This window comes from Bacidia gigantensis (genome assembly GCF_019456465.1).
Source record: "Bacidia gigantensis strain McMullin 20006 chromosome Unknown contig_34, whole genome shotgun sequence".
Lineage (NCBI taxonomy): Eukaryota > Fungi > Ascomycota > Lecanoromycetes > Lecanorales > Ramalinaceae > Bacidia > Bacidia gigantensis.
In genome coordinates this window covers 340,294-409,708 of record NW_025408610.1, presented here as the reverse complement: position 1 = coordinate 409,708, position 69,415 = coordinate 340,294, and the positions used below count along the sequence as shown (strand labels likewise).

Here is a 69,415-nt window from a genome sequence, read left to right as displayed (position 1 = left end):
AGTGTCCAGATCCCAACATAAGAAAAGTTCCAATCAAGATCCGGCGACTTGAGATCGGTAGTGACGAGAACTACGAGGCGAACGATCGAAATTATCAGAACGCTGCATAGATGGATCAGTCAAGCTCCACGATTGAATCAACGGGCGGGTCACTAACAAGCCACCGAGCATGAAAATACCGGCGAGAGCTATGCGTTGGGCGTTAGGTCGGTGTAAACGAAAGATGACTTCAATAGTCTTGAGTCAGTTACGAGTCTCTCCCACCCGTGAAGCCAATGATTAACACTAACAGGGTAAAGGTAACAGTAGCATCGCGGCGTCGGTAACAATGTTTGGTACCGCAATTCCGATGAAGAAGGCATAGTTGTTGATGGAGCATTTGCTGGGCTTTGTCTTGTCCCAAAAGCCAGACACTGGACTACATTGGAATATCGTGACAAGTACCTTCATACGCAATCGTTTAGCATTCTTGACCAAACCGCAAGGCAAGAGGTTCAACGCACCACAGCAACTCCCCAAGCTGTCACAATGATTCCTAATATGTATACAGATAAATTGATAGTAGCGGCGAATATGCGCCGATAGAATGAAAGAATCGAAAACTTCACAAAGCAGATGATTAAGGTGTACAGGATCTCGCCGACGAATAGGTTCTTGAAAAAATGCGGGATGAACTCCGGCCCAAGAACCCAAAGATGCAGTCCGTAACCTTGGTGAATCCCTGTTTTGAGGTACCAAGCATTAAAAATCAGGGTTTCTCTACTCTTGGATGATGACAGGGCTAACTCACAGACGACTGTACTAATGAGAAGCCCCAATGAGAGAAACTAGATGGCCTTTAGTGAGTAGCGATTCTCCAAAGTAGACTATCTTTACCATTGCGACGACGATCAGCCAATCATCTGCCTTGAATCCCGAGCTCGTCAAATGTCTGCACCAAAATCTCAACACTACAGCGATAACGCCGAGGACCCATGTGGTGAGTGTGGCAGCATAGAGCTCGGGCTGCCTGCTGGCATGGATATCGAGACCTGGAGGTGGAGGGGGTGGAGCCGGGGCAGCAGACGACATAACGCGTGAGCTCAGTCAGGGCATGATATTAGAAGAGTAGGTCGTAGGAGAATGCGCTGATAGTTAGGAGAGTATTTCAATGCATAACTTGAAGCTCTACACAGCCGTATATTCGATCGGGATTTTGTCTCTCGGTTGTCGGCGCATAAGCATGGTGATGTGTAGATTCCCCCTTAAATTTCTTCCCTAAATACATTCTTGCTTGATTACACTGCCAGGTTCTGCACGGCCACGGCTGAGCAAAGGCTGTAGCTCACAGTTGCGAAAGCATTTTCTTCGAGACTGTAAGGAGAGGACGTAACGCAAAGGTACTGGCTCAAATCCTACTCCACATCACGACCAGACATCTGGAATTTTTTTGGGGTCAGATGAATGCATAGGGAGGATGGAGGCAGGAGCTGTTGCCTTCGGCCTCTAGACGGCCCCCCAAAGTGTACAACCTGTCGGCTTCTTTACGCGCCCGTATCTCCATTATGAATAGAATAGTCACATTCTGTGTGCAGATCATGGAAAGTGGAGTTCTGCCGACTCGGGTGCAGAGCTCGCTCTGTGATTCGTAGTGGTGTGAGGCATATATGTCGAGCTAATGCACGAGAACGCTCTACTGACGACAGGCGCATTGATAACGAGACAGGCATACCCCACATACACTCCACACTGTAGTCGGATCCGGTGACAGCTGCGAGTTCTAATGCGGATGTCAAAGTAGGTGCCGTTCCGTAGCCTTACTCCTAATAGCGACGATTTTCCCTATTTTCAAGCAGCTGCAAGGATGTGTGGAGAGGGGCTGCATGCAGCATTGGCTAGCTGCATACACACAAATTGCCTTTCATGCACGCCAGTTTCACCGTGGGCAGATGACTGCATGAGCTATGCGCATTATTGGTCTCGAGAAAAAAGGGGAGATTAGGGGTGACGCCCTGCAGAGCACCACGTTCGTCAGAATCTTCAGACGATCGGGAGCAACACAGTGACTTGAGAACTCGGTTGTCGGTGAATTTAGGCATGTGTACATACCGAGTATCCGACAACCGAACCTTGACAGGCCGCCTAGTAACTTGATTCCCGTTGTCGCAGAGAAAGATCTAGGCGACCGCTCCAAATATAGAAGGAGTCCTACTTGGCGACGCTCTCGTTTCTTCCCTTGGTATTGAGTGTGAGGAGAGAACGTTCATTCACTGTGGAGAAACAAATGCAGAGGGGCAGCAATGTGGGGTGCGCGTATGCATTATGCGAGTAAGACAGAAACCTCTCAGTATTTGCAGTTGCAGTGAATGACTCGAGCGTCGATCATATGTAGTGCATGATCCTTTGGATCCTTCGAAACGCTCATGCGTCAAACCCCGCAGCCGCATGTGTGCTGTCAACAAGTAAGTCAAAGTCGCCAAATGGGAAAATCTTGTAATTTGTACGGGAATTATACAATGTAATCATACGGGCGTAGAAGCTCTGCCCGTACGAAGAGAGCTCTGATGCTAGTATGGAACCCCTTCTATGTCGTCCCTCCTACACTGGCCAGGTCAATTATTCAAGGCGAAGTTCCAGGTCACTTCTAGGGATGTGTCCCCAAACATGAATTTCTTCTAGGGGCCAGTAGTGGTATTCATGCACCCCACTACTGCCAAACTACAGCCCTTTTCTTGACATGAGAGGGTTGTAATTATCCGAATTGAAAGTTGACTTGGTAACCCTTGGAAATCGTGTGCTCATATCATTACTCATCCTCATGCTCAGAGCTTATGGCGGCCGCAAACCCCAGTATCGTCATTGTGCCAGGTGCTTGGTGTCCAGCAGGTCTCTATCAAGACTTCGTTGTCCATCTCAATAATGCAGGGCTCTCGGCCTCCGTTGTCGACCTTCCGACCTGTGATGTCCAAGACCCAGTAAGCGTCACTGTAGCAACAGATACCCAAGCGGTTCGCGATCGAATCTTGAGTCTGCTCGACACAGAGAACAAAGATATCATCGTCTTATGTCATTCCTATGGTGGTATCCCTGGTGGAGGAGGAGCCGCTGGGTTGAGCAAGAATGCTAGGATCAGAGAGGGAAAAGAGAATGGCATAGTCTGCCTTGTCTATATGACAGCCTTTATCGTGCCGGAAGGTCCTTCTCTATTAGATGTCATGGGTGGCAAGCATGCTCCTTATGTCTCTGAAAATCAGGTCAGATCTCAGTCGTTCCTCCGAATGCTATACAGGCTTTGATCGGTTGAAATTTGCTCACGTTTGTTGCTTCCAGCCCAGTAAAGGCCAATGCACGATCTTGAATCCAGAAGCAGTTCTTTTCAACGACCTTGATGAAAGTGCCGCTAAGAAGTATATAAATCTACTTCGACCCTCATCACTACATGCGTTCGATTCAAGAGCTCCGGCTCCGGCTTGGATTGAACCCGAATTCGCTCAAAGCCTCATCTTTCTACGATGCACGAAAGATCAGGCTCTTCCACCACCGATGCAGGACTTGTTTGTCGAAAAAAGCGGGGTAGCTTGGGAGGTTCAAGACATTGAAGCATCGCACTGTCCCTTCACGAGTAAACCAGAAGAGATTGTCAAGGTACTGAGGACGATCGCAGGATAAAATATACGGAGACTGTATTATTCATGTTTCAAGGACAAGGAAGGGACATATTGTCATGCTCGCATCGCATAGCTGTACAGAGTATGGTAGCGAACATGAGTCATGCCTTATTTACAGAGTTCCGTCCTCTTGATGTCCTGGACCGTTACTTTGGACGTCCCAGCGGACCTCAATAAACGACAGTCGTGATCCTGGCGGCTGTCTAACGTTGACAATACAAAATCGTTCATCCGCTCTTTGCAACAGATTTACCCAGTCTTCTCTATCACGCTCCTTGCCATTGTGAAATTCAAGCATCGCCATGTCCATAGACCTCATACTCCTGGCTTCATACATGCTGACCGTACCCGGCTCCGGCATTATTAGTTCACAGATCAGTATCGCTGCTCCCCGTTTTAAAGCCGGCCGCAAAGCCTTCAATATCTTGGTTGCATAGGCGTCCGACCAATCGTGCAAGACCCATCGTAAGATATATACAGCGGCATAACCCACCGGCTGAGACTCCAAGAAATCGTGTATCATGAAACTCACCCGTGATTTCAAATCAAGAGGGAGTCTTGCGCTGCCTGCTTGAACCACATCGGCTTGATCCTGCACGATCAGTCGAAGTGTCGGATATGCTTCTGCGATAGCTATACCTATCGCACCATGAGAGCCACCAACGTCGACGACAGTTTGTTCTGGTATTGAGCGCCATGGATAGCCACAGAGAATATGATCCGCGCGAAGTCCGGGGTCAGCGTGAAACCATTGCATTGCCGCTTCATAGCGAGCCCGACTATCGACATGGCTGGTCAGTCTCTGGAAGGCTGATTGATTCGTCTGATGGGCGAGATTGAAACCCTACAAATTGTATTCAAATTAGACCCCATGATCATTTTGCTCCGTTTTGAGCGGACAGACCGAATGGTTAGGCTCTTCTGATGTTGGCCACTTCGCCATCGCATCCACGGTCTGTCACTTCCTACATTAATTGTACATCTTTGAGCAAGCTTCCTTGGCTTGAGATCTCGTGTAGACCTACCTTCGAGGCCGCTGGCCACATCTCTTCAAGCACCATGCCAAGCCAATCATGCAGTAGAGGATGAGTCGCGAGGTATTGAGATGCCCCTGTGTGCGCCACGATCCCTTTCTCTGGCTCGCAGAATATTCGATATGTCATGGCGTGCCTTAACACTCGTCTCACAAGAGGAGTTGGAAGTCCCGCTCGCTGACTGATATCTTGAAAGGAGGCTTTCGATGCGATAGACGGCAGACAGTTTGCCAACCTGAAACGATAGATCGCTTGGAGGGAAAGGAAGATCTCATGCTATGAAGAAGTATCTCGATCAGCGGGCCGTCTTCAAGAGACCGGAGTGATAATATAATGACCGAGTGACTTGTCAATTGGCCGACAGGTCCAAGTAGAAGGGAGTGGAGCTCGTCTGTTGCCTCAAGAATGGCGACGCGGGACTCTGCTATCTCTTCGAGGCTAGCAAAATTGCTAACACTCGTCTGTGCCTTGAAGCTTGGAGTCGCAACGCCCGCAGCGGTCAGCTTTGAATCGATGTCGGAAGCCTTGATCGCAATCAGAGACCCAAGCTGAACGATACGATTGACAGACATCTTCGTTATGCAAAGAGTCGAGCGAGTGAGTCCTTGCTAATCGAGGGGGAAGTTTATCGTTCTTAAAATGAAGTGGAGTACTCAAGGGCGTCATCACGCATTAGCGTCAGGTATGCTAGAAAAACGTTATCTAGGCGTCGATTAGAGCAGATTTCCACTGCACCTGTATGCCTGAGTGTAGCCTTCGACTACAGATATGCCTTCTCTACTGCCGTGGAGACTTTGGTCGTTCAAACGGGATTCATTTCGATACAGCGCTCTCACAACTAATACAAATGCCGAGTCTACTTTGAGGACTTCCAGGTGCATGAATATCGTGCTCAGTCTCATGGCGTTGCTGTTCATAATCACGACGAGTTTTTACGCCGGCAAGCACTCCGTTCCTGCTGCACGAGATGCCACAATATCATGTAAGTATCTCAAACACTTTAGGTTCGAGCTTAATGATTACCCAGTGCCTCCAAAGCCTCAAATTTTTACGTACAATAGCACTTTCGGAGAAGCCCCATCTGATACCAGTAATAGTGCATGGGCAGCGCTGTTCCCAGAGCAAGGCGGATTTTTCAAGCACCCCAAAATTGCGTCGCAGCGCTCTGCTTTCTCAGTATTTCATCAGCTACACTGTTTGGTCAGCCTATTATCTTCCAGTCTTCTGCATAGGCATTCTGACTGAAGATCCTAGGATGGTATACGACAAGGCTACTGGGCCATCTATGACATTGCTTCAGAGGGTCAAAAATTAACTGAAGAAGAAATTCCCTTCATGTCCTCTCCACCACATATACGTCACTGCATAGATTTGCTCAGACAAAGTTTGATGTGTCAGCCCGATATAACGGTGGAACTGAAGGACAAGGCGTTGGGAGGCGTTACGGGCTTTGGGACAGAACACCAGTGTCGGGATTGGGACAAATTGATAGCGTGGACAACCAAGTGGGAGAGTTATCAGCAGGATCCTCCGACGGAGCTTGAAAGTCCTTCAAGTCATGATGGTCATCATGTGAGAACGAGAGAATAGTGTAGCACTCGATCACGTTATCTATACGTCGTTTATAAGCGGATTTCTCAAACGCTGAATCTCATCTTCTTGAACCACCCGGCTGGCGCTGGACTGCATGAGCAGCCTCCAATCTACGCAAACATGGCGCGACTCGCTGGCATTGAACACCGGTCGTACTTTTTCTGGGTGCCATTTAAAAGTGACAAGGGAGGCGTCAGCGTGACAAACTGCAGACTGTCGAAGCATCTCAAAGCAATGGTCTGTCAACGATTTAGGATCAAGGAGGAGCTCATCGTGCACAAGACTTACCAAGATGGGGACCCATATGCTCCAGCTCCTTAGTAGTCGCCGTCGGGTGGTAGTAAGAGGTGTAATGCCACTCTCGCAGCATGTTCTGGGCCAAAGAGTCAGCGGCTCCTTTTCATGTAGTCGAAATCTTCTAATGATGAACAAACAATACAATGTAACTCGTGGAAGACACCCATCCAGCCCAAGTATCCACCGTGTTCTGGAAGGGCCACAGAAGCTTGATTGTCTTCATGTAGCTCCTTTTCGGAGACTCGCATATGCATCGGAGCGAGTAGTTTCTCCCACATAGCGTCTATTTGTGACGATGGCGATCCAGCAAACGGGCTTTGAGATAGATTATGGAATGTTGTTTCGGAATACTCGAAAACGAGATTTGTGAGGGGAGACGCTAATTTGAAGATTAGCTGACGCAATTGGGAAACATCATAAAGCTCACAATGCAACTGGCATTGCGGCCGAAGATACTGAATTGCTACAATGAAAATGACGGCATATAGTGCAACCAGTGCTCCATGAACGAGTGCTTCGGTCTTGAAAGATCTCTTTGCATTCCTATCTGATGCAACATTGACTTGCATCGACAGCAGAGAGTGCTCTTGAGACGTCTTTTCGACGGGTAGCAATGACTCTAGCTCGAATTGCCGCTCCATTGGCTGCCGCCTTTATCACCTTCGTTCTTGCACAGAACGCACACAGCGCTCCAAACCCTTCAAAGACTGAAAGACGTACTGAGACCTCGCCTTTTTGTTCCTTGTAAGAATTCCACTGTCCATATGCATGGGAACATCTGGTATGTTATTTTGCTATGTTACAGTCTTCCAGGGGAGTTCGGTATGTAATTTCGCCGTTTGTGCAGCATACTTGGAAATTTCGCAAATATGTGCCGACATATGCATCGAATGTGGGTCGCGAACGTTTGGTCCGGATATTTCAAAGCGCAAGGTAATCTGCATACAAGGGTCTTCGAAAAACGCCCTGTTTACTAGCTGAAAGGGGACCAATGCTCCGGCAGCATAGAGAACCCTGCAGATTGAATGTCCTCTTGCGAAGCCAGAGCAATCCTCGTGTCGCTTAGAGGAACAATATCTTACCCCTCGAAATGTCGCAAATGCATGAGCTTTGCCGCGGCAGGAATCATATGTCCAGCTGATACCAGCAGAATAGGCTAGCATGCACAAAACCTCGGTGAGAATCCTTCGAACCGTGGATTTTGACAGCACAATCCATTAGTCTCGTCACGGGTGATGCACTATCATGGCTGTACACCGAGTCTTCACCCCCATCCTTGCACGGTCTACTTAACTTTAGTCGTTCATCATCAGCACCCCACCTGCTCTCGTTCGATGTGGAATTTCCGGCTGGAGAAAATCAACACATTCGTAGAAGAACGGCTTGAAATCTGAATCATCCAAGGGGTAAAATTGACTGTTGAAAAGCCCTTGTGTCCGCACAATACCTTTGCCTACGAATCATGCGCTTCTTTGCTACCACTCTGCTTTTTGCAGCTGTTCATGCTATACCACTGAGTAAGCTGAATCCTCCCTTTTTCAACTTCATATAAAACTCACGTTTACCAAAGCCTCTTCATCCAACAATGAAGCAGCGCTAGGAGACAGTGTTGCCTCTGCCAATGTTTACAAACGCGTTGCTGGAGAACAGGCGATCGCCTATCCCGATGCATACAAACGGAATACCGCTGAAGGACCCATCGCCTATCCCGACGCGTACAAACGGGACGCGAGCGAGGGTGCTATAGCTTACCCTGATGCATACAAGAGGGATGCAAATGAAGGCGCCATTGCGTATCCTGACGCCTACAAGCGGGAAGCGAATGACAATGCCATTGCGTATCCTGATGCATATAAGCGGGAGGCGAGTGAGGAGGCTATTGCGTACCCAGATACGTACTAGAGATATCTATATACTGCTAAAGGGGGCTGTTAGGAAGTTATGAGCTATGTAACGGTGAGTAGATAGGCAGTGGCAGCGTCTCGAGACTTCTTAGCATTACGAATCAGACCTAGGCTTAATGAAAATAGCTTGGAATTGAACTTCTAGAGAAGTGTAGATAATCCATGATTTGTGTAGTGCTCTTCCGCTGTCGTGTGTAGAAGATCCGACAGTCCCCACAAGTAGCTCGTGCCTCGACGAAGCAGTAGGGCTCCATCAGGGTCTTGTAGACCTAGGGCAAGGGAGCGATTGCTCTGGTCTCTCATCCGGACGTCCTTCTTCTTCATTTCGACCTAGATTGTTTGTCCTCTCTATGGGGGCGTCTCTACATTTTGGCCAATTCGGCGGCATCGACCGCAGGCTATACTCGGTGATAGTACTGGCATTTGGTATCGTGTACTGCCTCCGAAGAGTCAAGAAGCGTCAGGCATTGGGCCAGAAGTGGACAGACATGAGACCAGGTTGGTGGCCGTTTCAAAAGGACATCGACTATCAACAGCTGTGCATTGTACATGCGACAGAGAAGCACGAACTGGTGGCAGACAGTGTTTGGTGATGACAACCCAACTCAGAATTCTCCTGGGTGCTGATTGTGGCTTTGCAAGGGAATGGGTAGCCTCAAGTGCTAGACACGGTAAAGTCCAACCTGTAGCAGACTTGGGACAAGGAACAGGGTGAGTGATAGGAGTGAATCTACACCATTCATTTCGTTAATAGTCCGCAAGGCAGGCCAGACCACCTCAATTCCTTCTTGACGCCTACAAAGACGCATCGACCATTCATGAGTCCCATCACTATGGACCAACGAATGTGAGGATAAAGAAGTGAACACTATTGCTTTCTAATGGAAGTCTCAGGGACTACCACAATTTCTCGAAACCCTATCAAACGTGTATTCGCCCTTGTACGGGAGAATTTTGGACTCTCAAAAGGAGATATCTGTGCACTCGGGAGGCACTGAAGCAATTCTCTGCGCAATCACGGCCTTTGTCGGTCCTGGCGACGAAGTCATTGTGCTGGAACCTGCTTTCGATCTGTAAATATTAAGACTCCCAAGGTGCTTCCGAGACTTACGGAGCTCAGATACGAGCTACACACTAAGTTCGTTGGCGGGGTTTTACGGAGCGTCCCACTTCATCCACCTTCCAATGCGGCCACGCATGTCACTAAGGCGGATGATTGGCTTCTTGATATAGATGAGTTAGAGAGAGTCGTCAACCCGAAAACGAAAATCTTTGTGAGTGTTGCATTTCTGATTAACTAGTTCCTCTATTGAGTCTTACTAAGATCTCCAGGTCTTGAACACTCCGTACGTTGGATACCGCAAATAAGTTAAGCATGAGTTGACTATTCAGTCACAACCCCCTCGGAAAGATCTTCTCTGTGCAAGAGCTTGTCTCTATTGGCAATCTCTCCGTCAAATATGGATTCATTATCGTTTCCGATGAAGTCTACGAGCATCTCCACTACACAAAGACATTTGCCCGTATCGCTACTCTGGACGCTCGGTTCGCACGAAACACCGTCACTGTCGGCTCGATCGGCAAATCATTCAATGTGACGGGATGGAGGGTGGGGTATGCAATCGGTGATCATGAGCTGATCAAACATATACAAGCGATCCATATCATCCTCAGCTTTACCACAGCAGGCCCAGCGCAGCTTGCCGCAGCATCAGCGCTGGAGTTGGCCGAAGAACATGGTTTCTGGTCATCATATCGAGAGGAGACAAGAAGAAAGATCAAGAGTCTTTGTGAGATCTTTCAAGAACTTGGACTGCCGGTACGGTCCGCTACCATGGACTTCCATACTTGAAAGCTGACTATCTCGACAGTATGTTGAGCCATCAGGAGCTCATTATGTTCTGCTGAATGCAGGAAAGATCAGAGTTCCTGGGGATTACTTGTTTCCTGAGAAGGTTATCAGTAAATCAAGGGACTGGAAACTCTGTTGGTTTCTTCTTCAGGAATTTGGTGTGGCAACGATTCCAGTCAGTGGTGAGTAGAATCTCAGCCTAATGAGCACACTACGGAGCAAAGACTTACATTTACCTTGGTTGGAATAGCTTCTTTCAGCAACTCCAATGCCCACGTGGCGGATGACTATCTCAGATTTGTGGCATGCAAGTCTCAGAACGAGATTGACCTGGCGAAGGAGAGACTAAGAGGATTGAGGAGCTTTTTGTAGGACGAAGGTGGTATTTACGCAGGGAGAAAAAGACTCGGCGAGTGTAGCTGATTGCATCCATACATTCTGTAGCCCGTAATTATCACCTAGTCTCTCGGTGAAGACAGTTCTGCAGGAAATAATGTCAGTGATTGCCGAACGTCCTGTCCGTATCTGAGATATTCGATGCCGAAAAGATGATCTCAGTCCGTGCTTGCTTCTTTCAATTACATCTACGGCCTATTTTATTGATAAGTCGACGATCTTGGAGCGAAAGCCAGAGTTCTTGATCTAAAGAGAAAATTGCTGCAGCCAAGGCAAAGAGAATCTTACGTAATGGCACTTGAGTGGTTTTTGGAAATGTCGCCTCTGTGGCGGATCCAGATCATAACCGCGATGGTAACGCCGTTGTGTCTATATTGGCTTGTTTCGAGATACGGTAAGACGAAGCAGAATAATAGACATCATTCTCCACCCTCAATTCGGCAGCGTGATCCTATTTTTGGGCTGGACTTGTTCTTGCGGCTGTTTAAGGCTCTGCGAGAAAATCATCGAAATATGACCATTGTCCAAATGTTTGCCGAGTATGGTCATACTTTTCAGTCATGCTCTTGGTTCTCGACGAAAGTCTATACAATAGAACCAAAGAATCTGCAAGCCATCTTCTCCACGGACTTCGTCAATTGGGGTGTCGGGCCTATGCGCCTCTTCGCATTTCGACCCTTTGTTGGGGAGGGCATCATGTGCACGGATGGAAGATCTTGGGAATCATCGCGAGCTCTGATTAAGCCAACTTTTACTCGAACCAATATAGCCAATATGCATCTCTCGGGTTTCTCAATCCACGTCCAGCGCCTCATCGATCTCTTACCACGCGATGGGACCACTGTTGATCTGCAACCCTTATTTGCCAGGCTGGCACTAGATGCTTCGACAGACTTCTTATTTGGGCAAGCGGTTGGCAGCTTAGCCCCTGGAGGCGCACCTATTGAAGCCAAGGCCTTCCTTCAGGCATACACTTATGGCCAATATACAGTGGGACGAAGGCTGCACCTGCCACAGTGGAACTTTTTGACTTCAAACAGACAGTTCAAGAACGCATGCGAAGTAGCACACGAGTTTGTGGACATAGCCATTGCAAGAGCGCAGCATTTCGTTCAAGCGAAGAGATCAAAAGAAAACCTTGCGGAACGCCATGTTCTAGCATACGAACTAGTTGAGAGGTGCAAAGACAAAATGCAAGTCCGCAATCAGTTGCTCAACGTGTTCCTACCTGCACATGAAGCAGTTGGAGTCGCGCTGACAAACATCTTTTTCCACCTCGCCCGTAACCCACTAGTATACCGAAAGCTTCGTGCGGAGATACTTCAAACGACCGAATACAAGGTTCCTTGGACATTTACACGACTCAAAAGCCTCAAGTATCTCCAGTATGTCATCAACGAGACTTTCCGACTGAACCCAGCGATTGGAACGACAACGCGTATGGCCTTGCGCAACACGTTTTTACCGACAGGAGGTGGTCCCACAGGCTACGGCACATCACCCATTTTCATAAGAAAGGGCGACACTGTCACCATCAGTCTTTATGCGTTGCATAGACGCCAAAGTGTCTTTGGCGCCGATGCCAATATCTTCAGGCCCGAAAGATGGGAAGGTCTCCGCCCACCACACTGGAGTTACATCCCCTTTGGCGGAGGCCCAAGAGTGTGTCCAGGGCAAAATTTGGCATTAACAGAGGTCGCCTTCGCTATCGTCAGGATTATCCAGAATTTCAAATCTATCATCAACCGTGATCCCGTTCTCGACTTTGTTGAAGTGTACAAGATCACTACGGATAGCGGCAACGGGGCGCTTCTTTCGCTGACGCCGGCGTAAAGTCTGTATGTATCTTGTTCGGTATAAAGCGAGATAGAAGAGTGAATACCGGATCTATAAAATCCCCTGATCTAAGCCTAGATGCTCTGCCTAAACTCAACCCATCAGCTCTTCAATCGTCAGCTAACAAGCTAACGAGAAATCCATATGAACTTCAGAATCCGAAAGAGAAACGGATGACGAGAGCTTTAGGTTGGAGAGGCAAAGGACTGCGGGTGGAAAAATTGGACAGTATTCCACACCTACCGGCTTCACTAAAGCGTATCCAGTACTCTACCTCCTACATCCAAACTCTGCGCCCGATACATATCCTAATACCTACCCCTCCTCTCAATTAACCTTGTATGCGTTTTGCTCTCTACAATTTGTCCCCTATCAAGCACAGAAATACAATCCGCATCTTTAATAGTGCTCAAACGATGCGCGATAGCGATCATCCTCCGCTTCTCCCCCTTGCCCTCCTCTTTCTTTATTATTATCCCTGTCCTACTTATCCCCTCTGCCTTCTCCAGCGCTGCTAACCCGACTTTCTTAGCCTCTGTACTTAGCGTCGAGGTTGCTTCGTTTAAGAGTAATAAGCGAGGTTACAAATCGGGGTGCGCGCGAGGGCGATACGCTGTCTTTGGCCGCCAGGGAGCTGGGTCCCGCGGGAGCTGCAGAGGGTGTTTGTCCCATCCGGCAGGTTTATAATAAGTTTAAAGATCTGTGACGACCAGACCGTAAAAATTACTCACAGCACGTGTGACCAAGCAATCTGCCTCTATTTCTGCCTCACCCTTGAAAAGAACATCATACCCTTCGACAGACCCTTCTACACCTTCTCTAACTAAGCATTTAGATAAACATACGCGACACTAGTAGAATACAACGATGAACGCGGCCTACATTCTCACACCAGCTGTTTTCAACGTCAATAATTTGAAATTTGTGCTTGAAATTAGAAAATGTCATTTTGACATACTACGACTTCAGCTGCTTGTTCAAAATACTGTCAAACCGCTACCATTAAAATAGCGACGCAATGTCAAAGCCCTGCGTCTTATCTCGAACAATGGGTTGACCGACCGTAGGCTGAGATAAGAGGAGGGATGCGAGAAATCCTTGAGCTAGTCGTCTTCTTATCGGCCAGCGGACGATATATCAGGTGGAGACGAAGGACTTGTGGAGGGTATCACGAAAACAGGTGGCGATTCGAGGGGTGCACCTCCTTAGTCCACACACCATTTCTGACTGTTGGGTACAAAACGATCCATCTGAAGATATAGACCCCTCCATATACGCTCTGCATACTCACGAACTCTCGCGAAACCTCTCTCATCAACATTGTTGCCATTGGCTATAAGTAATTCCCTGCCTGTAGAACTTGATGAAAGACGTTGCAGCTCGAGGTTGAAAGCCTTAAAGGCGTCTTGATACGACAGATGATCCATATCGTTTTGAGAAGATGTAAAGTCTTGCAAGCGACGGGCAGCATCCGATGCTGCCAATTCTTGTGCAAGGTCGTAGGCCGCTTGACAGAGTAGATTCAATTCCGTGGACAGGTGGCCGAACTTCACATGAGATGCTGTCTCTACACACACGAGCTCGTCACCTTGTGACCGTAGTGTGGCCAACTCTGTGACTAAAATGCCACGGTGCGCCTGTGTATCGCCTGGAGCAGGCGAATTGGACCCTTAATAGAGAATCCGAGGCCTAGAAAGTCTAGCTATGCAACTACTCAAGGTTTCTGACTCGTATTGTTCAGTGTTGGACTGACGATGATCCACCAAGTACCAGCGTCCCTCCTTATCTCTCATCAACAAAGCTCGTCTGTTGATGTTCCCTTGAGGTAAAGAGTCAAAGCCCGCTAAGTCGTTAGGTACATCTTTGGCGTGGTCTATTAAGCTGACTTGAAAGCCGGCTAGCTCAACAACAAGGCCGCGGACATCTTGAGCTGTGGACAGAATGCCTCTTTCAGCGTTGTTAGTAGAGCGTCGCATAAAGAAGTCTCTATCGACGGAGAGGAGAGATTTAGGAGCCCATCTTAGCCCACGCCTATTGAATTGGTGTTAGGACTTGTGTTGAATAGTAGTTGCTTATTAATACCTGTAAGGGGTACGGCTATCATCTGCCAGAGCACATGCATACGTTCATTGGGATTCGACCTTAGAATTGCACTTATGTCAAGGCTTAGAAGCGTGGCAATAATAAGGGCCTCATCCTCAGGGTTAGTAACTGATCTGTACAGTAGCCCTTGCATAACATCTTCGAATTGAGCATCTGTATGGGTAGGACGTTGGACATCAAACAGACTTGTAAAAAGATGGAATCTTCCCAAGACACAATCTGCAACGCCTTGCCTCTGAATGTCCGAGGTCTGGATGTTGTGAAGGTATGTGTACAAATTCCACGCCGGTAAAGCAGTCCTCTTGAATTGGAACCATAGTTTGTTCTTTCTACCGGGCAGGGCACCTTCTTGTAAAGTCCATAGCCTTGTCATCCACCTAGAAGTTGCAATTCGAAGACACGCCTCATCTAGTCTCATACCGCCGACTCGGTAGATCAAGCTTTAATCCAACACAAGCACCGCGGTAGCCTTGTCGTACGTGCGGAACATTCGTTGTAACGCGATATTTTTAGCTCCGAAATCCATGGCAGGACAGCACAGAGAATCACACCACAGGAGCAGCTCAGGTACACTGTCTCGGTGATCGACAATTTCAGACTTGTCCAGTCCTGCGACCAACGCTTTGAGTCGCGATAGTTGACAACGGGGTAAGGCAGTCGCATTTGGATTTCCCAGACCATCTGACCAAACATGGGACAAGGCAACATATGGCAAAGAGGTCGTTGATTCGACTATCTCAATCGAGACCTCATCCGGGTCTTTTTCCTCGAGGATGCGTACTAATGGCAAACGTCCCATTTCCAAACTACTTTTCAATTGATTCTCGTCAACGCTGATACATTGACACGTACAAGACTCGTCGATGTGGCGAGTAATATGGTTATTGCAGGGATCAGTGGCAAGGCCAGAGGATGGGTTAGAGGACGATACCTTCCCTGCACGGCACTCAGTGTCAGTACAAGAGTCGCATTGTGACTGAGTCCCATCTCTGCGGAGGCAACTAATTAAAAAGCCCAGAGCTTGAAGCGATGTGAAATGGTGAATGATCATCGGTAGCTGACTTGGGCAGCAACTGCTTCGTTCAAGCAGCAAGGACCTCCGAAAGTCTTGGTTGATAATTCGACACCAACCTATGGGAAAAGAAGCATGACTAGGATCGTCCATCCACGCGACATTGAAGGCTTTGCTAACTGCATATCCTACGATCTCCGAGACGGAAGCCAACTGGAACTTCAAGTTATTATCAAAAGTGGGATGATTAACGGAAAGACAAGCAAATGATAGAGTCAAGCACTCGGCAAGATGCTGATACCGATCCCGATCTGCCACTACTTCTCCTTCCCATTCATGAAGCTTTGACACAAGACTCGCCGTAGTGATGACTGACCGCTTACTGTCGCCGTCGGAGATACTAGTCACAAAGCTCCTATGGTCGTACAGACTCCCCAACACCTCATGCAAAAGTCCGAAGAAAAGCCACTCCTGAAAAAAAGTCTCCAATATAGCGGGTTGCATTTCCGCGAGCAACCGTTGGTTTTCACGGCTGAGAAAGGATTCCAAAGTGAAACGTAGGCCATAGTTTTTCAAATCAGGTAGACCCTCTCTGATGGGATACTCTAGGAACGGGCCCCCATCGTATGATTCCTCGCAGAGGTATGGTGTTGGCGGGAATACAGACAGCGTCTCTGAAATCGGTGTGGGGAGATGTTCCATACTCAAGAACTCAAACGTCGCTTTCTTTTTCGGAATAAGCTTCGAGAAGCCCTAGGGTCAGGAGTCTAGTCTATTGGAGCTCGGAAGCATCGACTATTTGTAGAACATGGGATGAAAGGGACGGGAAAAGACAAGACATGAGACTTTGCTGACATAGTATGGTGGGCAATGCAATGCGCTTTACCTAAAGCACATCCGCTGTGACGGAAAAGGAAGCTGGGGAACTGATCCGATGAGACCCTGCCTTAGTGCAGACGATCGACTAACCCATATTAGAGGCTCAAAGTCCTCCAATATTTCACTGGATCTGGTTGTACGCCCAATCTTAAATACTCGAGGGTTAAAAAAGTGCTGAAGAGAAACGGAGCGATGTCAGCTTTGAAGATCATCCTAAGCGCCACACTCGCTGCCCAGCTTTCGGCCAAGTCGGAGCTAATTATCGGCGAGTAGAGATTAGAACGGGCTCACGAATTGCTAAGGCTAAGCACCTCGAGCCGGGACTGATCTATAGCTATCGTGATTGAATACATGTTCCGGTTCTCGTAATGGTCAATAAGTCTTCCAGGAAATAGCCCTTCCAGAAAATAGGCCTGTTCCCGAAGCCAACCCTGCACAGACTTTTTCACTCCAATGCCTGGATCAATCCAGGTTTTCGTCCGTTGGAATCAGACCACTCACCACTTGTTGTCGATCAAGGTCTCACGATTATACCCCACAGCCCTACGTTTGTTCCATAAGCCTCTGCCCCTCCTCTTCGCTCTCGATTGTAAACGCACTATTTGCCGTATTCGCCGTATTCGCTCTCACTCAGTATCGCCATCACCTTCCACGGCAGTCGCAGCTTGACGCTTGATTCGCCTTCCATGATACGTATATTTGCTTCATCGCCATGAAACCATCAATGCCTCTAACCTGTTTTTATATTTCTCTGAAGCTGCAATTTTGACCTTTAAATTCGCGGCTGACAGATGTGATAAGCGGCTGTAATCCTACGCTAGGTTTCGCACGAGGCTCAGGGAGGTAGTCAGACGTTTGAGCCACCGCTCAACCGGTGTTGAGCACAGGTGGAGCCTCATGTCGCATACCTAGGCCATCATGCCCATCTCTTGTTTATCAAACGGCCTCCCCTTCCACACGAGTGTAGTATGCGCCTTTCTCCTTTGTACGTAGTCTAGAGCTTGAGACCGGCTCTACCGGCTAAGAGGGTCATGACCCTCATTCCTTGCCCCCTGATCTCCACACGAAGATGACTCGCGTCTGCTCCAGCGTCGCGAATTCACATCGTTCGGCCTCCAAACTTTCAACACTCTCGCTGAAGACGCCTTCATGCCTCTGACCATTGTAATATCCTGCTTCTTCGACGTTTTGCCTCTTGTGCACTTTGTCGGTGACGATGAGGAAGAGGAGTTGTAGTTTCGATACGTGGCTGGAGGAGGGCGCCAATAGCTTCCTCTCGACAGCTTCATTGAGCAGGCTCATAGTATCCTCCTGATTGTGTAGAGTCTTTCATCCATTTCTTCTCATAGGCTGGCGCAACCTCCTTCGTGCTTCATTTTTTACTCGTCCGCCCTGAGCCTCCAATTTTTGTCGCAGGCTTGATGAAGGGAACACCTTCTGGTCTCTGCTGTCCGGTAGCGAAAGACCTACTGTGAGGGAATCGAGGAGAAGATAAGGCGGATCTTGTGGCTGTCGCTCGATTGCCCTCTTCATACGAGCAAACCCAGAGCGCGTGAGGGTTAGAGGCAGGTGTTCCCCATCAGCCATTGGCCATCGTTTGGGCGATTTGCCAAGTATTATGAGTTTAGTAAGCATGACATCATGCACAGCGCGTTGAGCGCTTGGCCGTCTTCGGTTAGGCCAGGGTCCACTGCGTTTGCTTGGCGCGACTCGCGTTTGTACAACATCATTTCTCCCCCACTACTACATCCTTGCAATTCCTCGATTCCTTACGCTACGCCCCTGCCGCTTGCGATCGTCATTTGCGAGGGCTCAGTGTCCCGATACTGATGGACGATTCCCTGGCGCGGGAAATCCGAGAGCTCAAGGCACGATTAGATGACGCAGAAGCAAAGTCGAGTGCAGCAGAAGCCAGATGGAATGCAGCAGAAGCGAGAAGAAATACAGCAGAAGCCAAGATTGATGCAGCAGAAGCGAAAGCCAGTGCGGCAGAAGCAAAGTTAAGACCATTGAATGTTGATGAATATCTGATCGCTTGCCATGATCTCCTCCAGCTATCGCTCACATTTCCGGAGAGCAAATCACAGGGCACTCAAGGCCTCACACGTGTCATGGGGAAATTCTATCCAAAAACCATTCAACAAGATCAGACCCTGGCTCGGGATCATGAGAAGTACATCGATCTCGCCTTGAAAGCCCTGAGAGCAGACAGGCTCGATACTCGCCCCCATTTCCCGAGTACAACTGAAATAGAGTATGACGCTCGCGCATTGGGTAAAGGGCTGGTGGCCTGTGAGCGTGACGTAGAATATTGGATCATCGTGGCCGTCCAAAAGCATGCAACCAACATTCTAGCAAGCTTGAGTGGTGAAGCCCTTCAGCGCCGCTGGGAACCACACAAAAAAATATCATTCGTAAACCATCAGCGGCATCTACAGGAAACCACACCTTTCGCACCACCCATGGGTCGTGCTAACCCCTCTCCAACGGATCCAAAGATAAATTCGACCTCTGCTCTAATGACTCGCGATCTGGCCGCGGACAAGCTATGTGTTCACTATGCGGACGAGAGCAAGGAAAAAAGTCAACGAATTTTGTTCCCCATAGAATACAAGCCACCTCACAAGGTTTTTGCGGACCTTCTCAGACGAGGTCTCAAGCTACGGAGCATCAAGGACGAGATCCTTGACAATGTCCATGCCCCGACTCGAAGCTCGCGAAAGCGGAAACATGGAGAAGGAGGTCAACGAGCACCAATGAGCGAAGCAGAATTAAATTCCCTCGCTCTAGAAGTTGTTGCAATGGTCCTGACACAGACCTACGACAAGATGGTCACGGCAAGGGTTGAACATGGCCTTCTTACGACGGGAGAAAGTTTCGTTTGGTTATATGTCGCAAAGAACGATCCAACGACTTTGAAATGGCACCTGACGGTTCCTGGAGCAGTCCTGCCAAGTAGTCAAAATCCTCTTCAATTTCGCGAGACTGCTGTAACCCAGCTTGTCGGATGGTGCTTAATGGTTTTCGATCGCTTCAAAGGACAGCATAGCCAAGACTGGTTCCAAGCGCTCAAACCAAAATTAGCCAAGTGGATGTACAACGACGATGACCTCTTAGCAAACATACCTGAGACTCCCACAAAAGCTAAAAAGAACTCGCCTTACCCGCCGCGAAAGAAACACAGTAAGAATACCTGTGGAGAGAAGAAATTGACAGCACGGCCTCATGACGACCGAGACGACGGCTCACCCTCAAAAGATAAATCTCCATACCCTCCAGCTCCTCAAGGCAGTAGACAAAATCCATCCCGAAAGACTTCCGCGCAACAGACACGTGGCAGTCATCAGCAAACCCCGCCCCAATCAATGGAACACGCACCCTACTGCACGCAAGCATGTCTCCAAGGACTAACCCAAGGCCTAGTCATGGACACTTCCTGTCCCAACCACGCCCTCCACTTGCAGCAGACCAGCTCCCCCCACCACCACCCACTCACCACATCCACCCTCATCTCCCTCCTCTACGCCCAACTCAAAGCGCACCCTGACGACGGCATCTACCCACAAGGAATAATGGGCGCCTGCGGCTACCTCTTCAAGCTCGCCCTCCTCTCGCACGGCTACGTCCTCGTCGGCAAAGGCACCATCCCCCCTCCTCCCCCCCCTCTTGTTCGAAGCCAAAGTCTACAACTACCTAACCTGCCTGCAAGGCGTGGCGATCCCGATCTGTCTCGGAATTTTCAAACCGTTTTACGAATTCCTGGTCGGCATGGGCGTTGACCAGATCAGCCACTTCCTCCTTTTGTCGTATGGCGGCGAACCAGTCCGCGAGCAGGGCGAGGTGTATGAGCCTGAAGTGCGCGAGCTTGTGGACATGCTCTATGACGTGGGGATTTGCCATGGTGATGTCATGGCGAGGAATGTGCTTTGGAATGAACGGGAGGGGAAGTATGTGTTGATTGATTTCTCGCACTCGAGGTATATTGGGGTGAAGAAGGAGAAGGTGGAGGGGAGGAAGGGGGGAAGAAGAAGAGAAAGGCACTGCAGGATAAAAGCCCGAATAAACGGATTAAGCAGGAGGAGGAGGAGGGAGGAGGGAAGGGGAAGGTGCAGGTGGGGACGATGATCCTGAGGTCAAGGAGAGTGAAAGGTGGGGCTTGAGCGCGTGGTGTACGCGCTACGCTGGTAGGAGGGAGGGGAAGGGGGTGTGTTTTCATTGATTGATTCATTCATTTGCTTTACATGCATAGCGTGCGAGGTTGGGAGGATAGGTTCAGCATGAGATACCCGGGATAAAAGCGAGATACCCAAGGGATGTTACGATACCACGAGGAGTTAAACGGGCGTAAAAGCATTATTATAGGGACGTCAGTCCATTGCCGAGGAAGGCCGACTGAAGGCCGTAAAACGAGGTGGGAAAGTCAGAAAGTTGGCCGTGATTGAGAGTGAGCGCAGCATCAGGAATGATCATGAAAACAACGACGAATGACAAGGCTTATGTAGAATAATTATACTCAAACGACGTGCAATAATAGCCCAAGCTTCTTCCTCTTCCTCAACGTTGCCCTCAAAAGTCGACAAAGCTCTGAGATTTATGGCCCATCTTCTTTCCTGCACCCCCCTCTCCATATTTCGACGGCAACCACCTCACAGCCATCATCCAAGTGCGGCAAGCTACATTAGAGCTAGCTTTACCAACGTAGATCCTCAAGCAAGAGAATCTTGCGTACAAGAATATAGTTGCCGCATAGAGGCACAAGCAGGTCTGTGAATCCTCGCCTTCCCGACCGCACCAGCAACGGGGCCTTTATCTGCCGCCTCTTGTCTAAGGGCAGGCCTGACTCTTGCAACCAATAAGGGGGAGGGGGAGTGCGGGAAGGGTAATGAACACAGCTTCAAGGGGTGAGAGAAGGGGAAGGCCGTGTCAGGTCGCGCTGGCAGATGTGTAGGGGTATTCTCTAGCCTTTTTCTTACGTATGTACGCAGTAGTGGGAAGTGTGTGTACTCACTCGCGGAGATAGAAGGAGTTCTGCGGTATGTCTCTCTGCGAACGCCTCTTTGTGTGCACGGGAGGGAGATGGGAGGGAAGGGTGGGCGTGTTAGTAGTGTGTGTGTCTAGAGCGTAATGCCGCAGATAGATTCTTTGGATGAAAAGGCGTTCAAGGAGAATATAGTGACGGAGAGATTGTTAGTCGGAAGTGGTTGGTCATGGAATGAGCTGCTGATTAATACACAAGGGGACACGCAATATCTAGGCCTCATGAGAATGTCTTGAATTGTCCTCTTTGCGTATGACGGGTCGAAGCAGGGGACTGACAATGGATGTATGACGGGAACGATAGAGTGTGAGTGTGAAGAGCGGCAAGCTTATCGGATATTTATCCTCGTTCGTCTTCGCTTTGGTCCGGTGAAGAAATTGCAGTTGGTTGATCACTCTCCATAGAGAAGAACATATGGGCATGATCGAGGAGCCACTACCTTTTGTCAAGGTATATCGGAAAGCAAGTGCTTCTTAGCATAAAATGTCTTGAATCACGCATGTTTCTATGTCTGCTGCCGCTGCTGATAGCCCTTGTCATAGTCAGCAAGAGCCTCTTTCACCGCACATGAACATTCAACGCACCTTTGCTGCTAATGCCCACGAGCTCCTGTCGCCTGTATCTTGCATTTCATCACACTCTGCCTCCCCAATTTCTCATAGATAGGTTCTTGGGTATTCGGCCCCTTGTACATTCTTCACTGCAAGCCTTCCGATCGAAGCGCTCTGAGCCAATTGACCCCCCACGCTGTCATGAGTCGCTTCATGAAGACCTTCAAGGTCCTGTCGTTCATCTCCATAACGGTCGACTCCGAGTCACTGTCGTGGATGGTCTGACTAGGGACATTGTAGAGATTCACGAGCTCCGTAATGGTCTGGAGTGCCTTCTGTCTCGCCTGGTCTTCTTCAATGAGGTTTAGCATAGCTTATAGGAGTAGTAGGACGTGGTAGCGGTGGTGGAGGTACGTACTTTTCCCAGGGCTCGCGCCCTCCCATCTACGACCCTCGAAAACACCTTGAGCTTCCCGGTAGAGGCGATAGGCGGCCCACATGTTGTTTGGGAAGTTGCGCGGGATGTACCAGCGCGAAGTCTTCTGACCATTGACGGTGCCGAATTGTTGGATAGGGATTTGTTTGATGAAGCAGTCCATGTCGCGAATAGTGCCATTCTGGACTATAGCTTGCATTGCTAGGATCCCGTATTTGGTCTCTGCGGCGTCTGTCTCAAGCTTGCTCACCTGCGTGTTAAGGGAGTTCAACTTAACGTCAATGGTGTCTAGTCTCTTCTTCCATGATCTATCAAGGAAACTTAGCTTCGCATCGAGTGCGTTCATCTTCGCATGAAGTTGGTCAAACTTTTCATCGTGTTCAATGGCTTTGTGCTGAGTTGCGCTTACGAAGTTGTGCAATTCGTCGAGCTTGATGCCCATTTTTGGGTCTACCATATCTTTGATCTTTCCGAGGAGGACAGTCATTTGGTTCACTTGCGAGGACAATCCGCTGATAGCATGAACTTGATTGCTGCTGGATAGGCTGTTGCCGGGATTGTTGCTTGCATGAAGCCCGATGTTGGAGACGCCATGAGTGAGATTAGGCATTGCGCTGGAAGACGAGCTTAGATGTCTGTGCTGAACCTGCGGATCTATTGTAGTAGATTGATAGCGGGATAGGATTCGGGAATTGTGATGAGCTGCAGTAAAGCTGTGAAGTCTCTTAAGATGGCAGTGAGTCGGCAGAAGTGTCGGAAAAGTGAGCAAGGTTTAACCTCGATGATTTGATTGAATGTGAGGAAGACTATGATAATCCGGTTAATGATGTCAAGATATGCTGGAGTGATTCGTCAAGATGCTAGTCGGAGGATTGGGGCGCGGGGAAGGCGAGGGCAGGTGTAGATGTTGAAGGATGAAGTGGTACAAGACGGAGTGTCTAGTGATCACCTGATAGTTGAAGTGAATAACTTAGGCCCCTTGCGCGTAAATGGAAAGAATAGTATCAATGCCAGTCATGATTACATCGTTGACAATTAGATGGATCTCTTAGAGTGAAGGATTGATAAGGTACGAGAAGGATGATGGAGGGGAGAAGGGAAGCAGCACCAGCTTAAGACCTCCAGAAATTTGCTAAGCTGCGCTAGACCCAAAATAGAAATATCAGGGCCAACACTCCCTACTGCCTATATTCACTAATAGTACTGTTGCCTTCTAGCGCAGATCCGCTTTATACTATAAGGCACAAAGCAGTTTCTTCTTTTACTAGTCAACAGCCGAATGGCTTTCGCCTCCTCTCCTTTCTCCATCAACTCTAGCGTGACTTCTGCCCCTTTGTTAAGCCAAACTCGGGCTCAATCAATTTACCGTTCTCTACTCTTCAGCGCGATTGCTATCTGGGTCTCCCTGTCCTGTTTCTGGCCTAATCACCCCCCTGGTCCAGCCGCCTATATCAAAAGTAAGCCCTTACACTCAATCCACAGGAAGCTATAACGGGAGGAATGGGATGCTGTTGCCGTTAATGTAGTGCAAATTCTCGAAGAAGTGGGTATGTGCGTCGCTTTCACAGGAGAATGCGATGACGAGCAGATCAGGATGCGTTGGGTGAGGTTCAGGTTGCGGGCAGAAGTAGTGACTCATGAGACTGATCTATTTGACTATAAATCTTGCCGTCTTTCAGCAGGAAGAACAGAGGCTTGACGCTTCAGCGTCCTCTGATGGCTATAATGTCTGCTTCTACTGCCACGTACGTTTCTTATCCTTCGTCTCTCCCCTAAAGATACAAACCAAGCTCTTGCTTTGATCATGGGTAACATATCAAAGAAAATCATACCATTTCCATCAGTTTTGCCTTATCATCCTCTCCTCTCCCCCCTATCCACAACCTACAACCCTTTCTCAACAGCCTCGTGTACCAATCCAGCCGGACTTCGGTGCCACTTCGCGTACTTGGGGTCTGTACAACGAGCGAGATTCATATCATCAGTAATGGCTGGGAATGGGCGTTGAGGTAGTCTAGGTGACGCTCTTTTTCGGTTGTCAGCTGTCCTATTGATGCAGTGAAATGCGTCTGCGCGGATGCAAGTGACTGGGATGGAGAGGAAACTGCGGGTTCGGGTGGTGGTAGCCGAAGTCGAGTCCGATGAAAGTGGCCGGGCTACTGATCCTAGAAGCATACCTCGACCACAATCTCCATCGCTTGCGTATTGATATCTAATCCTAAAAGCACCTCCTTTCCGTGCGCGAACAAACTTTCTTAAAAAACGTTAAGCGTGATCACCGCGCCAATCTGGAGCTACGGCACCTGCTGGTAGCAGAAAGCAGGGGTTTAATTGTCATTGCCGTCGGTGGTGACGAAGACTGTTTTGCCTTGTGCTTTACCGTCGGAGATAGTGAAGGGTATTAAGCTATCAGTAACATATACCAGGGTATATGTTATTTACCTATACCCAGGTATAGGTTATTTACCCATGCCTAGGCATAGGTTATCTACCTATACCCGCGTATAAGTTATTACCTATACTTAGGTATATAATAATGGTTAATTGAATCTGAGCAATCTAAGGCGCTACTAATCGTAGCATATGTCGCACTACACTCATCGCCAGCTGATTTTCAAGGGCTGAGTACGACATCTGCGAGTAGAGATTACCTATGTAGCCGTCGATAATAGGTCTCAACTGACAGACGCTGAACGTATTGAAGATACAGTTGCGACGACCAGAAAAGTCCTTATCATTCAGATCTTTCTCTCCCTCATCTCCATCCTTATTACTATTAACAGTCTTTGCCCACTAACGCGCCTTATGCACTTTCTTCACCCTATCAACCACTTGTTTAGCTCTTAGCGAGCTCTTAGCGAGGTGAAGGCAACTACGAACAGACCTGGAACTATAATGATCAACAATCTTTTCAGCACAATAGACGAACCCTCATGGCTCCGTAGTCTGGCGGTGGACATTAGCATCCGAGTCGGCCACCCCCGTGACCGGCGGCAATGGTACTTAGTATAACCTTTGCCAGGCTCTTTACTTTAAACCAACATTGGCGCAAAACTTCAACGGCTTTCTTAGCTATGCTTTCGCGCAGCAAGGATTGAAGCAAAGATATTCGTTTTAAGTTCGACATTAATTATAGTGAAATGTGCGCTGATCTTTTCACCAACACTTGCATTAATGCATTGCAGTCAAGCGCGAAGATCTACAGCCATGGACTTGCATACTCGACAAATCCTGTGGCGGGAATCTGCAATAGCTTTACCAGCGTACTCTGAAAGAATCGTGGGTTGCTAGAGGAATGTGCAAATCACTTTCGTGGCACCACATGAGCGCCCCTGCCCTTTTCTCACCTCATCCCTCCTTCCCCACTCCCCTTTGCACGCCACCTCCAAAACTTTGCTGACTGTTTCCCCCATTTCACAGCCCTGATATCCCCGCAACTCCCTCGGCGCCGAAATTGCTCATCTAGCACACACGAACTCGCCTTCGCCCTCCCCCTGGCTCCCAATCCCCATCCTCTTACGACTCTGGGGCGAAGCCACACGCACCGATGCTGATCTCAAGGCATACCTCAGATTTGAGCATATAGATTACGCCACCTTTAAATATGGTTGTTTTGAATACTTCGAAAAGGGACGAGAGAAATAGAATAAGGGATAGAGACTAATCGGGCACAGAGCTGGTCAGCTTAGATACCAATAACTAGACCGCGGTCTCCTATGCATTGATAGACCATTGACACTTTACTCCCCGTTAGCCTGCCCGTGTATCGCATCCTGATAGCAAGCTCAAGTTCTCTGGTTACCAGGGCCATAGCGGGTTCCGAGATTAATCACTTGATCGTAGACTTGGATGTGGTACGGGTAACTAGGTACAGCATGCAAGCAGGGATGTACCGTGGAGCTCTACCTCCTCGTCAGGCATATCCTGCCCCTGGATGTCTCGATAGTCCAACTGGCATTGCGCACCTCGGCTCTTTACAGGATGTCCTGTGTTTGGGATTCGAGGTCTCAAACACCTTGCTCCCTCGTAGTATGTCCGAGACACAGCGCCCGGATGTAGTAGTGTGTTTCTGTGACATGGTTCCGGCTCCGCATTAAGTTTAAAGTCCCATCAATTACTGGTGACTTACTCTTAGAATGTTGCTGCAAAAGCTTTCATTTGAGGGCGAGAAGATCGAGACGGAGGGTTTTGCGACCTCAGTGGCTTAATGCAGCTCCAGATTGGTAGCGGAAGTTGTAGACAAGTCTGAGGGCTATATCAATGTACAGGTGTGCCAATGGGGAAAAGTCGTTTAGAAGCAGTATTGTTGAAGTTCCTACAGTGATTATTAGCACCTCACAACCTGGAGAACTTCGCTTCAACCATGGCTAATTCGCTGTCCATGTCTATTGCAAAACAATGCATCGCAAGTCGTTATCATGGGGAGAGCAAAGAGTGGCAACTATTGGCAATTGGTGTTTAAGTAATCAGAGTACGGAAGCAAGTGAGGAGACAGTAAATCGAATTGCTGCCTATGAATTGTTAAGGCTGTCAGCTAGATACATTGCCTGGATCAGAGATCCTTACTCAACGTCCGGAGGCAGATGCAAAAGTCAACTAGCATGACCAAGCAGCATACAAGTCTCGTCAATCGTCGCTCTAGACCTCTGACATCGACCCCTCTATAAAACAGACTAGGCCAGACACATACATCAATACGCAGTTGGCCCATCAATCGCTTTCGAGATGCGGCTATCATAATCACCCCAGTCCATCATTTCGCCCAGTCGACGCAAGCTATGCTCATCTTCAGCTTCAATGTCTTCCCCTGGGGAAAGAAAGGTCCTTCCAGAATTGACCTTGTGCAATGTCCTCTCGATCCTGTCCACTAGATCCTTATCATCATCGAGGAGCTCTGAACACTTTTGGCAACAGTCCTTTGCAAACTCAGAAGCCGGGTCGTGAGGACGCGTGACAAGGGAAGTGTCAAGATCTTTGGCAACACTAGGTCTATCAGGGCTGACTTCGTTTAGCTTTTTCACGACGTTTGTCAATCGACGAGGGCTTCTAATCCGCCAGATAAGGCCGGTGTTACTATTCCAGTAGAAGAACTTCCAATGACCGCACTCTATGAGCCATTCGTTGCGATCCTTGCATATCAAAAGTCCTGCGGCGGGTTGCAGTCCGTAGTCTTCGTTCGGAAACTTCTCAAAACACCATCGTAGGTGAGGTATGTTTGGCGGCGCCCAGCCTCCAGGGAGCCGCGGACGTAGTTTGACTTTCTTCGAGAGGGGCTCAAGGTTGCCTGGAGGAGAGTGAACGCTTGCTGCTGTCTACGGAAAGAATCTGTTAGCCCTATCGCTTCATCACCAAGTAGAGGTTTGGAAAAATGGTTCATACCGTGTGAAAAGCCTCTATATTGTTAGAGAAGCCGGAAGCCTTCCAGGACCAGCTTTTAGTCTGTGCAACTTGGGTAAGGATGGGACGGGGACGGCTTTTGATGAAGGCAGACTCGGTAGAATAAACCTTCTTCGCAGCGTTCAGCTGATGATGGTTGGTACTGTAGGGTAGACCCCAGGGCTTGTTAAGCGTTGATGCAGTTCTCACTGTGAGAGTAGAGAGTCGGATCGCCGCTATCATGATCCTGTCTTGCGGTGTCGGCGAATGCCGAAGGGCAACAAAGAAATGGTGATGATGAGGATGTAGGGAAGCGAAGAGATGGAAGGCGATGTATCGCTGGCTCTGGCTCTGGTCCGGGAAATGAGTGATTTATCGTGTCGGTCTCTGGTCCTTTTCTCTTTTCCTCTTTTCCAAGCGTTATTCACCTGCAAGGACATTTCACCCCGCCTAATATGCCTAAACATAGGGTTATGTGTCAAGATTCGCGTGTTATCCTCTGTTTACTTTTGGGTGGCGAAGATGTGCAGTGCACCCTATATAGGCTTACACCCCACGGAGAGAAAACTCCTTTCTCATTTGAGGTGCACTCTGCCAACACTTGAACCCGAAGCCAGAGACAAGAGAGCTTGCAGCAGCTCTCAAGTGATTTAAGCTTCATCGAGCAAAAGCGTCTGGTGGGTATAATGCATCATACGCTCAGCTTCCAGATGCAAAGCCTGTGAACGAATGTCTGTATTAGTCAGCCAGGATGCTCTTCCCACATGTGCAAGGCCACTTCCGACAGCCGGCCAAGTTGTACCCCACCCCATCAGTGTTGAGGATTTCATACCATATCAGCGTGGTAAACAGGATAGTGAAATCCTAGGCTGTTCAAGGATCAAGTTGTAGCTCTGCGGACGCCTCATCTGGCCATAGTAGACGCGAATTCCAGTACAGGGAGGAAACAGGAGCAGTCAGCTCAGGCGGGTTTAACCCCCTATGTCACCTGGCAAGCTGCACAGAGTATGCATTTGACAATCCATTTACTGCCTGAATTAACCTAGCACCTCCGACGGGCTTATTAATGCTCTCTACCCCCTGGTTCATTCAAGGCAATCGGTATCGTAACGCTCATCAACATGCCGAAGTTCTCAAAGCCTATTGCAGAGACGCTGTTGATCAGACCTCGTATTGATGTGAGTTCAGCGATTCTGCTGTTCTACTCCCTGCAAACCAATCGACATCGAGAGCTCGTCAGGTTTATCACACAAGTAGGCCAGGAACTAGACAACCGGAAGCTCCCAAAAGGCTACACCCAAGCACTTCAAAGAATGCGCGACCAGATTGTCAAATTTGAGTGAGGTAAGATTCATTGGTTTTTCATCGCGGATATCGAGGATAGGCCGTCCATTCAAAGCTCCCCATAAGCCATTGCAAAGGACTGCTTAAATGATGCTGAAATCTTTTACATTATTTTAGCAGAGTCTGGGCCAACGATGATCAAGGTGGTTCTAGAGTCTTCAGTGACGACTATCTCAGGGGATTAAGCGTATAACCATAAGGTCATCAAATTCGAAAAATGGGCGGAATACTAATGCTGTCAACATAGAATCTCAAGATCGTGAACAAAACAGAGGTGGCGAGACTCAAAGCCAGATCAAATCACCTGAATTTGGTCATTGTGGGACTTTTCTTGCGTTCACGCAGCTCGTCAGGTGAGCGCTTCTAACGGCCTTCGTCAACGCATGAACATCCTACGTCGAGCTGCTACTCCACGCCGAAAATGTAGCCTCAATGGAGAATCAAACACCGCATTAGCTTCAGAAGTCTGCTGCCAGGCTGGAAATTCAAATATTTCTAGCCTTCGTCTCAACAAGATCAAAGAGGCAGAACTGCAGCTACATAAGCTTGTAGAGCATGTAAAAACGTAAGTCTATACAGTATGTGCCATATTTCAAGATACAAATACTGAGACTTGGTCCATTCCTTAGTTTCACGAAGTTTAAGCGCAACAACATCAATACAATCTTTCGCTCCCTCGGATGCAAGCAGAGACGGGCACAGAGTGAAAAAGCGAAGCTTCAAACAACAAGAAGCATGATAGAATAAGGCTTTCCGAAGCCTTGGAAGTCATCATTGCAGCCATCATACGACACCTAAAAGGCGCTTCTCGCTCTGGGTATGAACGACAATTACCATACGTACCCACAAGACAACAGCCCACGGCCAGGGAGCCAATGCCACCGAAACGTCACAGGCGTTCTCGCATATACCAGAGCTCTACAACCAATAGCGGAGGCCGAGAAAAGCAACAGAAGCCCATTCCTCGCAAGCACCAGGCCTGCAAGCGACCGGACAGGACCCAAATTCTTTCGCAACTGCAGGAAACCCCTCTACAAAAGATTGACGCGATCCTTGTTAGAATCGAACATCATGACCACCAAGCCGAAAACAGGGATACCCAAACAGAACAAAGCACCATATACCACATCGCAAGATCGAGCAATTCTAGACGCTAAATTCCGACGCCTTCTAGGGCGGGAGTGAGCAACCTTTCTCCGAAGCAGGCGACGAGAGAGAGGTTCGTGGCCTCCGCCCTTCTCCCCCCCCCCTTCTCCTCCCTTGGCCATGGTTAAACATCCCATCCCATTTCTCACCCACCACGACACGACACGATAGCGCAAGCAAGCGCGACCCGTCCGCACCGTACCGTGGTAAAATCCACGTACCAAGACTGTCCAACGCGACCAGCGTAAGGAGGCTATCCTCTAGATAGCTGGGATGTTTGATTGAGATGTGGTACTGGATAGACGAAATGGTTCTGGTGTTGTGGGATAGCTTGCTGTGCGCTGTCTGTATATAGCGCCATTCGAAGTGTTGGGAGGTTCATAGCGAGAAGGTAGGAACGGGAGGAACGGGAGGGACGTGCAGATATCTGTGGTGGTGGTGGATGCTTAAGGCGTGATTGAGTGTGGTGGCTACTCTTTGAGAGGGTTAGGTGGGTAGAGTTGGTCCTGGCCTATACAGGATAAAAGGAACTAGGAAATGAATTGGACGAAGTTGGTGGCTGGCCTCGTGTTCTACAGGAGGAAGATCTGGGATCGTGGAGAAGCAGGAGGAGCAAACATCAATTGCCTCCACGTGCGTAGTTATACATGTCTATGAATGACATGCTCCCATCGCCTACTCTTGTCATCTCGATTCCTTGCAATATCACAGAGCCCGTAGGCGCGTGCTTTCCTCCCCCATTTCCCGCCTCGAATCCCACTCACTCACCACCGGCGCCATGCTGCGCAAAGTTGACCTCCCCCCACGGCTCAAACCCTGCTGATTCATCATCTCCGCTCTGCTTATCGCGCATCCCGCCTTCTCCACTCTCGCCGCCGCCGAATTCACGCCATCCACCGACTCCCCCACGCTTCCCCACTTTGCCAATCACTCCGCCTCCAACGACCGCCACAGCCTCGCCACTTTTCTCATCCTTACTATTCCCAGCGATTCTCTTCTCCTTCTTGCTAGGTGTTCTCAGCTCCTCCTCATCGCTCTCGCGCTCGCGTTTCTTTCTGGGCGTCGCATTGGGCGTGGCAGAGGCGGAGGTAGGCTTATTACGAGAGTCGCGTCCACTTGAGGCGGGGCTGTTAGGCGTCATGATCTTGCGGCGAACGCGGCCCCAGGCGGATTTGGCAGCTTGTTTGGTGTTGTAGTTGAGTTCGCGCTGCATGATGTCGTAATCTACCTGTGAGACGGCGGTGGTATTAGTATGATTCGTTTTTGAGGCAGAGATAGGTGGAGATCAAGTGAGAGGATTACGGCGAAGGCAGGGCAGAGGGTTCGTTGATTGAGCTTACTTTCAATCCTCCTGGATTGGCTAGGCATTTCTGGATCACTTGTACCGAATTTTCTTGCTCGTGGCTGTTCAGTTCGGTGATAGCCATTTTTGCAACGTTAATCGCGAGAGATTGTACTACGGACTGAGATGCCGGCGGAGGTGGAAGATGTGCTGCGTAGCCTGGGGAGTAGTGAGAGGTAGAAGGAAGCGCTGGGATGAAAGAGTAATTGCGAAGAGGAGGAGAGCTACAGCCGAAGGAAATTGCGATTTCTTATAACACCTTTCTACCCCACTTTGCGTCATAGTTATCGAGTGTTACATCTCGGATTCCTGCCATCCACTCTGTGATTTATCGTCGAGAATGAATCACACTTTGAAAGAAAACCCTCGGGCGATAGGTGAAAGGCTGAAGGCACTGCAAGAAAATCAAGAGCGTCAGATTGAAAGAACTTGCCTCTCCGAATCTGCTCATCATTCATTCACTAGGAAAGGTGAAGAGGGAACGAAGGGGAGAGAAGTGGCTCACCACGCGGAAGGCGAAAGGTGGTGGCCCAGCAGTATTGGGAAATTACCTGCAACTTCACAGCGTTCCCCTCGAAGTCTTTACTAAGTGAAGAAGTAGCTCACGAAGTGAAGCTGCAGAAAGATGTGACCTGGTATCGTTAGACCCTCAAAGCTGCATACGCTTGCGGATAGGTGCATTAGATTGGCTCTTTTTCGTAAGGTTTCGAAAGAGTGAAGCGCTATGGCTGATTTGGATATCGTACCAATGGTATGATTGTCCTTGCATATAACGTACCAGGAGCGAAGATGTTGTGTTGGTGGGCATATGCTGAGGAAGACAGTGATGAGAAGATCGCGGCGACGAGGATAGCGCATGAACAAAATCGGAAGATCTCCCGATTCAAGGTGAAGGTTGCTCATTTGATCGGCCAACTTCCACACCGCGTATCATCTTCGGCCATATCGGAAGCATTTTGCTGACAATCCCACGGTTTTGCCCCCTCCGCATTCCCCATCAACGTCATTGTAGCCCCTACCCAAAAGAATGATCGCTCTACGTATCATACCCCCTGAATATTCCTCCTGCCTCTATTCTTGCCTTCCAGTGTAGCTTGACTCCACTCCACCATCCCTACATCTCCTTTTACTATCAAATCACCACCCCTCGTTCCCCCTTACTCTCTGAAATCTCTCATAGCGATCTAGCGATTCCTTCGTGCCATGATTTGTAGCCGCCTTCGCCTCCTTGAGTCTTGACCCTTCCATTGCTCAATATGTATTGCCTTACAGCTTCACCTCACGACAGCCTCGACCTCACCTTGCGGCCCCACCCCTGGCTCCCAGTTTTCACGCATTTTTCATTCCTGCCTCAGTCCAGTACGTTCCCAAACACCGCTCCCAGTCAATGACTATCAGTAATAGGCTCGCTTCTTCCTTATCTTTTACCTCCCCTGTCACTTATATTGCAGCCTCCTCCTACCCCTCTCCTCCAAGAGCCTCGTTTTGAGCACGTCTCCCTTTTCCCTACGCCGTTTCTGCAAGCGCCCGACGTATCTTGCGGCACTTGGCGACCCTGCCGGCTTCTCCTCCACTCCACTGTGTCATCTCTTCAGTCTTCTGCTCCGGCATCATTGTCTCTTGTAGTGTATGACCTCCTCCCCACCTGAACAAAGTCTGAATGATCTAACCTCTTAACAAACAGTGTGAAGCGCTTTGCCGTTTGCTTCAAACAATCTTCCCAGAATAACTGGCGCGTAGCCCAAGATATTGATTGATCGCTCATAGCGTCGTTCACTCCCATTGATTGCCCTCCCAATGCTTATGCCAGGCGCTCCGCTGTTGCACGAGACACGGCGTGTTCTTGCACGGCACCCAGCCTAGCCTGATTTTTCAACCCACCTCGCTTCGGTCTCATCGCATGTTTGGGCCTACCATCTGCCCTAAAACTTGCGCTCCCCCCTTGTCTTTTAGCTGTGAGATCTCGTCCTTATAGTCTTTTCCAGTCCCTCGTTGCCCAACTTTTGTTTCAGGGTTGCGCAGCGTGTGGAAGTTGATGGCAGGGATCAACATCGTTCGCAATAGCAGTAGTCTTTCTCTCCACCACCACCTGGCCACTGTGGTGCAGATCTGGAAGTCTTCAGCGGGGTTGAAGTGGAAAGTGGCGGTGAAGACGATGGAGGAGGATGAGGAGGAGGAGGAGGAGGAGGAGGAGTTGGGAAGTAGGAGGCATGGCGTAAAGACCTCTTCAGGATGCAGGCCTGTGCTGCGCGGGACATCTCAATTCGCGATCTTGGGCCAGGGCCAGTGCCAGGGACCCCAGCGTCAAGCATTTTCGATTGACTCTCCGACAGTTGGGAATGGCGCGTCTTTGGCACGAACACGGCATCACGTGCATCAGCTTCGCGTCGATAGCTTGGAGGATCGGCATGCCCGCTGCTAAGAGATGGGACTTTACACCGGGGTAGGGGTTCAGGGATAAGAATGGGCCCTGTGAGAAAGAAATGGGCAGGCAGGCATCAAGGCGTATAGGGTTGAATATGCGATTCAAGACGCCGTTGGACTGCTCCATCAACAGGTCTCATTGGAGAAGAGGCACCCTCGTAGATAACGAGCAAGTTTCCTACGAGGGTGAACGACCTGCCTTACAGTCTGCGACGAGCGTACGGATTTAGGGATAGAAAAATATCAACTACTTAAAGAAGGGTAGGAATGCGCATTGGCTTCCGGACTTTCTATAGTGATACCGCTGGGCCGGCGATACAGGCACAGCTTCAGGATCAACACAGCCGAGGGCAGGGAGATTTGCAACAAGGATGAATGAATAGGACGCTTGCTTGAAGACTTTGTAGCAAAGCAGAAGCATATAGGATTCAAAACTGCCCGTTCATTAAGAATGGAGACTACGATTCGAATTAACCATCACCACTTCCAGCAACACCTCCACCCTCGGAACGCACATCTTCCTCGCATGCTAAATAAACATCGCAAACGCTCAGCACATATCCCCATCAATCGCTACTAAAGACTAACACACCCACTCGTACGCTTTCGCAGTAGCCCAGGCTCGAGAAACTCGCTGTCTCAAGCAGCCATAAAACTCCCATCCCCACCCAACCAGTCGTTCTTGCATACCACTTTCACTATCACTAACCCCCCCCTCCCCCCTTCTTTCTCCCCGCTCGTAGGAGATTGCATTCCCACGGAGCTCACGGCCATCGAGATACTGATTTGCCCACGATGCCATACCAATGACCAACCCCCCTTCTCTTCCCCGCCCGCAGAGTCCAAGCTCCACGTGACTCACGATCACCAAGACACTCATTTCCCTACCCCGACCAGCCACCCGGTGCCAACAAATTCAGATGCACGTGGAACACACACAACCCCTCTCGCTGCCATCCTCCTCCACCGCACACAAGGCTTGCTTCCGTTCGGTTCCCTTTTCCGTAATTATTCCACGCCCTCCCCCCTCCTCCCCTTCCCTTCCCCCCTTCCCCCCCTTCCCCTCCCCCCCATTTCCCCCTTCCCCCTTCCTTCTCCTCCCCTCTCCCCCTACAAACTCCGACAAGCCGGGCTCCCATGCGCCTTCCTACACCCCCCAACCCCAGCCTCACCCATACACTCCACCGCCGACTTCGCACACCACATATTAACCTGCAGATCCCGATCGAGCGGGCTCTTGACGCTATGATGCGCGCCGAGACAGTCCTCGTCTCTGCAATTCCTATCTTCCACACACATTTGTGGGTTGAGACGTGCTTCGAACTCTTCGCGTTTTCGCTGTTTGCTTTTGACGGGCCAGGAGGAAGGGTTGGGGGGATTGGGTGAGATGATGGGCTGTAGGTGAGGGCGGACGGGAGGTTGGGATTGGGGTTGGGGTTGGGGTCGAAGATGAGGAGGTAGGGTTGAAGGCGAGGGGTCTGGTGTCTGGCAACTGCCCGGATAACGTCCTTGGGCGAAGACTGCTGCGGCTGGGTTGAGGGGATTGTGTGACCCAAGCTTTCTCTGATCGATCTTTCCATCTTGTTTGGCGGTTGAGTTTGAATCTGCACTGCTCTATGGATTTCGACCTCTGGCATTTCTGGTTGCCTTACTGGTGATGCCACGTGGGGTTCCAAGGCCTCTTGCTTGGAACAGCTCCGCAGTGGAGAACTGACCATGCTCAGGTGGTGCATGCTCCGTCTTTGGGGCAATAATCGGCGGTATGGAGGCGTTGTTGGAGGTGGAAGTGAGGAAGGTAGGCTTGGAAGATGATGACGGATGTGAGGAGGGGCGTAGAGCTGAGTTATGCTCAGGTAGTGCATGCTCTGGCTTTGGAGCAGTATTCGGCGGTTTAGAAGCGCTGGTGGATGTGAAGATAGGGATGGGAGGCTTGGAAGATGATGACGGATGTGGGGAGGGTTGTAGAGTTGAGGGATGCTCAACATTGTCGAGTCTGGCACGGTTGCTTTGGAGTTCGACTGCTGGAGTGGAGACGGGTGTTACTGAACTGAGCGAAGCTTCAGACCTCAGCCGAGTGTCTTCATGCCCCTGAGGAACTTTGGACTTCAGCGATGATCCGTGCAGCTGTCCACCACTCGACGAATTCTTTGCGTTGCCAACCTCATTTGGCCTAGTAACGGTCGTACTCTGTCCCCTTGCGATCGGTCTATGACCCCCCGCCATCAGTAATTTGTCGGTAAAGCTCATTGACGATCCCTCTTCTTGAGCCTTTATTGGCCTTGAGGTTCTTGCATGGGGCGGTACAGATTTTGCGGATGCTTTGGTGCTTGGCCCCGCATGTTCTTCTACTTCAGGAAGAGTGGACGTTTCCAGCTTTCCGTCAGCGGCAGGTCGACCAGTGTGAGTGGGGACATGCCGATCGGGATGACGGAGGTTGTTCGTCGGCGCACTGATATCCTGCACAGGACGTTCAAAGCGGGCATTCGGCTCACGGGAGTTGACGGGCGCTGTCTCCTGCGTTGTGCTCGTCAGCAGACTCTTTTCATCCTTCTGCGCAATCTCCTGAGTCTTGACGGGCTCTATATGTCGAGAGGGAGACGGAGGTGCCTTTGCTTTGAAAAGATCTTCGTTAGACATGTTCCCAGGGCCAGCGCTTTTTGCGACACTGTGATTGACGTCCGGCAGATACTGGGCCCTCACGGCATCTAATGCATTTGCCGCTATTGCTGATCGAGGCTTGTTACCCACAAGCTCTCTGATATTAGGAATCCCTAGCATGTTAGTTGTGGGATCGGCACTCGTCTCGTTCGAAGCCGAGATAGGTCTGCAAGGCTCATTGACGGTTTCCTCAATGCGTTTCGACACTTCTGCCGGATCAAGTCTCGTATGCTTCTCTTCTTCTGGTGAAGATGTCGACGGTTTGTCGATAGCATCCAGTAAGCACGGCTCCTCAGGAGCTTTCTGGTCCGAGACACCGATTGTAACCGGTGACAGGGGTGTAGTACTCGGGTTTAGATAGAGGTCCGGGAATTGTGATTGACCTAATTGATCTCCAGCTCCATCCTCTCCTCCTTGAGTCACTCGCGGGAGGCCTTCTTCGGCGGGCGAATTTGCAGGAAGAGGAGGGCTTTTCGAGGATTGAGAGGGACTGGGTGAGTCTGGACAGGCAGGGTCCGTAGGTTCGGCTGGTGAATCGTGACGGACAATTGATGTAAGAGGAGCAGGACTGTCAATCACTGAGGTAGGTGCAGGTGTTGAAGGGACGGGTGAGGATGAGCGAGGAGAACAAGCGTCCTGTGGCTTGAATATTGGTTCGGATTCCTCCTCAGCGCCTTCTGTAACCATTTCCTGGAGAAGGCTTGTGACCCTTCCTTTCCAGTGCTGGAGCTCCTTTTTGTACGTCCTCGGTAATTCTTCCAGGGACTTCACCTCCGACTGGAGATTATTAATGTCTCCGCGCAAGCTAAGTGCAACTCCCTCGGCTTCCTCCAGCTGCCTCCCATGATCTGCCACTAACGCTTTTCGTTGGTTTTCCTCTTCCCTCAGTTTCTGACGAAGAGCTTTAATAGCTGTCTTTCGCCCGTGTAACGTTGTCTGATCACGAGCTCGCAGCCCCTTAGCATCCTCGAGCTCTTGGTGCATACCAAGAATCTCTCCTTCACCTGCCGCTATGCGCTTTTGTGCGGTGGCAAGGGCTTCCTCGCCCTGGCGACGAGCTTCACGCAGTTCATTTTGCAGACTGCTATTGCGAGTGACCAGACTGCCGTTCTGAATGGCGAGTGCCTTGATATTGTTATTTGCCTCGGCCATGGCTTTGTCGGCATCTTCTTTGAGAAATTTGACCTCTCGGTCCCACAAGGCGCGTATCAAAGCCTCGCTGGTCTCGGTCCGACGATGGAGACCTTCCAGGTCTTTGTTGATCTGGACCTGGTTTTCTAATAGGACATCTGTGTCTTCCTGCATCTGAACCTGGATTTCTATTCGCGCCTCCAGATTTTGCTGAATCTGGAAGTCGCTGTCGACTTCAGCCCTGAGGGCTTGCTGAATTCGGACTTGATGTTCAACATCGCTCTGAAGTCCCTTGATTACAGTATTCCTCGCAGCCACCACAAATTTCAAAGCAGAGATTGTCGCCCGGTAGGTCTTTTGACCTTTCTTGGCTCGGCATGGTTTTTTTCGGCGTATGCAACACGCGAGAATCCCGAGCGTTGTTGGCCAAGATGTCGCCGTCGGCTGGCCTCTGTTGAGGCTGCGATCGAGTCACCAGAGGATAGTACCTCTGGCGAATCCCTAGATGTTACGGCAATCGTTCTGGGTAGGGTGAACAGTGATCCTGCCACGAAGACGATGATCAAAAAAACCAAAATGACGCAGAATTGAAATCGTCCCATGCCCTCCACAATGAGCATGGTGACTGCAGACCCCTCGATCGCCCCCTTCGCTGATGTGGTCAGGGTAGCTGTCACTAGATGGCTCGACCGAGTTGGCATTGGCAATGCCTGTGAATGTGGCATCTCTCTCGCAAAATATCCTCTGACGCTGCTAAACAAAAATTGCACGAAATCCTCCATAGTTGCTTGCATTCTCAAATTTCTGATGACTGATAATAGGCAATATGATTTGAAGCCAATGATGAATGATGTAGTACGCTTGAAAGCTAGGTAGGTGGTACCTGTCTGGATGGCAGGACGAAAATTGTGGTATTTGTAACGTTGGAGAAGAATTAAGAAAGACTGGGACCCACAAGACTTGAAAAAGGGCGAAGTGGCGAGGGCGTCTAATCTCCCGCTGGGTTTACTGCCTGACACTGGCTGAAGAAGTGTGTGAACACATTGGCAACGGCCAATACTGAGAGGCCACCATTACCGTAGCCCCACCGCCACCATGAGCAACCGACGATTGCCTATCTATCCGCCCTCATCTTGCCGACTTGTGCCGAGTGTTAACTGGGGCAATGGGAAGGGGGGGGCGCTGGAGAGAACAGTGTTGCTATAAGTGGCGAATTTTTCGTATGCCAAGACTTTTGGGAGGGACTGGTTCGTGGGAGGTATGAGAGCAGGGGGAGGAAGGCTGGGATTGATGCTCTTGTACGAGCTTCTGGGCGCGCTGATCAAGCAGGTGGAAAGCTTTGGGTTACATTGGGAAGAGGGAGGTGCAGCTCGCAAGGTCTTGGAGAGAGCTGAGCAGGCCAGGAGCCAAAAACACGCATCGGGTGGATCTCCTGATTCCCTGGAGAGATGAGGGGGAACCTTCGCGCTCTCAGTGTTTGAGGACACAAGTATACACGCCTATTTGCCCCGTAAATTGGAGATCCCGTAGACCTGAAGCACATAGAGCGTCCGTGGGTGGAGATGACGTGGGTAGAAATTGAGGTTTTACAGGAGCCATACTTCCCAGGCAAAGGACGCTGCATCAAAGAGGCACTTCCCACGAATGGCCTTCCGCCTTGACCTGGCGAATGATTCCCCTAGAACAATACAAGAATAGATCAAGAGAAATCGTTGGAAGGCACAACCCGCCATATGAACTTGCGCAGAGATATCCGTCTCATCATTGAGAGTGCTTCTGGTGTAGTTACCAGCAAGCCACAAGCGTTGGATTACCATTGTGAACACTCACGCTTGTATTCGGTAGTCCTGCATCGATTGGGCGGGCCATCTGTTGTGACTCGTGAAACACGACGCGTGATTGGAGTGGTGAGCGTACTTTTAAATAGCTGACGGCGAACGATGTGCTGTCGCAGTATTATCTTTCTTCTCCAGACCTCCTCTTGGGCAATGTAGTCTTTGACAGAAGTAGGGGATACATGGTTCGGGCATTGTTCGCCCTTCCAGGCCTTGCACGGCATGCTTCAGGCTCAAGATTTCTTCTTCTGAATGACTTGCGACTTTCTCACGTTCCGTGGAAGAAGAAAATGAATCCAACTTGAAGCGGCAATCTGCTGGTATTCGTGTATTTGTCGGCGTAAGATGGTAAGACATGAATAAATATCAGGGGCCATTTGATGCGACCAAGAAAGCTTCACAGGCCGTCGGTAAGTCTCAACGAGGGATCGGGTGTTTAGGTGTTCGGCGATGTGGAAGAGCGCACATTGAGGCGGGCCAGTGCCAGTGACGTCCGGGTGGAGGTGGACTGGCGTGGTATGTTGAAGTGGCTCAGAACCGCTGCGATCTTCCAGCTCGTGACTTTAGGAGTCTCATGATATCTGGCTTGAGATGACCTGGGCGACGCTGCAAATTCTTGAGCCACGCCGAGCGGATTGATTGTTTCGACCATCCTTTCATTGGCATTGCGAATGCGACATTTTTGGGTATATTTGACGATGATCTGAGGGTATTGAGAATGAAAAAGTATGTTCGGAGGATGCGGCGTTCTCCAGTCCTTCAGCGTGATTATTGTAAGTCTTTAGGCAACAATCCGCTGTGCTGAGGTTACGACGAATATTATGGGAGAGCTGCGTCGGAGACAATTGCCGGCTGTTTCAAATCCGTAGTACTGTTCTGTATGCCAAATGGCTATGATACTGGCGTCCGACAGCCCCCTTCTCCCTAACGCACCTCAATCGTCCTTGACCCGGTGCTGTCGGTGGTGACTCTGGTGAGACCAGACCAAACTTGAACACCTCCGCATACCCTTCGAGAGTAGTTCCATGTCTGCCCTGTGTCTTCATCTTTATGTCTTTCAATGAACCCCGATAAAGGTAAGATGTCTGAGAGGAAATTTCACTTTGAGGCGAGGCATCCTGCACTTTAATTAGAACAATGTAATATTGATCAACTCAGAGATCGCTCACCTCTTTCCCTGCGCAATGGGAGCAATAGCTCGTCTCTGCGCCCCCATGAGAAATGATTGAGTCAAACACTTCGTCCAAATGTGTCCATGCCCTTCGAGGGCCGATTTGTGTCTTCATTCGAGCCTGCACATTCAATTTTATGCCAAATCAGAAATCGCGTTTGATGTGAGGGTCACTGTGCTCTGGTCAGAAGAATCTCACGGGTGTGGATTATGAGAATGCTCACCTCCTTCCTTTGCGCCGCCGAGAGACTACCCTCCCCGCCTCTTCTCTCTCTTCTCCCTGAGAACAAACACACAGCCCAGCCTGCCTCGCAGCGTTGGTCCCTCACATCCCAGCTTTGCATTGTGGTATATTATGCACTCCGTGATCACCGTCTAGACAGGAGTTGCGGGGCGCCTCTTCCTAGCCACCAAGCGGCTACCCTCAGGCCGCTGGACATAGCGTATCGTAAATGGCCCAGAGCGATTGAAGTGTGGGGCGAGGTAGATGCTTTGCAGGACAACACCAACTCGGCAAGAGTAGAGGTGCGGGGGTATGATTGGGTGTGGGGTGGTGTAAGGTGTGGTGTGGTAATCTAACATCAGTAGGAGATAAGGGATCTGGGGTCACTAAATTCTTTGTCTGGTAGCTATCAGGAGGTAGACTTGATTGCTCACGGACATATGAACAATGGAAGGAATGATTGTTTTTGCTGACTTCTCTGCTCCCTCGGAAAATCTATTTTTCCGGTCCCGCGAGGAAAAGTGCATGTTCGTGCCCTCCACCCCGCGCTCCAGCTTGCGATCATCAACGAGAGCCAGCATTTTGACCCTCCCATCACATTTGCCGTGCAAAAGTAGTAACGGCTAATACTCAATTCACTGCCTCCACCCTCCATCCTCCACCTTCCACCCTCTTCCCTTCATCCTCCAACCACGCTTGTTCGCGCCCGCGAACCCTTGCGCGAAGCTCCACCAAATCTACCCAGAAAGAGGCTCAAGGCCATCTACAACGCGTCGCCTGCCAGTTCGAAAGTTTTGGCTGATGCGAGAGAAAAGACTACAGCGCTCTCAATCGCAGTACCGAACTACGCGGAGGTGACCGCGGCTGTGACCGCGTGGATCCAGGTCGACAGGACGTTGGGCATGACGATCGTTACTTGACCCTCCGACACAAGGCCTTGCTAGCCACTGCAACCATTCGTTCAAAAGACCATACATCGACCAGGCCAGGGTGTTCATACCGTGATTGTGATGAGACTCTTCGAGGCTCGCAGCTGGCAAGGTCCAAAGGCATCGTATATGGGCAGAACCAGGCCTGGCATAGAAGGGTAAATCAAGACGTGATCACACGATGTCTGCTAGGCTAGCCAAAGCTCTCAGGACTGCACGTCGATTTCAGATTCTTAAGTGACTTCACACCTTCCACTTCAATGTTGGTTAGAGGCAGATGCCATGCATACAAGAATTCAAAGTAAGGACCAGGCAATATATCGATCGAATTGGATCAGAAAGTGCATCGATCATACAACAGCTCTACCTAGCTTCAGCGGCAATGGAAGTTGGCATCGAGCCTTCATCGCTAGCCTCCGCGTATAATAGCATATCTTTCGTGTCAAGCCAGCCAGTCTATTCTGATGGACACGATCCGAGGCGCTGCTAGCATCAAGCTGACAGGCATCCCGATCCTCCTATGGTTCTCAGTTATTCCACTTGCATTGGTAATTAGACTCAACGATAAGAGCCACCTACGCGAGGCCAGCGAGACTGCCTCCCAAGTCGGCGCCGGCCTGCCGACGATACGACTTACAAAAGGCGTTGTCGCAAGTAGACCCATAGGAAAGAAGTCTCCGTTGCCGATGATCATCAAGTCTTAGCAAATCTGGGGCCAAGTCAAACATTAGGTTGTCAATGAAGCTGAGGTCCAAAACGCCAAGCCTGTTCTCGCCGACGAGCTTGTTCAGCTATGAAGAATATCCATCGACAAGAATGGTGATTTGAGAGGGATGCATCTCAGTGAAATGCCACAATAGCACCAGTTGCGTAATATATCGAAGGGTTCCTACATGAATCACGCCGACATGAAGACAATACCATTTGGTACATATAATCGCCCAGTGTTGCCGAGCATCGATGATGGTGGAAACCTATCGATATTCGACGACCATACGACAGTAGCAGCATTACCTGCTCCTTGCGCACCCACAGTCCCCCACGTCCAATAGTCTCTTGCTTTCCCACCGGGCTCGCAATCTCCTATTTGTATTCTCCACCTTCTCCTCGCAGTCCCATCGGCCTCCATATCCAGACTCCCCTAGCTCTTTGTCGCCCGTCATTGACCAGCCAACCCGATTCCCCCTCCAACCTTACAGGAACCTGTTTTTCTTTCTCGCCCCAAATGCCAAAGAACCTTCTCCCAAGCCTTTCATCCTCTTCCCATCCATTTCCAAGCCACAATGTTTACTCTTCTCCGCCTAACCACCGAAATCAAGACAAGACAAGGACCATCCTAATGATCCTCCCGGTAAATAGGACTCCTTCGCGCTCAGACAAGGAGAAAGAGGCTAGCTATGCAAGATACAAAAAGTGAATTCTCATTGTCGTTTTTATTGTTGTTAGCGATCCTACTAAAGATTCTACAGCTTATTGATCCAGGCTGGCATTATTGCCCACCTCCTCCTCCCCCTTAAGCTCAAGGAGCGATCATTACGTTAGGTGTTCCTATTGCAGTCTCGGTCTTGATGGATCGGAGCCAAAGGACAATCCTTAGTAGGCGAAGCTACATTTAGTAGCCAAAATCAGTGCTGACGTTGATAGTGAGGAGTACGAGCAACACTCGCCTGATCATTTATTCTTCAAACCAGTTGTCACGACAAAATCTCAAAGTGGAAAAACGGAAAGGCCTGACTTCTTCTCTGCGAAAATGAGTATAAGGGATATGTGAAACAGTGGTTTTGCCCTCACAGACAACGAGTTCCTGTCTTTGATCAGCCATCTGCCTGCGCTGCAGTCCATTAATCTGTCCAATTCTCCAAAGCCGCACGCATGTCAACGCAGTCTGATCTCTCCATTGCGTCGCAAACACCATCTGTTATAGAAACTAAGACCCCGGTAGTCGGGGAATCATACCCACCAGCTGCACCAAATCCTACAAGAGGGTAGCAAGAAGGGCACCAAGGTCAGAAAAGCTGCCAGTACGAGAATAGCGCCTGGCATTCGCCTCCAGCCGCAAAGCACCCAGCAAAGGCAATGAGGTAACGAGAAGCTTGTCCTCGAATCTGGGCTAAGAAGAAGGAAGCTCAATAGCCGCGAACACGGAGATCGAGACCCCTTCCCCCTTTCCCCCCTTCCCCCTTTCCCAATATATGACAGATATTTTGCAAGGAAAGCAAGTAGATTCTCGCGCCAGAGATAGAAGAAGCGGAGAACGGGGGGAACCGTCCCAGTGAGTCCGCCCCCTTGGTACTTCCCTGTCTTTCTGACATAGGCAGGCGAGTAAAGCGAGGAGCACTTGCGCCCTCAGGAAGGAGCTTGTAAGGCCAAGGCAGTCAGGTGATCGATTAGGGGGTGGGATTTGTGTTCTGGGAGATCTGCTCTAGGAGTAAGGGGGGGGGGGGGGGGGGGGGGGGATTGTGGGTGGGAGTTTATAGCGACGATGGGGGCTTTGGAAAGTCGAGTTCGCGAGTTAGGTCGTCGTTTGGTGGGGGGGGGAAGGGGGGTCGAAGGCAGGGTGTTTGGGTGGGGGGTAGGATTCTTGGAATCTGGGTGGGGGGTGGTCGGGTTGTTGTGCGCCGGTGAGATGGCTGACTGGCTGTGGTGTAGAGCAGCTCGAAGGGACGAATAGAAGAGGGATCTTCGCCCTCGATGAAGAGAAGGGGGGAAGTGGTAGTAGACATTCGGCTTTCGATTTAGAAAAAAAGTCTCTAGAGACTTTTTTTTTTCGTTAGGCATTTTGATTGTTGGCATGCATCTAAACCCGTCACATTTTCTGTATGGTCAAATGCTCGTAGGGCTGGGAGCATAGCAGGTCGTGCAGATTTAAAGAATATTTGAAATATTAATTATATTAGCAGATGCATTCGAATTGAACGATGAGGCTTCTAGAGGAAACGAAGAGAGTCAGCCGAAGGAACCCTTCACGAAGGGGGCCGGCTAGTGGGGAGGTATTGTTTAGAATATACACCTCCAATACTGCTAGTGATATGCAGAGTAGCTCAAAGGGACGCATAGCAGGAGTACTTTCTTAGAAAGGCTTACACCTGAGAGTGACTTCGCCGTGGGCGTGGCAGTAGGAGATAATGCTTCGAAAGTGGAAGAAGGATAGTGGGAAAGAAGGTCGAGGTTTTTGCGGGGTGATAGAAAGAGGATAAAAGACCACAATTCTCTGGGGATGAGTCTGACAGCGATGCAAGATGGGCAAAGTATGTAATAGGTCGTTTACGCGACGTCTTTATAAAAGGAGTGATATGCACTGACAGTCACGACGTCTGCAGTCGATAAAGTCTATCGCTATTAATCCACTAGTAAGACATACCCAAAGGTTATCTGTCATCCTTCTTTAAATCTTGTAACACCGCTTTCTTATCCCTTAAGCGACACTTACAAAGTGAAGCTTCATCGATGAATACGCTAGATGAACGAGTAGCTCGTTCGGACCCTCGTGTGATGTATCGATGAGCGTGCTTTAGTCTACTGGCATATCGGAATGAATACGCTGTCGTGCGAAGGGCCTTAGCTTCAGCAACTTGAAGATGTACGGAATAAATCGACCTCATTCGTTGGTTGCCTTATGGAATCTGAGGCTGGCGTGAAGGAAGGTCGTTCAAGCCTTGCCTACAATGTTTATGTAGCTATGAGTGCTATTTCATACCTCGGCGGCGAGTAGACGACATTGCTACATTGCCCAGTCGCAAGTTTGGAGCTGCTGCATTAAACATGCTACGAGCTCGTTAGACCTTTGTATCCAGAGATATCGTTTATTTGCTTCAAGCGCATCGGGGTCTTTGCAACGCCAGCCCGTGGCTCAGTACCACGCTTCTCAATTTCCTTCAACGAAAGAACCTTTCAAGGATGATGAGTTCCCCCTAAGATTCTTCACTCGTCAAAAGTAAGAAATCTCACACAAGCATCATCCAATTTCCATAGTGTGCGCTTTCCATGAAACGCTAGGGTATGCGAAACAGAAGTTGCTAGTTAATATCCCGCGTCGCGTATACTCAACTCAAAGAATCGACAATATTGACGTTCCGTGTCATTCGTCACACCTCGAGAAATTCTAAAGTCGCCGGAGTTTGGACATTCCTCGGCTTCGTTTCGGGACAGTTAAATTTCGTGTTCAAAGGACGTAGAGTGTTGGATTGCGGTGGATAAGTAGTCCAGCCATGATGCGATTTCGGATGGGGGAGAGGGGCGGCGATTCTGCGAGCAGGCTTTTCAAGGAGATGCACAGGATCCAGGAGAGGTCGAGGAGCCAGGATGGTGTAGATTACTGATAGTCCAGCTCAGTGGCTCCTTTTGGAGGACTGTGGGGTTAGAGATGAGGGGATGAGGTGGGCGAGGTAATAGACATTCCTACCTTGGGCATACTGCCTTTTTGGATGGACACTGATCTAGCGTTGAATTGACGTGGATAGCAAGGTCATTCACAATACTTTGAATCCTAGAGGCTGAAGCAACAAATTCTCGCCGTTTCATATCCGTGATTATACGTTTCGACTTTGCAAGGTCTGCCGTCTGCACAAAACACGAATGCGGGTCGGAAGTCGGAGTCGGTGGTATTAGCGCAGGATTATCGTCATCTCCTAGGGGTATCATTTTACTCTATGTCACCCAGTCCGCTTTACTTATTATGTGTTCCGTCAATTCAATTCTTTTCTTCCTTGTCATTTGTCGGCTTGGGTAATCTTTCGACGAACATGTTTGTACATTCTTCTCCAATAGCAGTCGTGCTGGTCACGCTGCTTTCATTCGTTACTTCTCGACCTCAAAGCCTCTCCCAAGGGCAAGATACCGGATCGAGCCTCGAGTCTGGTACATTTCCTGGCTCGAACCTCAACAGTAGTCTTACTACGAATCCCGATCCAACACCGAGCAATGGTTTAGTAAACAACACCAACACCAGTCCCCAGGCGGGCCCCAGCACAGCGTCAGTATCTAGCTCGCAGCCAGCGACAAATATGTGCGGTAATGATCAGCAAATTATTTTGGACGGCACGCTGTGGCTGGTGGCTAACAGTATGTATGGCGCCGGCTTGATGCAAGGGACCTCTTGCACGAACTACGACAGCATCGATAGTTCTGGGGGAGCTCGCGCGTCGTATGGGGCAGCGAGACGCACATTCAGAATGTACCCGATACGTAGGTTTTCTTTCCTTGCCCTTGCTTATCTTCGGTGGTTTAGCTGAGCGACTTTCTCGCAGCGAGAACGTTTGCAAAGGGTATGCGAATGTAGCCCTCACCCAGGGCTTGGGGAATCCGATATCTAGCATCAATTCGATTCCCGCAACTTATCAGGTAAGTGCAGCTCATTTTCGCAAAGTAAAACCCTCGGCGAAGATACAGTCCGTGCTGAACCGACCGACATAGTGGACTCGCACCAATACCTCCCCCTTTAAAGGCAACATCTGCTTCGATTTCCTCCTGGGTCCGAAGGGCGACTCGACCTCCCCCGCTGCCACAGAACTTATGCTCTGGCTTGAGTGGGAAGGGGATCAGCTCCCAATTGGATGGGATGCTGGGCCAGCAGCAACTATCCCCAACCTCTTTGGTACTTCTTGGAAAATATACGAGGGAGTTAATCATGGGATGACAGTGGTAAGTGATTTCGTTCAATCGTTTAAGGAACGTAGCTAGGAAGGCCATCGCAATAACTGACTCTGGGTTACTCACAGCATAGCGCTCTACCAGACACGCCCTTCTCGGGCTCTTTCAACGGTGATCTGAAGGATTGGTTCCAGGCCCTAGTCAATCTCGGAAAGTTCTCGGATGGGACCTTTGTGAATATTGGGAATGCGGGGTGAGTCCCTCCTTGTGCTTTGTTGTCCCAATGCAAAATCAGTCGCTGATACCGTGAAGCTCGGAGATCTTTTGGGGCGATAGCGTGCTCAAGGCAGAGCTGGGCGTACAGATTAATCTGGCCTGAGCCTGAGGGCTGAGATCTGCGTCTCTAATTCTGAATGGCTGAGATAGGGGCGGATGTTGTCGTGACGTGGGGAAGGGTGATTGTTGTTAGGGTTGTGGAGGACCTAAAGAGCGGCAACAAGATGAAGATAATTGTGTTGCCGCCGAAGTTGCATGCTACAGCGGCGAAGTATATTCAGCTCAGCCTTTGAACGCCCCTCTACCGACCGGCTCTTTGCTTCCGAGCAACTCTACATGAGTCTATCCAAGGCAGGCTTCAATTACGCCGAGCTTTTCCAAGACAAGGCAATGCTGTGGAGACTCGACCATGCTGTGGTGACCGTGTCCTCAACACCCCAACCCTCCTTTTCGATACGCGCATGCACGCATCCAGTATCCGTTGATACAAACTTCCAGAATTTGCTAGCTGACTTCTCATATCCAGGAGATGGTCGTTTAGGAAGTATCTATCTGCCCATACGTGTTGATTGTGTCAGAATCAGCATGAAGGACCCCAAATCTCCTGTCTTGGCCCTCACAGCTGATGCCAAATTGACCTCAGCAGTTAGGACCAATCTAACTGGCGATGTGAATCTGGTTGACGGGGCGAATGAGCACATCGAAGTACAGATGGTCGAGCATGCCACCTGTTCGTGGTGTGATGAACGCTGCCATGGTGCTCTGAGAACGCCTGTTTCACCACATGCCCTGGAAAGATTTTTCTGCTGTGTTGAAGTCCAAGGTAATGGGATCCAAGAATCTCGATGGGATATTTCATGATGAGCCGTTGGACTGTTTCATCTGCTTTTCGTCTACAACCTCGATCGTCGTAAGCATTGGCCTGTCTGCCTACGCTGCCGCCAACCAATACATCACGAGTATAATCGAACAAAGACGTCAGCGCGGTCTACCGAGCTCCGTCATTCATATCGCTTTCTTTACAGGGTTTGGATACATTTTCCGGCGCGATGCGGAGCATACCGAGACCATTCACAAGGCGATTCTTCCGCGATTTGAAAGACAATCGGAGACGGGTCTATACGAGATGCTGGCCAAGGCCATAACCTGCGGACGACCTGGTTCAGGCGAGACGGCTAAACTCATCACCGGTATCAGGACAGTCTTCCAGGGCGAATGGCGAGACGATCCTCGGCTCTCTGGCTATAGCGGCCAGCAACAGCTGCAGAATGATTCCAACCAAGAGCAGGATGCTGTTCAATCAGCCCGTCGATCTCGATGATGTTGGCATATCTCAGTATCTCGAGCTCAACTGCTACCGCATCGAAGAATACAGAAGGTCTGCGACGATGTTACGCTCTTGTGTCGTAGTTTTGTAGACAGCTGGATTGAAGATGGTTTTTGCGATGTGGTGAAGGAGAAAGGGTTGTGAGATGATGAAAATATTGCGACAAACAAGACTTACCTTTAGGGGCTTCGTTAGGGAGGGCCCCTTAGAGGCTGGGCGATAGCGCAGATATTAGTTTATTGTGTTCCATGACCCACCGTAGAGCGAAAGCAACACTCACCGTGAGAGGTTACGCAACCAGGCACTGTGCGAGCTTACGCATCTACCTACTGTGGCAGCCCATTGACACCATCCGCGGAGAAACAATCTTGACAGACCTTGAGCTCTACATTGACTCCAATCTTCATGAAGACCTTGCCCTCAATCAAATGCACCGTGCTAGCATCGGTGATCCACGAGGGACGACCAATGCCGCACTCTCAGCGTCTCTGTGAAACGGGCAGTGGACGAATTCCGAAATTAATGCCAACATCATATGAGCACAACGAGGGAAAGTGAAGCTGAAAAGAAGACCCGCAGATTCATATTGCGCTTCACAGGCGATTCGGCGAACATTGAGTACTGCACGCGTAGATTGCGTCCTCGGAAAATAGTTTCTCCCTCCGAGATTCCTATAAATCTTCGACTTGCTATTTGTGTCTTCTCTCCATTGTACCTGCTAACTCGCAATCTCAACTTATGCTGTGTTAGCTTGTTGACTTTGAGTTTCACATCCGGGCTTTTTCTGTGTGACACCTAGTCATCGAATGATTTCTTCTAGCTTGTGATGCCAATGCGCAAACGTGTTTGCTTGCGACGTGATTCACGAGGCTTCATTCGGAGTGTTTGTCTTCAAGCTCATTCATAGAGTCAGGCAGTCACCTCCAACAATGTTTCATTACTGATATCCTCGCTGATAGTCTGAGAACTTCTGCGAAAGTGCTCAAGCCCATTGGGACAGCTAATTTAGCTAATCAAAGCACTCGGAAATGGAGGAAACGGCGGATGGGAGGCAGCCCGTGGAAGACTTGAGCAGCCATACTGGCGACAATAATTCAGTGCCATCTTCTGACTATGGAAATGTGGAGCTTAGAAATGAACCCAGGACGAGTGATGCTGCTACTCAAGACCAAGTGGATAGCCCCGAACAAAATGGTCCTCTCGAAGGTCATGAGATATTAGAGTTGATGATGCCAACGTTCTCTGGGAATGAAAGAGACGAGTTTGGCAGAGCATCAGTCCCTCCCCACTTTCTCCTCCTCGATCGCATATCAGAAGGTCAACAACCAGCCAGTCGAGCCCAGCTACTCAATTTACCTGTCGAGATCCTAGCTCTCATCGTGGAGAAAATTCATGCCGATGCGCTACCATCACTTGCCTTGGTCAACAGTGACTGCAGGCAATTAGCTCGTTCGCGACAGTTTGGATGCCTGCTCTTAGATTATAGCGACCGAACAATGCACATTATCCAGAAGCTGGATTCAGAATTTACAGAAAGAACAGAGAAAAACGGCCTTCCGAGTAAGCCTGCCCTCGGGCCATGCATTCGTCGCATAACGGTGGCTACTCACCCCGGATGGCTTTCGCACCGTCATAACATCGGACTCAGCGAAGAGTTCCGTGATCTACCAAGAGCTGAGCAATCCAAACGACTGAAAGCGGCATGCGACGTCTTTTTCGGTTCATATATGCCGATGGTGGAGTCGCTGGTCTCTCATCGTGCGACATTGCCCCACCTCGAACGTCTCTCGTTGACAGATCGTGTGACCTTACGACCAGCATTACTCAACGCTATAGCCAATTCATCAGTCCAGCAGATCAGTCTTGATCGTCATTATGTCGACGAGGACTTCATGGTTGCTCGGCCCGTTGCCCAGCCGTCTGGATCGTGGCCGCTCACCACTTTGCACCTCGAAGTTATGCCATCATTCTTCATCAAGTCCAAGGCACTCCATCTCTCTAAGTTCTGTACCAGCATACTACAGATATGTGCGCCGACACTGGAATGCTTGACATGGGCAGACTGTACCAATCAGAAATTCCAAGGGAATCTCGCAGGCATGATTCCCAACTTCCCGGCATTACGTTACCTACGGCTTACCTACCTTCAACTCGCCGACGCGTTGCTCCTCGAAAAGCTCGTTACTGACAAACTCAATAATTTAGCAATTAACACTTCGGCAAGTCCAGCTATAGAGGAATTCTTTGAAACTCGTAGCTGCATACCCTCTTTGAAATGCTTTGTCTGGGCCAACTTCCCTGGGAGGATTCAGTCGCTCGCATTCTTGGAAGCCAACCCGCAAATCAACACACTCCATATGACGTATCAACAGCCTGAATGCGTTCTCAATGATCAAATCTTGCCTCTACTGACGAGCTCCTTTATGCACCTGACGTCACTGAGTCTCACATGGGATGCCAAGAGCATCTCTGCTCATGCTTTGGAGGTCATTTCCCACATCAAGACTCTATCCCAACTCCGCTTGAGTGCTGGCTTCCAGGCTGGCTGGCGCCACGACTGGCTGATTGATCACAGCCTAATGCGAAGCAAACTTTCACACTTACCACTCCTACGCAAGCTTGCCTTCAGTCGAGACTCGTATAACGACAACCTCTCGTTAAACTGCGAGAGCTACTACTCTTCCCGCTGCATCTTGCTGCCAGGATCGTATGACATAGCTTACGATGATGAGTTTGAGCGTGTCCACCGGCAACTAATCTTAGCAGAGGCGGAATCGTATACATCACAAATGCCAACGATTGAGTGGTTGTACTTTGGCCAGCTTCCCATGGCGGTTGAGGACCCCCGAAAGAAGAAAGGAAGCCGGTTTATAAGATTTCTTACGGAGGAGAGAGATGATTGCTGGACGCTACTAAACCACATGTTTGGGTGGAAAGATGTACTTGAGGAATAACAGCGATGATGATAGAAGACCTAATAGGTGAAGAAGATTGTACTATGATTACTCTGACAAGCTAGTCTTGCGTTCTAACGGCTATGATACAAACTCAAATTTCTTTGCGGCTCTTCTGTTGTTGTCTAAACCCACTACAGCTCTTCGACTGCGGCCTTACTCATCCTGTCAATGATCAAACGGCTGTAAACCTAAACCATTCACAATTCAAAATTTGCTCCAAAAGTCTTAAGCGTTCATAACGACTCAACATCGACAACGACTAGCAGTAATGGCACTAAAGGCATACAAAGTGTGGGCACAACTAATGTTGGCGTCGGCGATACAAAAAGTCTACGCAACACAGCCAGCATAGTCAGTACAGGAGCTGAAGCAACCAGTAGCGGCAGCGAATCAGCAGGCACCGAACTCTACGTCTCTTATACTCAGTACGCCACATGTCTTCTCCCACCCTTCCTGAAATCCTGCAACTACAGCAACAGCAGCGCAATAAGCTCCTCCAATTGCGTCACCTCCGCCAACGCCTGGGGCGGCGTGGTAGTACCCTTACAACTATCTTCCCATGGGAAGATAGTAGTCTTACACCAATAGCGTGTCTTACCATACAAACGCCCGTCCCACGATTCCCGCAGCGTCGACTAGAACGGTGCGCAAATTTCGGTCAGCGGAGCATCGACCAGCGATCCATCCACAACATTCATATTTTTGTGAAGATCCTGACTCTTCTGCTCCTTAGGAAACTGAGAGAAAAGAAGAAAAAAAGATACTCACAACGCATACATGTGGCCAAGGCCTAGCCATCAATATCAAGTAGCTATCGAGAAGGCCTGCACGGCGCACCTCGCAAGCACACGCCCTGGCCAACAAGATACCCATTCCCACCGCACACCCAGCATCATGCCCCAGACCCAGCGATTCCATTCCTCTTCCACCTCACCTCATCCCTGCACATCTAGCCAAGCCTTTCGCAGAACAGGCGCGTTCGATCAAGTGGGGTTTGTATCTCAGACACCTGCATACTTTAACTACTGTAATTCCGTTGTCCTTGTAGAGGCAGATCATTTTTCGCCACCGAGCTGGGCGTTATAATCGGCATTTCCGCTATGGTTGAGCTGAGTCTCTGAACAACGGGACGCCTTCATACGACTCGCTCTTTCTACCTGATATCTTGTGATCAAAGTTGGTAGATTCTCGCATGATGGCCGCTTTGCTTTAGTCGTCGTGGACGTATCAGGCTGCTCCACCGCAGGTCTTCTTCCACTCCAATATCTTCCCTCCTTGTCTCATCTCCTTTTTTAGTATGTATTATTCTTCTATGCAATCGTATCGTTATCCTTACCATTTAGGAGAAAAGGGGGAAGGGGGAGGGGGAGGGGGAAGGGGGGAGGCGGATTCGGTTTGTGGATAGCAGAAGCTAAGGTCGAGAGGGTGGAGGGGGGGTGGGGGGTTATTTATTTCCTGTCGAGGGCATCGAGGGTATACTTTTTCAAGGGGCGGGTAGGGGAGGAGGGAAGGGAGGGAAGGGGACTATGCCTTGTCAGTGTGACGCGTCACGACAATCAACGCGCATGCACACAAGAAGCTGGGAATATTTTGAGATTTGTCTGCGCATAGGGGATAGGGGTGGCGATGGAGAGTAAAGGAAAGGGGTCGCGAGAGGATGGGAGGGTGTTTTTGTTATGAGTTTTCAATTTTATGGATGCAATGGCTAAACGTCCCCCTTTTCTCAGCACAATCCGGAAAAGCTCGTATCCTCTGCCTTTTCATGATGGCAGGCGGCTTTTCCTGCTTGGCGTGTTAGCGTGGGTAGGGAATCGATCGTAGGGTTGACGTACCTCTCCTTGCCTTCGCCTCCACCATGGCATGCTGCCTCAGACTTCGTGGGTTCACGTGGGGTGGGCAGGCTGTCTGCCCTTCTGAATTGTCTCACGCAACGTAGAGTATCGTACATCAAGCCAGCTCCAGACGTGGCAATGTTTGAAATCAGGCTGGAGTCTGTGTCGTCTTCACCTTCTTGGCCGGGGGCGGCCCTGGCGACGGCGCAAAGGGGACAACCCCAGTCTTAAGTCTCGCCATGGCGAGTTTGTCCATCTCCTGCTTCCGGACCTTAAGGCCCCAGTCCAGAATATTGTCGAGATCGTGGTGAAGCGCGGCGACGTGGCCTGGATCATCGAAGGAGTATACGCGGAGCTTATGCATATGATATGTGTCTGTGGACGGTGGATGAACCAAGATCCAGTTCACATAAATTGTGGCTGATTCAGGCACAACAACCATGGTAAACACAAATGATTTCTCATCAGGTGTTGGCTTATCAACGGTTGGGATCTCGTCGTTGGGTTGAGTAGTGAATGCGCGGCGACATCGGCGGTCGTGCTCACACATTGTAGCGCCATCGCTAATACACTGATTCTCAGCTTCTTGGGGAGAGGAATTAATGCACTTGCACTCGCCCGCAAGAAAGGTATAGCAAGCATTGTCGCCACCTAATTGACAGCGGACATATCCGAGAATTTTTTTAAGATCCAAATCCATGTCGTAAGCAGACATATCAACGGAATAGGAGATATCGGGCTTCGGGTTTGAGATGCGCGGGAATGCCGCAATGACGGCTTTCCACATGTCTTGATTTTCCTCTGGGATTTTGAGCCGTGGTACATCGTCCCCTACGAATTGGTTATCCCATTTAGGGCGGAGGAAATCTTTGTGCCAGGCGCGGTCAATGTAATTGCGCGTGCCCGTTGTGTCGTCCACGGGCACTTTTCGTTCGAGGCCTAATAGCTTGTGGAAAACTTCGTGGAGAAAGGTGGCCTCATTTTCATTTTTATGGTATTGGATGACTTCTTGTACTTGTTCGGCCTTTGGGCCAGACCAGTCCGAGCCCCGTTTGCCATTGAGAATCTTCAAAGCTTTATCGATGACAGCTTTCCCAAGTTCTCTCGCGACAGGTTTGTCGATGTACATCTGATTCATGTCTAGGAGATTGCGCATCTTTAGTACTGTTGAAGCGTCCGGCATGCTGGAGGAGTCGCTCAAGAATGAGTGCCGGCTTGCTGCTCGAGAGTGTTGGGAGTCGTTCTCAGACTCAGCTTCAGAGTCTGCTTCGGAAGGTGGTGAGGTTGAGTCTGGTGAGAGAGAGCGCTTGCGAGTGAGGGTGCTGAGATTCTGGGAGGTGAGTGGTGCGATTGCCGCAGTGACAGGGCTTTGATTCTGAACTGAGCCGCTTTCTGATGTAGCTGATGTAGGACTCTGGTGAGGGAAACGAGTAGTCTGCATGACATTAAGTTGAAGACTTGGAGCGAAGGCGAGGTGGATTGGGGGAGTCTCACGTCGTTGTAAAGAAGAGAAGGAAAGCTATTGGGTGTTGCGACTTTACTTGCCTCGTCTACAGCTAGATGACTTTGGGCTGAAGCCAAACGATCGCGATCGTCAGGTGTCGGAATGGGCGCTTCTGGTGCATCAATCTGACGAGGGATGGTAAGCGAGTCAGTTGTAGGAGTAAGAGAGAAACATACAGTGGCCGGCGAGGAAGGAGAGCTCGAATGGTGACTCTCTCCCGGTACTTGATGATGATCAGAAGTGGGTGCAGATGCCATCACATCTGAGGAAGAAGTTGAACGATGAATGATGAGATTTGTACGACACTCGACTGCAGAAGTGAAGGACGCGCTAGGCGCGGGCGCTAACCCAAAGAGGGCAGCGCTTTCGAGGCCGGATTTCTCGGACTTAGTACGCTTGGGGATTCACTTCTTAATACGCGGTGCAGCTGTAGCAGTGAGGTGGAAATGGGAATAGAAAACCTGACGCAAGCTTCATGGCGCCTTCCCATGTCAGGTGACTTGGCGTTTTGGGCCTGAGGAAAAGCGGATTCCCAGAGAAGGTTAGCTCGAGGGCTAGAACTAAGGCCTCCAAGATCCGAAGTTCTCCCGAGATCGTTCCTGCCCCTCATTCCCCTATTACTCTCAACATTCAACACCACCTCAATTCTCCCCAGTAGTACGCCTTTTTCCATCATTGCCCTGTCATCTTTGCGCCCCTCATCAGCTACGCACCGTTCGGCTGCTTTCTATTAGCTCACCCAGCCCACGCAATGAAGCAGGGCTACTCAACGTGCGCCCCGCATCACCACCTGGACCTTGACATTGCAAACGCTGTCGCAGCCAGTCATGCCCCGCTGACGCCTCTCCATTTCAGTTATACATTAATATAAGCCTCTGACCCGTACGAAGTGACCTCATCAAACACGTCTGAATCCTGCAGAAGTCTTGCCATGGAAGCAGAGGGTGAGGTCTGCGGAGGAGAATGGAGGTAAGGGAGGCGCGAAGGGAAAGAATGACGACCTGCTACCCCATAGCCTTCCTCTCAAGGAAAGTACTGCTATCGATACCACTCCAACCATGACGAAAGCCCAAGATTTTCTACCTTTCACATTTGACAGGAGATGCGATGGCACCCGTCGTTCTCTGCTATGCCGAGTAGAAGCATCTGAATATCGTCCCAAACGGAGATACAAAGCCTGTAGTATAAGGTTGCAATTCCGTTATATCTTCGCCTCTAACTCCATTGTCATGCGGCATTCCTCTGCGTCCAGTAGCCGATCACGTTGTAGAAATACCTCCTTTCTGCTGTCTTTAGAAGCATTTTTTTGTTTATATAGGCTTAGTAAGCACGCCAAACTCGGAAGTCTACGTTCTGCAAGCCATTCCGATGAAGTGACCGAGGTACGGCAGCTCACAAAGCCGCTGGAGCACTGAGGCCCATGTACCAGGTACATCCGTCGAGCATGGTTTGATCAAGTTGTACCTCATTGAGACCGAGAGACCGTCGTGTCTGCTTGTGTTGACAAGCGTGTTATGCTCATCAAATCAGACGACTTGCGAGACTTGACGTCTTCACAAAGACTTCCTAAAGGTTGTGAATAAGTGAACGGCCTTCAATCACATGTCCAAGGACCCGTGGCTCTCAATGGCTAGTCCACGTTGTATCGCTAATGCGGCCATCTCGCCACTCGAATTCTCCCGAGAATCTGCGCCAGGTGCGACATGTGGGTGAATGACAATCAGCGCTTTCTCTGAGGAGACTCGACTCATGACCCAATCGCGCGGTCGCTCTTCTTTTTTGTCTCAAGCAGCAAATATTGCTCAACGTAGGAAACTTCGCGTTGATATTTGTTGGTCGTTCATTGAATGACTACGTCCACGTAAGACAAGTCATTGCAATTCCAAAGACAAGAAACTTGATGGGATTGATGAAGAGCTCCAGAAACCTATCAAATGCGAAAATTACTCAACTTCATTTGGTATGGTGTTACTTCGGCGGCTGAAGATACAGACTTTGATTTGTCACTTTAAACATCGTTGAGGGTCACAGTGACCAGTGTAGCATGGAGTCTCTTTGTACTCCGGATGCAAGGGTTTATGCTTAGCCTCAGCGTCGAGAAATGTCGATATCAGGTGATGGGCGATCGTCAGAGTTCGATTCGTACGCGCTGGTAAGCTTCATATATTAGGTGTTGCTTAATTATTGATTTGGCTTGGTTCACGCTAGAATACGCTGCAAATGTATCGAAGGCGTTGTCCATTGGCCTGCAACTTCTTCTGCAAGCAATGGGACTTCGGTGTGGTCGAAATTGCTTTAAATGATGATCCGAACTTCGGCTATCATCGGGGAGCAGTTGACCGCTTTAGTATCACACCACCATTCAAAGAGGTCCAATGATCGGTAAACAGTATAAGAAGGGCGTAGGTTAGTTCAAGCCGGGCGGCATATGCTCTGTCAATGTCCATCTCTTCCAGATATAAAGACTTCTTTTAGTACAACAGCTAAAATTCATTCTTCGCAACCGAATCTTTACAATATTAACAATCTCTCTCACTTTGATCCGTTTTTCAAGTCTTCTGTGTCTCTTCGAGATGCATTTTACCGGCTCCAATCTTGCCCTTCCCTCAGTGGCCCTTGCGGTCGGTGCAGCAGCATCTCCAGCACAATTGAATCGCCGAGTCACTATGACATGCCCACCAATTATGATAGCTGGGACCACCACCGTAAGTCGCTCTTGACATGCTCTCTTCCCAAAGCCTGTACTCTGTACTGTCGAGCCTAATCTCCCCATCAAAGAAGGCATTCAAGCTGATCATCAATCTATTATGAGCGTCAGCTGGATAAGCCTTTCCCCGTCTGTTGCGACCCTTATGTGCCGAGTATCGGCGATGATGGCCAGCTAGCTTGTGTGGGTGTCAAACGTGATGACCCTGCTGCAGCGTGTCCAAAGAATTATTTTCCGGCATGTTGTGATGATGGGGTAAGTCTTTCAACATCTCTGACGAGGAGTTGGCTTGTCCCCTAATTCTTCAATCTAAGACATATGACACTGTGCAACATAACACTATTTTTTTTGGGCTGTAGACGTCCAACCGAGACCTAGTGATGGAAGTGGTCCAACGAGCTAGCAGAGCTCACTGATGATTGTGATACGGAGTCATGTACTACTGTCGAATCGGACGGAGCGAGCGGTCATTACTTTGGGAACTGTCGTTAAGAGTATAAGGCTGGCGGCCGTGTGGTTGAGGATATACAGCCAGTCTAGGCTCCGAGCAGTGTTGTCACGTCGCAAGGGCTATTGATTGTAAGAAAGAAAATTGAGGTCAAACTAAGCCAGCCACTTATCAAATGAGGCATGTCTTCCGCTTTAGTTAGCGTTAGACCTGCCAATGGTGTCATGCAGAGCTGACCAGAGAATGTGGCAAGAAATACGCTAAGTCGAAGTCAGATGGCCAGAGTACTGACCTGGACCCCAGACTCCTTGGGGAATTAGGCCGCCCCTGCAGTCCGCATAGATCCTTCCATAGCTGACACCGAGTACCGGGCCGTGAGCCGTTCGGGATGTTAACTCCTTTTGATCCTTGATTCCCACCCAAAAGGGTGGTTCGAACAGGAATCAGTATACTATTCAACTTCTAGAGATCTGATCTCAAGTCGTTAATACCTCGCATCATCAAAGCTAGACTAGCGTGAATGGCTGAAATGGGCGGGATGAATGGGCGCGTTCTTTCGTGTATCTGGGGTTGATTCTTGGTTTCAACGTTAGCGAGATATCATTAAAAGGACCAGGAACTCTTTCTACGTCGCAATTGTGTATTCTGCAGCAACTCATGGGCAAAATATACAGCTCATACCCAATACATCAGCATCCAACGATAGCCTCGGCGCCTCCGCGTGCCAGCCCTCCAACTCTTCCTCCGACCTCTCCGGCCTCTTCCCCAGAACCGTACTTTCACCCCATCTAAATGCAAGCGGATATCGCCCAACAGCGGCACGTCCCATCTCTTTGAAACGTCTTCGTGCAGTATCGCCGACTTCAGCCCCGACTGTCAATGGTTCTGCGCTGCTGACTTGCACGTCGATCTTAGAGATTATGTGGGGGCTGACGAGAGGTGTGGGCGCGCGGAGAGAGATGCTAGTAATCAGTCTCGTAGTGCAGCCTTCTGTGCTATTAGGGATATTGTCAATAGTCTTGTTGTAGGAAGAGAGCTCATTGTTTGGATTGTGTGATAGTTTAACCAATACCCGGGTACTAATTAAATTTATGGAATTAAATTTATGTTAGATCTGTGACCACTACATATATATCTGTACGCAAATGGAATCCTAGTCGTATGAGTACTTTCTCGACCTCCTGTAGCATTTCGGCTGGTACTATCCAGATTGAGGATCGTGCCGAAATCAACAGCGTAAATCAGCCCACTCTCTATTCACTTCGTGGTGACGGCCGCTGCTCCATAAAGCTTATAAAGAGAGGCATGCATTGAAAAGCCTTCCTGGTCTAGCTCGACTATCCTATTTACCCTAAGCATGGGTTAATATTTTACGATCTCATCAACAGAGCGCTTGCCATGTAGGGAGGAGGTAGACCCTATCTAGTATCAGTGTAAAACCTTGCCGATGTCCTAATAGTGCTCGCCAAAGATACGCTACGCCAGCTGCAGATCTCGGAGTCTAATAGTGACACGACTAGCATATACTACACCAAAATTTGTATCCTCAGAAGGGGATATAGTGTAAATCCCTATTCGCGTAATCCTAAGCACACATCGTCTCGCTATTAAACTTAACGTTGAGGCCTCTTAGAGTCCAACACTACGGAGATTGGACACACCACGCGCTGAAGGGGATGCGCTGCTTTGCCAGATCTTAGTGCAGCTCCTTAGCTAAAATGTCCGTAGCACGAGGCACCCGAAAGGCATTTCTGCTAGCTACGTCTGGATCGGACAAATGGCTGATATGTCGGCTCCAGCTCCACGCAACCACAAGAGTCTGGACATAATCACTGAGCCCAAGGGGAAGCCAGCGATCAAAAGACTCTGTAGTAGCCAGTAAGCATAGCCATGTCACAGGTCTATCGCTAGGACCTCAAATCAGACAACTGCCGTAAATGCCTCCAAACTTGTGCTAGTTCAGGTGATAGTGATAGGTTTATATCGCCTTAGTGGAGGGCGCCTCGCCATCACAAATACTACATATTCTCTACAGCCATTCTCTTGGCTAAATCGGCAGCAACTCATCAGCCCAAATCTGTTTTTCAATAATCTATTGCATCAGCTCTTCTTCCCCATCACGTCACAATCACCGTTCCCTAACAATCTGCCCGCACATGTATCAATCACCCTTCACTCCCTATGCCCTCCATCTTTCACCGCAGTGCTCGCTTCCAACATTCTCCTCGCCATCCTATGCCTCCCCTCCTCACCCCCCTTCCCCCGACTCTCGTCTCCCAATTCCTAGAGATATATCCGACACACCCTAATTAGCGCATCACAACCCCTATATCCCTCTTGGAAAGACTTGTGTGGTATCTGGAGACTGCTTGCATCATACGTAGCAGGCATACGCGCTTCGAGCCGTCACACAGTATACTCAGCAGCGTGGCGCGCATAGGATCCGCTAGTCTCCAATTACATAGACATGCGTGTGCAGCGGGAAAGAGAGAGCGAGTGACACAAGCCACTGCACTCGCGGGCGAAGTATGAGGTTATTAGGCACGGAAGGGAAAGCGAAGGAAGAGTGGCAAAGAGAGGGGGAAGGGAAACAATGCAAGCTATCACACTCGCGAGCGAATGACAAGGTTCTGAAAGAAAAGAAAAGGGAAGGGAGGGGATCATGAAGGAGGGAAAAGAGGAGAAGGGGAGGGGATGAGGCGGGGATGGGGAAATAACGCAAGCCGCTACCTTCGTAAGTAGGCAAAAGGCTTTACAGGATGAGTGGGAAAAGTGGGTGGTATCGACCTGGAAGGGACATAGTACGCAACATAGGCGGCACGGAAGAGTACTTCTTGATGCAAGAACTACCTAAGCCAACAAGCCGGCGATGAGATACCAGGAAATAGCGCCCGAATCCATACAAGAGCACCGACTGAGCGCAATTAGTCGGGATACGCTAGTAAAGAGGAAGCTCATATCCTGCACGCAATGGAAGAATAGGGGTAGGAGAGTTTGTCCGTTAAATCCGTAACCTCTATGGTGTAGTGATTACAGCTCGTATTTCAAATGCACTTAATGCTTGTGGGGAAAGAGCGATGAGAAGGTATGATATTCATGAATAGCTTGGCTGCGCCCTTCGTACTGGCGGAGAAAATGGGGCTATTGCTCCCTTTGTTCTCTTCATTCTTTATCATCAGGTTCATCCCAATCAACCCACTTATTCTTTAACCCTTTTCATCTAACTGTGCTCGTCACTTACGACGTCTTGAAAAAAGTAGTGATCACTCGCCTCTTTGCATTCTGAGTTCAAGCAAGAGCTTTTAAGACGCGAATAATAGGTGATTTGGCGGATGTTTCTTTCATATCAGGCGGGAAGCCTCACTCACGACACGCCGAGACGGTCGTGGCTTGGAATTGTGCTACCAGCTGAGATGGAGGTAGATAATGAGGCATGGTGCTCAGATCTAAACAAGTTGAAGGGAAATGGTTGGCGGACACTTTTTGAAGTCGTAGGCTTCATATCGTATACCCTTCCTCAGGGGAATCAAACTCAGAAAGGCAATCATGAAGGCAAGCAACGGCTTCATCATGTTGAGATTATAAGGCGAGATGCTACGCCTTCAGTCGGCTGGTCTTTGATGTGCATTTGACTAGTAAGATGAGAACTGTAAGGGTTCCAGTCATGATATCTGTTTTCACCTTTTCTGCAGTGAAGTTCGCTAATGCTTTTACATATTCACGACTTAAAGCTATGAACCAATCGCGTGGGCTCCCTCTTCGCAATCGATAACCTGCCAACAAAGCACAAAACCCCCAAGCTGCTTTTCGAGAACAGCGGTGTTGACGACTTGCCGATACAATCAAGTATTTGCCGTTTCTATGACGAGTATCAGGCGACTTACGCAAACATTTCATCAGTTCATCTTATAGACCAGGCTTAATGGAAATCTTTACAAGGCAAATGACGGCGCTGTCAGTGCCGCCGCCTGGATATCCCATACTTTGTTCTCTTAACTCGACGCTGGATTCTTCTATTCAACTACTGTTATCGGCATTCAGTGTGCTTTTGAAAATCTGGCCGCTGCTCTATCAACCCCTCGAGTTTGTTTCCCAATATTCAACGCATCGACATAGATTACAATGACTATGTCACCTAACTCATTCCTATCCCTCCCACGAGAGCTACGAGACGAAGTTTACTCTTGCGTCTTCACAGGCACCCAGCAGCAAATCATCCGATGTAGCAAAGCGGGCCGTATTTCAATAACGCCACTGCCCGTCGAAACGGGGCTTCTCCATATTAAAGCCAGCAATCTCCAATGTGTCGCCGAAGCTCGAACAAAATTCTTCGATTCCTATGTTTTCAAACTGTCCTCAAAACATCCGACGATTACACGTTGTATGCTTGTCTCCAGCGGGAGCAACCATCGTCCAATTCATGTCGAAATGAAAAGTTACGTCCGCCATATCAAATTCCTTATCAGAAAAGATGAGGTGAGGATCTCAGAAAAGAGCAACATGAATGTCTGCTGGCTAACAAAGCGAAGGTTGATACAATAGGCATCAACAGCTTCTCCAGAAGATTTCAGTACCTAGACTTGTATACGAACCTTCAATCGCTGCAATTCCGTACCCAAGCTATTACTCCTCCTCTCGCGCGATCTCTAGGTCCCTTTAGTAAGAGTCATACACGTCGCATCATCAGCGTCATCGCAGATACCGCCAGGAGTCTCGCAATCCAACTAGGAGACAAGCTACTGTTCAAAATAAGATTCTTGGTCTGGAGGAACGCTTCACCAAATTCCATCGGACCATCGTTTGAATACATCCAGATCGATGGGCCGTATTCCGCCTTAGATAATGTATTCACATCGTTGCTTTAGAGGAACGAAGAGGACTTGAATCTTGAATTCTGAGAGAGCCTGATGCGGCTTGATGTCGGTGGGCAAGTACAGGGGGCCGCTTTGTTTGTTTAGACTTCTTTAAATCCTCACTTTTTTATTGTCTCGTCTTGCTACTGGCGACTCCACAGTGTCCAAATTCTTTGAGCACGGCATTGAATTATCGTTGGCGAGGCCGTCACCACATACTTACGTCTAACCTCAAGCAATTTGCAGAAGTTTGATATTCATTACAACACAGTACACAAATGGGGTAACCAGTGATACTAAGGTATGACTAGCTACCTCCATGAGATACTTTTCAGTGGGAGCACGCAGCGTGGATTAGATTTAAGCAGAGAAATTAAGGAAGAGCTTGTGAATGCGCGGTTACGCAGTCGTCATGCAATCATGAGGGGTCTTACGGGCTTGTACACTGTAACCTCGTGCGTATCTATCTCTCACCTCGCACCGTGCGAACTTACAGCGTCTACTGGCTTTTCTTAGTAAAGCATAATCCCAATCAACCCGCAAATTCGAGAAATTGTTTCTTATCACCAATTGTCATCATTGGTGCAAAGGGTAATTCGGAATCGGAGACACTGCAAGCAAGCTCGGATAGTGGGAGTAAGGAGCTTTGAGCAAGGAGGAATACAAAAGGTGGATTGAGTTTGCAGGAGCGGTTTCTAATGCAGCTCTAGTAATATGAATCTGTATCTTGTGCGCTAAGGGGGAATTCATAGGTCCGCGACCTCAATCCCATCCTCAATCTCACGCGTCTCCAAAAGATCTCTCCCCATCCTGGCCACTCTTGCGGCCCCTTCGCCCGCCCCATCGCCCGCACCAGCCGATTTCCACATCGTCGAGCGAGCCGACTGTCCAACTATCATAACCTCAGGTCACTGGATGTACAACCTAACCGAGGAAGTTTTATCTCTCACAGGCAATGTGCGCCAAGAATCTGATACGCTGCTTACGATCACGCCCACTCCTGCTTTGGCTGCAAGGATTGACGACTTCGTCGAAGTCGCTGAAGGTAGCGTGAATAACACTATGAAAAGCCTGACGGACTCCATCAGTGCAAGTGTCCGCGTGGTGGAAGGGTGTAATTGAGATATTTTTGCTTCGTGCTGGATATTAGGAAGGAAGCGGGCTTGTAATGGAATGGGGGAAAAGGGAGAAAGGGGGAAAGGGGGAAAGAGGATAGTGTAGGTTAGTGAGTGATAGTAGCTTTAGTGTCATTAACTTGTGAATGGAAAGACGCTATTTTATGGTCTGCAGTGCACTTGTGTGTTCATGTGACTGGCGGGGAATTGGGTAATTAAGTCAAGAAGAGGGTGGGAAACAATGTCAAATGGTTGCATAAGATCGCGAAAGATACAAAACGACTTCTTTGCTTCCTTTGCCATCTTCACATGAATTAGCAGTGAGGCTATTTAATGGGAACGGTGTGTTAGGCTCGAGCCTATACTTCCTTTATATAATCCTTTGTCCGAGCATCACCGCCACGGCGGAACTAACTCGTACCATCCACTAGAGACAATCGTTTCCAAAAGAGGTAGGTGCGATCATCTAGAATATAAGCAATTCTATTACAAATATCCCTATTACATCCCACTTTGAACTAGAAATGCATTGGCTTTTCTCGCTTGCCACAAGACTTACCAAAGAAGAGGGCGGAGCAGAGAAGAAAACAATAGAGTCCAAAAGCTTATTGGATTCTTAGGAAACTACCTAGAACTTCTACAAGAGACTAAATTCATGACTATAAATGTTGAAGAGGGTGAGCGAAGGTATACGGAGGAAAACATTACATTCGCCCTTAGTTCTAATCTATAGACACACTATTCAATTTAGTATCTTTTTAATGACTAAGAACGAGCAGAGCGGGCCATATCTCGCAAGTGGTCGTATATTCGGCGATGACCACCAATTTGATTTAGGGGTTGAAAGAATCCCGCCGCTCGTCAGTACTAAAGTGCTTGCTAAGTGTGGTACACCATTTCTCCTTGCAGGCGGGATGATATACACATAAGAGCAGTCAGGTCCCCTAATTCTCAAATTATCTTCAATTGATACAGTCACATTCGCAAGTTTTTTCTTCTTGCAAGCCATTCTTTTTTATAGACTAATGAACATCAATATCCCTCAGTCTATGCTCTATCAACATCAACTTCTCTTCTAATTGGCTCAATCATTTAAACGCTATACACTTCCATATTCTTCTGACATCCGCCCTAGCTCTCCTATCGCGATCTTACAAGTTACCACAACCACCTATCCCAGTCCCCACATTATTGAACAAGACCTTTTCGGTAATGCTCTAGATCAGGCCGTAATGCCCCTTGCTAGAGTCCTCGCCGCAGGCCTCGAAATTGTGAGAAGACAATTCCTTGATGTTTCGTCTTTCAGATGATAACTTTAAAGGGCATCTAGACGAGGTGCAGGCTGAGTCACTGACCATTTTGATGTTTCTCCTCATCTATGCTGTAGTTCCTCCATACGTTTACGACAATATCTAAATCATGATGCAACGCGTGACAAACGCACTTGGAACTGGGAATGGCATATTGCCCTAGTTTTACTTCAATGACAACGATAAGGAAATATTGGTTAAAGCACCCACGTCCTAGCAAAACAAGAAAACAAGAAACAAAGTGCATTTGACATGATAAATCAACAACTTCAATACTGCCGCCAGAATAGCCTGCAGCTGGGTTCTGTCCTCGGGCCTGCTGCTGCATTTAGACTCTCAAGATCTGGACATGACTGTGAGCAAGAATTCGAACTCTTCAATGTTACAAGAGCTCTATTATGTCCCTAAAGTATAAAGCAGAAGCACGAGCCAATTCTCAGCCGACCACTAAAGGCCAAGGGAACATTGGAAAAACGTATGGCACACATAGTGAAGACCTGAAAATCGAACATCATAATGCTAGACCCAGATTACAAAACACATAATCAAATCTACGATGCAGGAATTCGATGTTTTGACCTGGCGACGCAGCTGTACGACTCAAGCGGACTAGAAGGACCAAACAATCGGTCAAGGCTGTGTAATCACGTGTCCTACTTCTTTTCGCAAACGGCGGACGCACTAAAGCACATCAATGGTAAGCGCACCTTCTTTTCTTCGACGTGCGCTTGACTAATAAGACTAGCTAAGTCCTTCTTAAGCATCAGTCTAGCCATCAAAACAGAGGGGGAGGTACAAGGTAGAGAAGACGAAGAAGCAGCCAAGCCAAAGAGAGTTAGTAACTTTGGATATCGAATTCCAAACCATTACACCATAGGTCACAGCTCTGAGAATGGTCGGGGAAAACGCCTGCTGTTTCACAATTAAACCCTCTTTACGTAGCAACAAATATACAAACACCACACCGGGAGAGTACAATAGAAGACAATAGATCGGCTTCCGGAATTCCAGAGCTAATAGAAAGTCCAACGAAACTCGCGCAACTTCGGGCTGTATGTCCTCCGGGCTTCTTATGGTCCCCCACTTTCCGTTACCCTCAGTCAAGATTCAAGAGAAGCCCCCACTTCCCCTGTCCATCCGTCTTCCTCCACGCAATCGAAAGTGGGGGCGAAAGCTCAAAGAAATTGGTGATGTTGGGTTTGCAGTGAGTCGAGAGCGCAAGGCAATATGGGGAGTATCTTACGCCCTCTGCCTGACAGCATCACGCCCTTCCCCAGTACACCATCCGGAAGGTTCACTATAAGTTGCGGATGGCTAATATATACCAGGTCATATGCAAAGGGAGATTAGACATCATATCCAGGTGGTTAAGGTAGACACTTAATCGTGTTCAATCGCTAAAAGTGCCACAGCAGTCATAATGCATTTGTCTCCATAGACAGCCAACTCTAACCCGCCCACACACAGGACCACGAGACGCTAAGCACAGTCTTACATGTTTAGCGATAGTCACCGTGGAGCAAACACGGCTCCGCATTGAATCCCCCCACTCCCCTCGGGTCGACCCACAAACACTCCTTCACCCATCAACATGCGCCATGCGCACCCCCCCTCCCTATTCAGCCCCAAATATAAAATGCGTAAGTTCCGGTCCAACAACGCTAACAATGGCTTCAGCCTCAAGACTCGCCTTTCCAAAAAACTCCCTCATCTTCCGGCTCGAGAGCTAGATCACTTTTGATAGTAGAGTCGACAAGGTGCTGCTTGTAGTCGAACTCTTCTTAGAGCTGACTCCAGGTTTGAGGTTATCTTAGGAGGCTGGGGGAGCGCGGCCGCCTAAGGTTGACATATTGCTGCGGCGGAGGTATTGGTGAGGAGGAGACTGAAGGGCCGGCGGAAATAATTGAGGACGCTTTTCCTTCTTTGAGAGGGGCGGGAGGGTTGGGGGTAGGCTTTTGGTTGGATGAATGAAGATTTGGGAGGGGTTTTGTATGAGGGTAATGTTCTGTTCTTTCAAGGATGCAGGTGTTACGCGGAATAGATGGCTAAAGGATGAATGCAAGCACCATGGGAGGAATGACTGCCTAGATATATAGAAGATTCGCTGACTCAACCTTGGTGTGAAGCGCCCCAATATGCCAGATAAAGAAAGGGTTTTCAGCCTTTTGTAACGATCACGTGCCTTTTGCCTGTTCAGCCGGCACTGGGTCTCAAAATGATCAAGCTTGAGCGTGCTCAGCCTATCTCAGACCAAAGGTGTTTGTGTACGAAGAAAGCGCCGGGTTTGACTTGCAGATCGCCTCACAGTACGCTAGTATTGCTTCATCTTTACGTCAAACCCCTCAACAACACATATTGTGCCTGCCAATCATAGGATATCCCATAGTACCAATAAGTACTATTAGCGTTAAGGCAATCATAGCCTACTTTCCTGCACCCCCAACCCCTCAACATCTGATTCCCTAGACAAGCGCTACGTTATATGTGAAGAACAGCAGACAAGCATTATAAACTAAATATATCATCCTAGAGTGATGCCGTATGTGGTCAGGAACCTACATAAAGTGAACAACAAATGCTAAGAACCATTGATACTATGATTCAATCACCGTAACATGTGCTTATTAAGACACATCCATCCCCCAACCTCCCCCCTTCACCCCCCTTCTAAGCAAAGTACGCTCCAAATCACTCCTCCCCACAGACTTCCCGTACACCTCCCAATCTTTTCACCTAACCCTTTACCACATATCAATGTCAACGTCAACAGCCAATGACCGTGTATCTGCCATGACTCATCAGATACCTCATCGACACAGCTACATTTACCACCCCATTAAGCCCGCAAACACCTCTATTGATGAAATAGAATAAGGGCCCCGATCTATCGCTGCTCTGTTAGCTAGGCTTGTGGTTGGATGCAGTCAGGCTGTAGTGCTGAAAAAGTGCTGGGATGGGGAGAGTGAGAATAGGGAGGGCGAGGGCGAGGGCAGGGAGGGGAAAGGGGGGACGGAGGATTTGACGATGCATGGTCACTTGGTATGGATTAGTGATCTGTTGGATATGAGTAGAGACGGGTTGATAGTGTCGATTTGATGAGAGGGTTCTTCTTTGAAAAGGTTGTGCTTATAGGTTAAGGAGAGGGATGTTCGATTGTGGGATTGGGAAAGAGGAGAGGGAATGCGAGATTGTTTGTGGACTTGGATGAGTTACGAGCACCTATTTTTAATGAATTACTTGCGCACTAGTGAGGTGCAGTCTGCAGCCCATTTTGATAGGATACAGGACTTCATCGGTGTAGTCTAAGCGGATGGGTGTGTCTTTGGCAGGCTGTGAGGTG

The 69,415-nt window shown here is 49.2% G+C and overlaps 14 protein-coding genes across 14 annotated transcripts; 7 read left to right on the top strand and 7 right to left on the bottom strand.

Moving 5' to 3' along the window:
- Positions 1-2,810: 2,810 nt before the first annotated feature.
- On the top strand, positions 2,811-3,275 carry KY384_000046 (uncharacterized protein; the record flags this gene model as incomplete). The annotated part of the gene is made up of 1 exon (XM_044808584.1): positions 2,811-3,275. The coding sequence occupies one exon, from the start codon at positions 2,811-2,813 to the stop codon at positions 3,273-3,275; it is 465 nt and encodes a 154-aa protein (XP_044665736.1).
- Positions 3,276-3,759: 484 nt separating this feature from the next.
- On the bottom strand, positions 3,760-5,253 carry KY384_000045 (uncharacterized protein; the record flags this gene model as incomplete). Its single annotated transcript, XM_044808583.1, has 2 exons — positions 3,760-4,491; positions 5,020-5,253. The coding sequence occupies 2 exons, from the start codon at positions 5,251-5,253 to the stop codon at positions 3,760-3,762; spliced, it is 966 nt and encodes a 321-aa protein (XP_044665735.1).
- A 3,572-nt stretch (positions 5,254-8,825) lies between these two features.
- Positions 8,826-10,517, top strand: KY384_000044 (uncharacterized protein; the record flags this gene model as incomplete). Its single annotated transcript, XM_044808582.1, has 8 exons — positions 8,826-9,064; positions 9,118-9,186; positions 9,238-9,322; positions 9,370-9,548; positions 9,596-9,749; positions 9,808-9,821; positions 9,868-10,294; positions 10,347-10,517. The coding sequence occupies 8 exons, from the start codon at positions 8,826-8,828 to the stop codon at positions 10,515-10,517; spliced, it is 1,338 nt and encodes a 445-aa protein (XP_044665734.1).
- A 497-nt stretch (positions 10,518-11,014) lies between these two features.
- KY384_000043 (uncharacterized protein) lies at positions 11,015-12,556 on the top strand (the record flags this gene model as incomplete). Its single annotated transcript, XM_044808581.1, has 1 exon — positions 11,015-12,556. The coding sequence occupies one exon, from the start codon at positions 11,015-11,017 to the stop codon at positions 12,554-12,556; it is 1,542 nt and encodes a 513-aa protein (XP_044665733.1).
- A 1,208-nt stretch (positions 12,557-13,764) lies between these two features.
- KY384_000042 (uncharacterized protein) lies at positions 13,765-14,535 on the bottom strand (the record flags this gene model as incomplete). Its single annotated transcript, XM_044808580.1, has 2 exons — positions 13,765-14,207; positions 14,313-14,535. The coding sequence occupies 2 exons, from the start codon at positions 14,533-14,535 to the stop codon at positions 13,765-13,767; spliced, it is 666 nt and encodes a 221-aa protein (XP_044665732.1).
- Positions 14,536-18,382: 3,847 nt separating this feature from the next.
- On the top strand, positions 18,383-20,332 carry KY384_000041 (uncharacterized protein; the record flags this gene model as incomplete). The annotated part of the gene is made up of 1 exon (XM_044808579.1): positions 18,383-20,332. The coding sequence occupies one exon, from the start codon at positions 18,383-18,385 to the stop codon at positions 20,330-20,332; it is 1,950 nt and encodes a 649-aa protein (XP_044665731.1).
- Positions 20,333-22,288: 1,956 nt separating this feature from the next.
- Positions 22,289-23,188, bottom strand: KY384_000040 (uncharacterized protein; the record flags this gene model as incomplete). The annotated part of the gene is made up of 2 exons (XM_044808578.1): positions 22,289-22,515; positions 22,561-23,188. 2 exons carry the CDS (start codon positions 23,186-23,188, stop codon positions 22,289-22,291), a joined length of 855 nt encoding a protein of 284 aa, XP_044665730.1.
- A 4,081-nt stretch (positions 23,189-27,269) lies between these two features.
- KY384_000039 (uncharacterized protein) lies at positions 27,270-28,197 on the bottom strand (the record flags this gene model as incomplete). Its single annotated transcript, XM_044808577.1, has 2 exons — positions 27,270-27,890; positions 27,958-28,197. 2 exons carry the CDS (start codon positions 28,195-28,197, stop codon positions 27,270-27,272), a joined length of 861 nt encoding a protein of 286 aa, XP_044665729.1.
- Positions 28,198-31,204: 3,007 nt separating this feature from the next.
- On the bottom strand, positions 31,205-31,871 carry KY384_000038 (uncharacterized protein; the record flags this gene model as incomplete). The annotated part of the gene is made up of 2 exons (XM_044808576.1): positions 31,205-31,672; positions 31,785-31,871. 2 exons carry the CDS (start codon positions 31,869-31,871, stop codon positions 31,205-31,207), a joined length of 555 nt encoding a protein of 184 aa, XP_044665728.1.
- Positions 31,872-35,824: 3,953 nt separating this feature from the next.
- KY384_000037 (uncharacterized protein) lies at positions 35,825-38,700 on the bottom strand (the record flags this gene model as incomplete). Its single annotated transcript, XM_044808575.1, has 2 exons — positions 35,825-38,131; positions 38,488-38,700. The coding sequence occupies 2 exons, from the start codon at positions 38,698-38,700 to the stop codon at positions 35,825-35,827; spliced, it is 2,520 nt and encodes an 839-aa protein (XP_044665727.1).
- Positions 38,701-46,899: 8,199 nt separating this feature from the next.
- On the top strand, positions 46,900-47,836 carry KY384_000036 (uncharacterized protein; the record flags this gene model as incomplete). The annotated part of the gene is made up of 3 exons (XM_044808574.1): positions 46,900-47,218; positions 47,385-47,497; positions 47,570-47,836. 3 exons carry the CDS (start codon positions 46,900-46,902, stop codon positions 47,834-47,836), a joined length of 699 nt encoding a protein of 232 aa, XP_044665726.1.
- A 970-nt stretch (positions 47,837-48,806) lies between these two features.
- KY384_000035 (uncharacterized protein) lies at positions 48,807-49,493 on the top strand (the record flags this gene model as incomplete). The annotated part of the gene is made up of 2 exons (XM_044808573.1): positions 48,807-49,316; positions 49,398-49,493. 2 exons carry the CDS (start codon positions 48,807-48,809, stop codon positions 49,491-49,493), a joined length of 606 nt encoding a protein of 201 aa, XP_044665725.1.
- Positions 49,494-50,377: 884 nt separating this feature from the next.
- KY384_000034 (uncharacterized protein) lies at positions 50,378-52,303 on the top strand (the record flags this gene model as incomplete). Its single annotated transcript, XM_044808572.1, has 1 exon — positions 50,378-52,303. The coding sequence occupies one exon, from the start codon at positions 50,378-50,380 to the stop codon at positions 52,301-52,303; it is 1,926 nt and encodes a 641-aa protein (XP_044665724.1).
- A 1,983-nt stretch (positions 52,304-54,286) lies between these two features.
- Positions 54,287-55,579, bottom strand: KY384_000033 (uncharacterized protein; the record flags this gene model as incomplete). The annotated part of the gene is made up of 1 exon (XM_044808571.1): positions 54,287-55,579. One exon carries the CDS (start codon positions 55,577-55,579, stop codon positions 54,287-54,289), a length of 1,293 nt encoding a protein of 430 aa, XP_044665723.1.
- Positions 55,580-69,415: the final 13,836 nt, after the last annotated feature.